General features: G+C 38.5%; 2 protein-coding genes across 4 annotated transcripts in view; both read right to left on the bottom strand.

Annotated features, from left to right (window-relative positions):
- Positions 1-14,158, bottom strand: part of aspn.S (asporin S homeolog) — a 17,325-nt gene extending 3,167 nt beyond the window's left edge. Inside the window, exons 1-5 of one of the 2 annotated variants that reach the window (XM_018259937.2) lie at positions 13,973-14,158; positions 5,146-5,439; positions 3,594-3,706; positions 3,225-3,438; positions 476-586 (exon numbers count right to left, since the gene is read on the bottom strand). In XM_018259937.2, coding sequence (XP_018115426.1) covers positions 476-586; positions 3,225-3,438; positions 3,594-3,706; positions 5,146-5,416 — 709 coding nt within the window. In that variant the 5' untranslated portion in view covers positions 5,417-5,439; positions 13,973-14,158. Of the gene's footprint in view, positions 1-475; positions 587-3,224; positions 3,439-3,593; positions 3,707-5,145; positions 5,440-6,477; positions 6,519-13,972 lie in introns of those variants that run through there. The other variant, XM_041561671.1, reaches the window with a different exon arrangement.
- A 21,549-nt stretch (positions 14,159-35,707) lies between these two features.
- ecm2.1.S (extracellular matrix protein 2, female organ and adipocyte specific, gene 1 S homeolog) lies at positions 35,708-67,502 on the bottom strand. 2 transcript variants are annotated; one of them, XM_018261284.2, is made up of 10 exons: positions 67,353-67,502; positions 53,831-54,190; positions 51,719-51,907; positions 50,354-50,968; positions 47,672-47,787; positions 42,277-42,412; positions 39,972-40,129; positions 38,975-39,114; positions 38,259-38,585; positions 35,708-36,334 (listed from the first exon to the last, which is right to left on the bottom strand). In XM_018261284.2, exons 2-10 carry the CDS (start codon positions 54,117-54,119, stop codon positions 36,166-36,168), a joined length of 2,139 nt encoding a protein of 712 aa, XP_018116773.1. In that variant the 5' UTR covers positions 54,120-54,190; positions 67,353-67,502; the 3' UTR covers positions 35,708-36,165. The 2 variants fall into 2 exon arrangements, with proteins under 2 accessions (XP_018116773.1, XP_041417604.1); XM_041561670.1 differs by lacking the exon at positions 67,353-67,502 and adding an exon at positions 60,403-60,488.
- Positions 67,503-72,089: the final 4,587 nt, after the last annotated feature.

Raw genomic sequence — 72,089 nt, 5'->3', positions numbered from 1 at the left:
GATTTTATTTTTTTGCCTTTACATGCCCTTTAAAGTGATGATATCTCCAGGTCTTCATAACAATACTTCATTCAAACCTTGGAGTATATCCCTTTCAGCAGGGCAGGCCTTACAAATTGGCACCCCCAAGGTTGTTGGCTGCAATTTAGCATATATAACCAAGCTTTATTTGGTACCCACAGAGGACACTATGATACAACCCAACATCACAGTTTCCATGAAAAAAACAGATGTGACAATGATATATTTATATAAATTCACATGATGGAACACAGCAAGGCATCTTAGCTACAAAATAAGTAAGGGCTGATGGGAACTGACATTGGCTGAGGCTCACTAACAGCTAGGAGATCCTCTAGTAGTCTTGCAGGCTAGTCCAATACCAATGTGAACAGTTATGTACCAGGTATATGGGCATATTCTTGTTCTGTAGAAGAATTTTGGTTTTTGAAAATGAGAATAAAATTTTACAGACCTTTAGGGATTGATGTTAATTTGGCCTCTGCAATCCTAATGTGGAACACAGTCAGTCCATCAAATGCTCCAGGTTCTATTCCTTTACTTTCAAGGGGATTTGCACTCATTTCTGCCAAAAGAATATCAATATATAGTTAAATATTTTAGACATATCGAGGCCAAGTGTTTTTTTCCAAATCTAGAGTGAAACTTTCTTTCTTGTAATTATTAGACTTATTATATAATGTGCTTGTAGTTGGAAAAAATGGTCAACATGTGAAAATAAGAGACATTGTCCCCCCCCCCCTTCAAGGGAATTTCAGTATTTCACTCTGCTTCAACTGACCCATACTTTGTCCTACTTTTAAAATCTACTTTGATGAAAATAGCACTAAAATGAGCTCTTTTGAAATCCCTATATCTGTTGTTCATCAATATTTTAATAATTAATATTGTGGTCTATGTTGTTGAAATGACATTGAAATTATTGGATTTCCATGACATTTTACTATCTGTCATTTATGTTTTGTTTTCAGTAATTATTTAAGTAATGCCTTTATTGGTACATTATATGGCAAACAGCCTGGTCTGCGACGTTTCAGGCCTTCAGGCCTTTTATCTAGAGCTTGATAAAAGGCCTGAAGGCCTCAAACGTCGCAGACCAGGCTGTTTGCCATATAATGTACCAATAAAGGCATTTAAATCTATTGGTGCTGTACAAAAACTTCTTTTTTGGATCAATGGTGGAGGATGGACCACTGATGGTACGTGCACCTTATATTGCTTTCATATTAAGGAATCCAGCTGACTCAAGCAAACAAGTATTATTTAAGTAATTACTTCCCTGCAGTTTAACCAGAAATTGTTTGAATCCATTAGTCAACAAGGTGGTATGTGCCATCAGATTAATAGAGAAATATGTGTCACCAGATTAATAGAGAAATATGTGTCACCAGATTAATAGAGAAATATGTGCCACCAGATTAATAGAGAAATATGTGTCACCATATTAATAGTGAAATATGTGTCACCAGATTAATAGTGAAATATGTGTCATCAAAGGTAATAGTGAAATTTTTTCTCTGTTCACAAAAAAAGAAAGTAAAGTAAAAGGGTTGTCTACCCAAAATAAAAATATCATATACAGCAACATCCTAATACTAGGGATGCACCGCATCTACTATTTTGAAATTCTGCCGAACCCCTGAATCCTTTGTGAAAGATTCGGCCGAATACCGAACCGAATCCGAACACTAATTTGCATATGCAAATTAGGGGTGGGTAGGGGAAAAAATTGTTACTTCCTTGTTTTGTGACAAAACGTAACGTGATTTCCCTCTCCACCTGTAATTTGCATATGCAAATTAGGATTCGGTTTGGTTCGAATTCTTAAAGGGTATGATAAAAGAGTATGATAAATCTCAAAAATGTAATTCGATTTTTTTTAAAAACTTGAATCAAGTTTGGATAACTCCCTAGTCGAATTTGACAGTTTTGACCATAAAAAAAATTTGAAAATTCGAATTCAATTTTTGGATCCAACCCATGATAAGTCTGCCCCTTATTGTAAAACAAATTCATTCTATAGACTTACATTTATAAATATATGTTAAAATGGTAAAATCCATTTTCATATTAGATTAATTTGTACTGTGTCTTAAGTTTAGTGGCATCTGACAGGCCCTTCATCAGGTTTTCTGGAAAAAATGGTAAACAAAGTACTTTTACACCAAACTGGCAGACGAACTAAACAAATATATTTGTTTTTCGGTTTAACATGGAAAATTAGCATACGCTGCATTCAGCAACTGTTATGGATTCATTAACGTTTACAATGCATTGTGAATATTGTTAATTGGAATAGGGTGGTGCGATAGCATTTTATAATTGGTTTTATTAAACCCACTTGCTAATCCTCAAAACTAAATTGGTGCACCAAAAAGCTGCTGTTTCTTTCTTCATCTTAAAGGAGAATTCAACCCTTAACTAAAAAAAACCCTACCCCCCTACCCTACGTAGATGTTATGTTTTGGTAGCCGAGGATGAGTAGAGTATAACAGTGCTTTATTAGCAGAGTCATGCAGTCATTACACAACAGTAAGCTTTCACTTTCAAGCTGTACAGAAAGTCCTGTGTATGCTCAGTACAAGTCCTGTGCACATAAACACCACAGTAGACCCCCCTACCTCCTCCCCCGCAGCCTAGCTGCTAACCCGGGGAAATGTCCCTAACTTTTTACTTACCCCTCGGTGCAGATTCAGGGATTGCAGTTCACGGCAGCCATCTTCCGGGTCTTCATGCCTTCTTCCGGCGCTTCGGGAATTTCCATCTATTTCGGCACATGCGTAGTTGTCGCAAACCAGGAAATTGTTCCAACTGCGCATGCGCCGCTTCGCCAGTCTTAGAATACCGAAGACCTGGAAGGTCGCTGATGTAAACTGCAATCCCTGAATCTGCACCGAGGGGTAAGTAAAAAGTTTGGGGCATTTCCCGGTTTAGCAGCTAGGCTGGGAGGGAGGAGGGAGGGGGGTCTAAGTAGAGAAGGGGGGTAGGATTTTTTTTAGTTAAGGGTTGAATTCTTCTTTAAAGGGATAACAGTGTGTTTATAATAACCAACAAGATAGCATTCCCAGGACTTTATTTTAAAACTCTGTCCAAAATCTCTTGCCCAACCCATTACTGTTTTGTTTAAAAAAAAAAACATTTTTTAAAATAAAATAACACCTTAAAAAAAGTTCATCCATACTATTTATTGGAGACATACCTACCTAAAACATGTAATGAATGAATGCCTTTAAATGCTTCCTTTTGTACTTTTTTAACTTTGTTGTCATGGATTCTGAGCTCTGCCAATGATTTTGGAAGGTTGGATGGTACTTCCGTAAGGTGATTATGTGATAAGTACAACCGTCGCAGTTTCTTGGTGGACTGGAATGCCTTTGGATGCACCTTGTAGAGTTTATTGTTGTTGAGAAACAAAGCCTAGACATTTATTTTTAAAAAAAAGCTTGTTATAAAAAATTTTTTTGATGAAATAACTGGTTATTTTACAACTAAAAATACAATTAACAAAATAATTCTGTTACATCAATGTCCCACTGCCCTTCTTTTGCCAAGCTATATAAGTAATGACTTACCGAAAGGGATGTGAGGCCTTGTAGATCTTTTTCTTTGATCGCCTTTATTTTGTTGTTTTGAAGGTCTAACAGTCGAGTGTCATATGGAATTTTATTTGGAATGGAGGTCAATCCTGTTGAATGCATGCAGTAGTTTAATTACCTAAGTATACATTATTTTTAATTGGATAAGCTGTCTCCTTATCTTTAAATAATGCCAGTCTGCTTGTGTAGACAAAGCTCACAATATTTTGCAGCTTCAGAACTTTTATATGTAATGTAAATGCTTCCATTGCTCCATCAATTGTACTTGGTCAGTGCTTTCATGGCAGTATGTAATGGCCTGCCTGGAATTGAACCGGGGACCTATTGTTTCTGTGCTATCTGCATTACCGCTGCTCTATGTGAGGCCCTGGTTCACTCCTATGGCTATGCTTGTAATTGCAAGTAAGAGTGGCTTGTTTCACTTGTTGCCAATCTGGCCACAGGGGATCTGTGTAAGCCATTAGACTTGCTATGACACCCCCTACTTTGCTCTGACTCCTGGCAAGTATAGGTCTATGTTTAGTGATGGGCGAATTTATTTGGCAGGCGCGAATTCGCTGCGAATAAATTTGTGAAACGCCCGTGAAAATTCGCCAACGTGAAAAAAAAATGGATGTCGGCATCGAAAAAATGAGACACCGGCGCCGTTTCGTGAATTTTTCCCCGTGGTGAATTTCTTGGGAAATTCGTGAATTTTTTGGCGAAGCGAATGGTGCAAATTCACCATTACTATCTATGTTCTATACTTCCTGGGAGTGTTTATACCCTTGCTGTTCTGCTGCCTGTACCGACCTCTGTCTGTTCTTTGAATATTCTATTGGATCTTGTTAATGTACCGCAAATCTGTGTGGTTTGACCCTGGCCTGTGACCTCTGCTACGCTTCTGCTTCCTGATTTGGTACCATATTGTCTGGTATTGACCTGGCCTGTCCCTTGACCACGCTCTTTGTTCCCCATCCTTTCTGTTCATCCATCCTCGCCTGCCCAGAGCTTCCACCGTGGTCCTCTCACGTTAAGTCCTAGCTGCATCTGGGTAGCAGAGGGCTCCTTCCGAAGCCAAAGGTGGCTGCTATAGGCAGAAGTGTGAGCCAAGACTGGGACGTTGGGGTTTGCTCTGGGTGTTTTGGGATACCATACGTTACAAAGTATTTGTCTGTAATCATTGTTGTGCGGATACTTTCTGCTACTATACCCCAATCAACTTTTTGGGGAATCCCATCCTTCCTACTGGATGAACTTCAAGGTCTAGTTTCACTAGCATTCTAACATATTTACCTTTTTAAGTTATAAATAGAAAAATGATCATACCATCAAAATGAACTACCGGTATCAAAATTATTTTTAACGTATATCTCTTAAACAGTATGTTTTACAAAAGGGATTGACCCATTTCTACTGTTGGGCAATGTCATCTTCTCTAGCCTTGTTAAAGACTTAACAGCAAAGCGCTGTAAATATCATTGGTGAAATACCCCTTAAATGTATTTGTAATTACGTAGTTTATAAAGTGACATTTTAAAGCACTTACCAAGGTCAGAGCACTGAACAATTTTTAAGTAACACTGACATCCAAATGGACAAGTTGGAAAAAAATCAAATGGAGGTGGTGTTGGTCGAGCTGGTAGATTCTTTTTAAACGGAAACAATGAATTATCATCATCGTTGTCATCATCGTCATCGTCGTCATCATCTTCCATATCTTTTAACATGAGGTCAGTCATTGCCATGTATTTTGGAGGTAAAATAAATGGCTTGGCATGGCACAAAGCCAGGAAATAAAAAAGCACATATTCCTTCATGGTGCTGTTTCAGGGATATAATTCTGCGGATCATAGATAAATAAAACATTTGAGTGAATTGAATAGCAGTAACATCTTATCTTGGTGTAGAAAAATATACCACTTAATAAAATATTATAGATTATTTTTAGTAATATAATCACATTTTTCTCTAACGGCAGTATTCCTTTAAGACCTCATTAATGTAATATATGGATGATGTGTGGAAGTGACTAAGTTTAGGTTCGATATAATTAATATTTACAACTTTGTTAGGACAGGATTTCATGTCTTTGGACTTCTCTTTCTCCCTGACCTTTGGAACTGTTGGACTAGGAAAATATTGTTATTTCAGTATGAGGAAGCTTATTTTCATTTTGCATTTTCACGATAGTTCCCCTTTAATAAAATTAGATTTTTCACATATAACACTAAGTGACTTTGATTATTTGTTAACCAGAGTTCTCTTCATTTTAATCTTTTAAAAGGCTACTTTGTTTCCTCGGGATTCCTCCTAGCATTGGGTTGAAGATAAAGACTCTATGCTATAAGGCAATAGGTTTGCTTGTGTTGTTAAATGACCTGTTGCATGTTTTCGATTTGTGTATATCACAGGTGCGCCAAATGCCTTGTCACATATCCTTTGTGTTTATCTTGAGCACCACATGCTTAAAGGAATTCGGTCATGGGAAAGCATGTTTTTTAAAAAACAACAAAAATCATCAGTTAATATCACCTCTCCAGCAGAATACTGCATTGAAATCCATTTTCCAAAAAAGCCAACATATTTTTTTATATTTTGTTTTGAAATCTGACAATGGGCTAGACATACTGGTTTCCCTGGTGCCCTCAGCCATGTGACTTGTGCTCTGATAAACTTCAGTCACTCTACTGCTGCACTGCAAGTTGGTTTTATCTCACTCCCCACCCTTTCCCAGTCCAGCAGCCTATGAACAGAACAATGGAAGGTAACCAGATAGCAGCTCCCTGACACCTGCATTGCTAAAAATGCTCCCATGCCACAGCTAGTGCTTTATATAAGAAGAACAGCACTCAGTAGTAAAAATCCAAGTCCAGCTCACCCAAATTGTGACTCCTTCAGTTACATTGAGTAGTGAGAAACAATAGCTTATTTCAAAGCAGTTCCATTGTGAAGTGCTGGCTCTTTCTGAAAGCACAGGATCAGAAACAATGACCTAAGATGGCTACCTGCACAGGAAAATGTATTGGTTCAAAAATAAACTTTTTAGTGGTGGAATGAATCAGTTGCAATGTACACATTGTAATTTAGTAATAAATAATACACCATAAAAATCATAATAAAATCCCTTTAACCCTCCCCCAAGCCAAGAAAGGTCTGAAACTCTAACATGACTTAACATTCTAGAGCATGGTGGGGCTGGTTCTTTCAGTCATGGTAAAACAGAGGTTGGTACCAGCTTTTTATAAAATGAACAACAAATGTAAGGATACTAATGTGGTCCTATCAATTACAGGAATGTGAGATTAGCACTTAAGTTTTCAAATATGTTGTAACTTTCCAGTAAGGTTTGTGTTATTGGAGATTGAGAGCTGCAGCCAAAGACCTCGATAACTACAACATATTTTTGCATTTTATGGTAGAATCCTGCAGCGGGTTGGGTACCCACAGAATGAGGGGAGGATTTTCAGGTGCAGGTATAGATGCAGGTCTGCAGGTCGCAGGTCGGGTTGCGGGTGTCATCTAAATTTCTTATCTTATGTAGTATTGTCTATATTTACTACTTTTAAAGTTTACAAAACATGTTTCTGTCCCCACCCTCTTTAGATGATGTCACTTCCGGTTTGCAGCAACATCACTTCCTGTTTGATGGTGGTCAGTGGGTTGCGGGTCGGTTTAAGGGGTTTGTGGGTCCGGGTTGGGTAGCGGTTCAAAGTGGGTAAATATGTGGGTTGCGGTTCTGATCACGGGCTGCGGGTTCAGGTTGGGTCCGGGTCTTAGAAATTGGTTCCGCGCAGGACTCTTTTTTATGGTGCTATTATTTTTAATGTAATCAAATAAATTTTTATCATTAACATCTTGCCTTTATTCTATTACATATGCTAGTGGTATTTCAAATACTGTAATGCGGTAACTACAGAAAGGCTTGAACAACTGAACCAAAATAACATTTTTAGACAGCAAAGTAAGTGTTAGAGGCGCCATGCATGCATTTTTAAAATCCACAAATTCTGTCGAGATGACTCATGTTAATCCAACACTGCCACTGCTGGTTTTAAACACAGACCACAAACAGACCACAGTGTTCTTTCTCAGATACTTTGCATATAGTTACAGCAATGAATGGTAGAGGAACATTCCACTTTACTGCAGAAAGGATGTTATTATCACATCAAATGCTATCCAAGTTAAATGTGTGATTCCATTAAATTTTGATCAATATTGGAAAATGTATAAAGCGAGGAACAAAGATGACAGCACACAGTTTAAACATTTACAGTCTTTTAGTCTATTTTTATAGTCTGGTTTTTAATACTCTAATACTCTATTACACTGTGTGCCTTGCAAATAATTAATTCAGCCATTTAAAATGTTATTCTCAAACCATTAAAATTTTTTTAGCTTTAATGATAGCATGTGGGCAGCCATTCATTATGCATGATCCTGTGCTTTTAGAAACAGCTAGCACAGCACAAGGAAAGCCCTTTCAGGCAGATGTTAGCTCACCTATTCTAAGGTCTCAGATTTTGCTTGATTCTAATGATTGGGCGTTTGAAGTGTCACTACCCTTTGCCTATTACCATATATAATGTATTTGAAAGGCTAAAGTTCCCATAGCCTTTTATAGTAACTCAGGCTAAAAAAAGACACATATCTAGAGTTCAACATTTTAAGTCTATATAAAACCTTCCTTACCGCTAATCGATCCAGGAGGAAGGAATAATCCCCATTGAAGCCTCTCCAAGTTGCCTCAAAGTTGGTTGGTGACTCCAATTGGACCATTCCCTGGATCAGCTTTGTACTAAAAGCTATTTTTATTAACCCTGTACTTTCTGAATTCTAATGGAAAAAGTTATCCAACCACTTCTTGATGCTATCTAATGTATCTGCTAGTACAACCACTACTTCACAGCTCTTATTGTAAAAATGCTTTTCAGAATATTAAGGCGTAACCTCCTGTCTTTTTATCTGAATGGATGCCTTCATGGCTGTTAGAAGGACCTAATGGTAAATAAAGGTTTAGACAGTTAAGTATGTGCTCCTCTTATCTTTTATACATAGTTATATCGCCCCTAGCACTCATAGGGGTATATTTATCAAAGAGTGAAGTTAGAGGTCGCCACAGTCCTCTAGAGTGAAATTCTGCCACTCTCCATTCATTTCCATGGGATTTTTAAAAAGAGTATTTATCAATGGATGAAAGTGAAGGTCCATCCTTTGATAAATATGCTTTTCAAAATCCCATCGAAATGAATGGAGAGTGGCGGAATTTCACTCTAAAATACTGTTGCGACCTCTAACTTCACTCTTTGATAAATATACCCAATAGCACCTCTTCTCCAGCGTAAACAACCTCAACTTTGCCAGTCATTCTTCATAATTGAGACTTTCCATACCCGTTACCAGTTATTTAAACATCTTTGGACTCTTTATAATTCAGTAATATCAAGACCAAAACCGCTTGGTGTATTCTAGATTGGGCCTTACCAGTGCTCATAAATTGGAAGAATGGCTCAGCAAATCTGTATCACTTTTATTACAGCTCAAAAACCTGGTTTACCTTTGCAGCTGCTGACTGGCATTGCTTGTTACAGATACTTTAGTTCTTCTACATCAGGGGTGTAATTACAGAGGAAGAAGACCCTGTGGCTGCAGGGGGGGTATAGGGGCCCCATGAGGCCCTAATTTGTTTACAATTTGAATAAATATTGGTAAAACAGTTCAACCTCTAGACATTTTGGGGGCTTGAAAAATTACTTGCTTCGGGGCCCTGTAATATCTAGTTATGCCACTGTTCTACATTATAGATTTTTCTAACATGGTCTCGTTAAAGAATAAGTAAACTGTTATTCTCTGCCCCTACAATTATTCAAAACAGCCCTCAGAACAGCAAACCATTCTCCATCCATTCAGTCTTATTTCTTTTCTCTATAACTCCCCTTTCTCTCTGACTACGAAGACCTCAAAGAGGTTCTTCTGTGCATGCCGGATTGATTTCCATTGGAGTATAGGCAGTGTGAGCATACCCAGTAGACATCTTTTGGACATCTTCAAAGTGTCCTTTTCTCTCTCAGGTCCAAATCTCCGAACCTCATAACAGAAGTGCCCAGAATTGTGCCTTACAGCAGTGGGTGAAAGTCAGGGGCGTAACTACAGAGGAAGCAGACCCTGCGGCTGCAGGGGGGCCCAGGAGGTACAGGGGGCCCCATGAGGCTCTCATTGATGAGCAATTTGAACATATATTGGTAAAACAGGACAAACACTGGATATGTTGGGGGCCCTAAAATTAATTTGCTGTGGGGCACAGCAACATCTAGTTACATCACTGGTGAAAGTTGCCTTGTGGGGAAAAACATTGAGCTTTGTGTCTGTATCTTGCACTTTACATCTTGCCCCCCTTTATGAATTAATTTCTATTTCCCCCTTCAGATATAATATCAAGTAATTGTCTTTCCCTTTGCATCTTATTTGGTGTCGCCTCTAAACATCACTTTAACTCTACAGGAGTACAGGAGTCCCCCAACTTTTTTTTACATGTTTGAATGTAAAAAAAATTGTAGAGCAATACAAGCATGCAAAATGTTCCTGGGTGACAAATACAGGCTGTGATTGGCTATTGGTAACCCTTTGTGGGCTGACAGCCAACAGGAAGCTTGGTTTGGCAGTACACATTTTTTTTAGCATTTAAAGCTTGTCTGCAATCCAGGAATTCAAAAATTAGCACCTGCTTTGTGGCCACTGGGAGCAGCATCCAAATGATTTGACAGCAACATGTTGCTCTTGAGCCACTTATTGGGTTTAATGCAGATGCAATCTTCAATCAGTTTTCTGAATTTGCTGTAAATTTACTTTCCTGGCCTCCACTATCCTTAAACTTGCTTCTGGTCATTCCCCTCCAGGCTTCCTTTTTACCCTGATTCATTTGTTGGCTTTCCCACATCAACACTTGATTGTTTTTCCTGTTTCTGTGCCCAAGCCCTTGCAGCTGCTTATTGCAGAATTAACAACCTGGTAAATAATATTCTTGCAAATGATACTGATAAGTCCCCTAAAAGAAACAATAGTGTATGGTACACGAAGGAATTCCAAATGTTTTTTTTGTGTTATTTAAATGTAATGTTCCTCCATCTTCAAAGATGTTCTTTACTTTCTTCTCCCAAAGAGATCTGGGTCTCAGGGTGGTCTGGACAGTGTTAACGGTTTTAGTAAATCCTTTATCGAGATTCAATGCAATGGGGTGTTGAAAGATAAGAGAGGGGTCAGTTGTGTATTGTTTGTTTTATGGATATTTTTGTAAAGTTGACATAGTTTTTCATGGTGCTGAAAATCTGCCATTGCATGAATAGCATTGTTTATCCAATGCCATTCAATAACTATGGATAACTTCAGATTATTCACATATGTGAATAAAGTAAGGGATGTATTGGGCATTTGAAAACGAACACAATCTCTTAAACCAATTAACATCAGCTCAAAATGGATGCTAAATAAGAACCTTGAAATGTTTGCTTGTTAAAGTCATGTAGTTAATATTTAAGTTTGAGATTCTGTTAAAGCATATATTGAAAATCCATAGCTCATATAAAACTGAGTTTTTTAAAGGAGAACTCAAAACACAAAAACATAACTTTAGCTTTTTGAAAAGTAAACATAATTTCAAGCAACTTTGCAATATACATCAATTAAAAAATATGCAGACTTTTCATGATTTTTAATGGTTTCTGACAGTTCCCTAAGCCTAGCCCCCTGCTCTTCTGCTGATCTGTCTGACTTTTTTGCTGAGCTGACTGACTACTGTTACTTTGTATCAACAGCCAGCTGTCCTCAGCCTGCATCCTCCAAACCCCACACTAGTTCCCTGCACACGTGATTTCAATAATGAAAGGAACATCATAGTGCAATGCATTGTGGGTTATGTAGTTCCTGCATGCTGTCTGTAAGCTGTGGAGAAGTTGTTACAATTTGTAACATCTCACATCTATTTGAAACATGATGCAGAAAAAGAACTCTTAAACAGCTGTATTTCAGCATAGAAAATGGCATTTATTCATACTTTTTGAAGAAACAGGTAACTGTGATGGGTATATTAGGGGTTTCTGTGTTATGTGGGCCTCTTTATCAAATTTTGGTTTGGAAGCCGAAGTTCCCCTTTAAATTTAGTTTAGTGTGTGTCGTTTTCCTGTACAAAATTGTAGCGTTAGCGTTTCCCTACCTACTCATGCCCAACCTTGATTCTTCTGTTCTGGATTATGAAGAATTATCCAGGTGCCTTTTACACATCCTATAACCTTCAGTGTTAAATTGGGGTATCCATTTAGGCTAACTGGGCAGTAATATGATGGTTCACGAGGAAATTTGGGGCAACTTTGGAGGGAAGGTGTTCAGGGAGATTGGCCACCAATCTCCCTGACAATCTCACCAGGCGATAAAATCTCCCCGAAACGCTCAGTGTGACCTTGCCCTAAATAGTGGATAACTGATAACACCATTATGTTCTACTGAGCTCATCTGCTGTGTAACCTGAGCCTTTTCTCCTTTGAATGGCTGCCCCCATTGCTACACAGCATCTTATTTTTAACAATAGTAGCAAGGCAAAGGATACAAGCTACACAGCAGTGTTAAAGGTGTTAAATATGGCACTTAATCAACTAAAACAAACACTATTTTTTAAAAAAAAACCTACACAGTTAGGGGCAGATTTGTCAAGTGAAAATTAAAAGTAATAAAAATTCGAATTTCAAGTGATTTTTTGTGTACTTCGACTAGGGAATAATCCAAATTCGATTCAGATTTGAAAAAAATTAAAAAATTCAAATATCAAAATTTATCATGTACTGTCTCTTTAAAAATTGACCATTCGCCATCTAAAATCTGCCAAATTGCTGTTTTAGCCTATGGGGTACCTCCTAGAACCCACTTGTAGTCAATTGGTGGACTTTGAAGTTTTTTTGATAAAGCTTTGAATCGAATTTGATCGAAGACGATTAATTCGAACGAAAACAGCCTATTCACCCGCAAAAGAAACTTAGATTTTTTGTGATATATTTCGGTTGGTCTTTTCTTTTTATTCGAATTTTGAAGTTATGGGAGTTCAAAAAAACTCCCATTACTTCCAAATTCGACCCTTGATAAATCTGCCTCTTAATTTAGGGATAATAACATCCATTTACAACTTGATATTAAAATACTGTATACAACTATTTAAAAATATATAGATCTCTTGTGACATTTAGGGGCAGATTTACTAAGGTTCGAGTGAATTTTCGAAGTACAAAAAGTTCGAATTTCAAAGTAATTTTTTTGGATACTTCGACCATTGAATAGAATACTACTACTTTGAATTTACTTTGACTTCGATTTGAAGTAAAAATTGTTTGAATCTTCGACCATTCGATAATCAAAGTACTGTCTCTTTAAAAAGGTTTGAGTGAATTTTCGAAGTACAAAAAGTTCGAATTTTAAAGTAATTTTTTGGATACTTCGACCATTGAATAGAATACTATGACTTCGAATTTACTTCGATTCGAAGTAAAAATCGTTTGAATATTCGACCATTCGATAATCGAAGTACTGTCTCTTTCAAAAAACTTTGACTTCAATACTTCACCAAATTAAACCTGCCGAATTGCTATGTTAGCCTATGGGGACCTTCTACAAACTTTTTCTAAGTCTTTACACATCGAATAAAAATCCCTCAATCGTACGCTAAAATCGTTCGAATTGTTCGAACGATTTTTATTCGATCGTAGGATTGACAAATTCGGTGAAAAAACTTCGAATTCGAAATTCGAATTCAAAGTTTTTCAATTCGATGGTCGAATTTCGAAGTTTTTTGTACTTCGAAATTCGACCCTTGATAAATCTGCCCCTTAAAGTGCAATTTTCTTTAACTTGTTACAGTTATGTTCAATAAGGGTTAAAACTTTTTTTTAATTATTTTCCTGCCAAAAAAGTGACATTGCCATTGGATTTCCTGAATATAATTATGCTCTAAAGTCCAAGTTTACATGAAGCTAATAGATATAAGAGCTGGAACTGTCATTTTTCTTTAAAACTAGAAACATGTTGAGCTTCCTCTCATATCAACATGTGTTAAAGTCGGTAACAAAAGCTTGAAGTGATTTGGTTCAGCACTGGGGACAGAGAAGGAAATCATTTCTGTAACAAAAGTCTCTGATAGTCAATCAACCTTCTGTGCTAATTTTCTTTTTTTGTGAAATAGTCTTACTTTGTTAGGCACATTTTTTCAGATGTCCATTTGAATAATCTGGGTATTAAGTGACAAACAGATAAATAATATATAAGACTTTGGGGTTTTTTTTATATTGTCATTTAACATTCACAATGTGGAAAGAAGATAAAAATGCAACACTTACCTTAAAAATGTAGAAACTCTTCCTAACTGTAATCCACCTGAGAAGACTGTATGTAGCAGCTTATTTTGTACAGGGAATATGTCAGTACAGTAATCATGAGCACAATGTGAAACACACGCTCTTGGCACTGCTTATGATACTTGAGTGCACTGCTTCTTCGGATTATCCCGTTTTAGTACTGGAGACAGATATTAAGACTTGTTACCACTCACATGTTTTCCATCACTACCTGTACTGGTGCCAAATGCTGAATTTAACTCTAAACATTTACAGGAAGAGTTTGTTAATCATGGACCTAAAACGGTGAGTGGCGTGTTGCCACAAAGTATACAGGGAGCACTTACATCTGCTGTCCACAAAATATCCATATACGTTTGCATTTAACTAAAGCTTCACCACTTTTGATTCTACCTTAATTTCAGCCTTTGAGCAGTCACCTAACAAGATGTTTTCTATTTAATGTATTCATCATCTTGTAAAGAGAGAGGTGAATGTACCCAATTCCCTGCTGCTTATTATTGTTGTGCACCCTTATACAATGTGCAATGTACAATACAGCTGTAATTCTATTGTACCGTTCTCACTGTCAGTGAACTCTGGGCTCCCTATTCTCAACACACATAGCTGAAATGCTGTATAATAAACCACAAGGTAAAGAAAGGGTAAATGTTTCAACCTCTTTGCATCAGAATCTCCCTCGTTTCAGTCTTATTAGCCTTAGAAATGTAAATAGTCAGCATAACGCATGACAAGCCTACAGAACTTTTCTAGGATGTACATTAAGCGGCAGCTTTATCAAGGGTCGAACTGAAAATTAGATTTTTTTAATTTTGAGTTTACTTTAGTGTAATTCGACTAGGGAATAGTCCAAATTCGAATTTTGAAATTTATCATGCACTGTCCCTTTAAGAATTCGAATTCGACTATTCACCATCTAAAACCTGCCGAATTGGTGTTTTAGCCTATGGGGGACCTCCTAAAATCAATTTGGAGTCATTTGGTGGACTTTTTTTTGGGTGAAAAAAACCCATTTTTATATAAAACTTGATTTTTTTTTTTAATAAATTTCGATTGGTTGGGTTTTTTTTAAATTTTGAGTTTATGGGAGTTTTTAGAAACTCCCATAAACTCGACATTCGACCCTTGATATATCTGCCCGTCTAAGTGAAAATTCTAATTTTTGAATTCAGATTTTGAGTTCGAATTTTCAAATTTTTTTTGTGGAATTTGACTAGGGTATAGTTAAAATTCGATTCGATTTATTAAAAAAAATTTAATTAGATTTTTCAAAATGTATCATGTACTGGCCCTTTAAGAATTTCACTATTCGCCAACTTAAACCTGCCAAATTGCTGTTATAGTCTATGGGGGATGTCCTGGGATCAATTTGGAGTTGTTTGCAGCCTTGCTGAAAAACTAGTTTTTTTTAAAGAAAAAACTCGAATCAAATTCAATTTGAATTCAATTTAAGTTTGCGAGTTGCACCCATTCACCCGAATTTGAAAAAAAAATTTTTTTTTTAAAAAAAAATAAAAATTTCCATTGCTCGTTTTTTGTCTAATTTCGAGTTCATGGGAGTTTATGGAAGTTTTTACGCAAGAGACTTTTTAGGATGCTTGTCCAAAATTGGAATTTTCGCTGGAGTTTCACGAATTTATTCGCTTGCTGCGAAGCTTGGAAATTGACTGCAGATTCGTGCCAGACGAATTTATTCGCCCATCACTAGTGGTATGTCAACTAGTTGTCCAACTGCATAGAAAAAGACGGACGGACAGTGCTGATTTACATTACTGGGGCAATTAGGGTAGCACACATAGGTTGACCAGCACTTTCTATTTAGGATTTAGCTTCCTCCAAATCTGAGCTATGTATTTCCCAAGCAACAAGAGTAATACTTGGGCAGTGCTCCCTCTGCTGATACTCACACAATAGAAGAACATTGCAGGGCACTTCTAGAGACTCACAAAGCTAAATTCTATTCTCTCCTGGCTTTTGAGGAGGATAATTTAGCATAATGATAAAGATCAGGTGGCTCAACAAGGTCAAGGAAAAAGCTCTACAGTAGTTTTGAAATATGTATTTTATTGAAAACTGGAAATAATGAGTAAAGAGAACCACCCCTCACTAAACAAATACACAAAGTTTAATCGGAAATATTTAAACATGGGAAACGTACTTAGGAATCATCATCATCATCATTTATTTATATAGCGCTGTCAAGATACGCAGTGCTTGGAATGACTTCAGCATGCAATAGCTAATTAACGAATGTAAATATGTTTTTTATTACACAAGATAACTTTGTATTGCTCAATTAGCAAGTGTCCCTAAGCTTAAAGGGGACCCGTCACCTAAATAAATTATTCAAAATTCTATTTTATCACATTAGTCAAGCAAAATGAACTTTAATTACACTATATTATTTGTTTGAATTTTGTTTCCTTCAGTCTGGGAATTCATAATTATAGCAAGCAGGCAGGAGATATTTTGTGGACACTGTTATTAAGGCAAACCTTGTGTCATCTCAGAATCTTGTTTGTGCACCAGAATGGGGGACTTGATGTCCATCCCCATGTCCTGGTTACACAATTAAATGGTGACGAGAACAAGGGGAATATGGGGAGAGCAGTGACATGTAGGAAGTGCTGAATGGAAAGTGAAAGTGATTTCCTGTCCCGCCTCTATGCCTAAGACATAGAGGAGGAGCAGACAATATTTGATTGACAGATGAGATTTTTAAATGAGCTTACAACAGCTATGAATGCTTTAATAAAAATAGAAATTGGATTTCATGTTTAATTTGAAAAGGACTTTTATTATACAGACCTGGGTGACAGGTCCACTTTAAAGGTTAAGGGGGGGAATGCAATATTAGTCGCTAACAGAAAAACTATTCGCAATGCGAAAAGTTATGCCTTTGCGCGAACAAATTTTGCTTTACAAACTTTGTTTGCGCGAATTTAATATATCGCAATGCAATAACAGTTTAAGGAACAATATTTCATTGCGAGTTGTGGCTTTTTAGTCTTATCGACGCAATTTGTTTTGCACTTTGCGACTTTAATTACATTCCCCGTATAAGTGCAAACAAATGGCCCACAGCCCGATTTTCTGACTGATACAGCCCTAGTTTGCAGGACATTTAGAACATGCAAGCTAGGGGCCAGTGGACAGGGAGTGTGTTAGATGACTTTTAACACGCTATAGGATTTGCATTTACTGTTTTCAGTGAAACATTTTTACCATGTAATTTTTTCATTATTTTCTACATTTCCTTTTTTGCCTTATGTTTCCTATAATGTTTAGTCCCATTAACATATAAACCCAAATAATATGTAAATAAAATAAAAAAACACTTTCATTTTTATGGCCATATCCCTTTTTCTATGGACCATTTATCCTCATGTTTCATCATACAGTGTAATAAGAAAAGGCACACTGGCACACAAGCTGTGAATGCAGGTAAATACCTTGCAAAGTTTTATTACCGGAAGTGCAACGTTTCGGGGCAAGCCCCTTTGTCAAGCTTGACAAAGGGGCTTGCCCCGAAACGTTGCACTTCCGGTAATAAAACTTTGCAAGGTATTTACCTGCATTCACAGCTTGTGTGCCAGTGTGCCTTTTCTTAGTATCAGATTTGAGGTTGCCGGTTACCTCTATCACTGTGCACCAAGGAAATTGGAATTATCTACACGGACAGGTGTGCGTGAGCAACTACTACTTTGTATTCATTATACAGTGTGACAGAACACAAAAAGCGAGTTTGGCTGAGGCATTAAATGAATAGTAACACAAAAAAAAATTAAACACTTTTTTAAGTAATTAAAATACAATGTACTGTTACCCTGCAATGGTACAACTGATCTGTTAGCTTTGTTATTATTGTGTATATCAACACACTGTTGCAATCGAAAAAGGACTAAACGGCACAGGTTAAATAGTCTACTATGCAACCTGAACCTTTTCTCTTTTGAATTGCTGCCCCCATAGCTACAGAGCAGCTTATTTATATAAACTATAGTAGTGTTTCTGCAGCAAACACACCAATGTAGGGGGACAGTACATACATTTTTTATTAATTTAAAACATTTTTTGGGGTTACTGTTTTTTTAACAATCTAGTGCCATTTTTCCCTTTTTAACTGGTTGATCTAACAGCACCCAGAGGACATTTGGGCATGTTCATTTCCTGTTATTTAGAATTATTTAGCACCAGGTTTCTTTCAATATTTTCCTAGTTGACATATTTTGACCTTTGCGTCAATGTAAATGTATTTGTCATGCACAGCTTGATATGTTCTCCAGTTCTGTTTGAATCACTTGAACTACAGTAAATGGACGTAGCTCTGTTAGGATAATTGGTTTATTTATTACTAATTTAAGGACAAATGAGTTGATGATGATCTGCCAAATTAATTCCTTTTGGACGGAAATTTCTACTTACTGAACCTATCGCAGTTTTCTACTCAACACAGTACTATCCAGAATTAAACAAACTTAACTCATGTTTCTGCTGTTTTGTGCAAAGAAAACAATAAGCAAATTCCAAAATGGAAGTTACTCAAACCCCTATGTTAGACTTTTAGCCTATTTCAGAAAATGTATTCCAATATGTATACCGATGTAAACCTGTTCTCTATTTAATACTTGTTCGATGTGTATTGGATTTAAAGAAACACTTAAAAAACATTTCATGTGCATTTCAAACCAGAATCAATGGGCTGTTGAGTAGGTTAATCATGGCTACTGAGCTGCCCTGAGAATTGAACGTAAGGATTTTTATTGGCACAAATGCATGTATATAATTCAAAACCCATTCTTTAGTGTCAGAACACTATAAGTAATTAAGTGTAAACCCCTGAGATATATATTTTTTTTATTGTCAATGAGATGTGTGTATATACCGTACATTATATGTTTACTAAGCTTTATAGAAATAATGAAGAGGAGCCCTATCCCAAGTTAAAGGGTTTCTGTTGCGATTTTTATGGTGTAGTTTTTATTTCTAAATTACACTGTTTACATTAGAAATCATTTACTCTACCAAATAAAATGTCATTCCTGAACCAACAAATGTATTTTTTTTAGCTGTAATATTAGTCTACAGGCAGCCATCTTTGGTCATTGTGCCTGTGCTTTCAGAAAGAGCCAGTACTTCAAAGAACTGATTCAGATATGCTATTGTTTCTCAACTGTTGTTTAGCCCTGCCCAGTGTAACTGGAGGAGTCGTGGTGAGACCCGGATTTTTAATATTGAGTGCTTGTAACGTACTCGTCAATCAGGAACCTTGAAGGCTGCTGATACACTCAGAAGCACAGGGGAAACCCTGCGGATTCCGGTGTTCACCGACGCCCTGTTGGGGCCCTGGGCTTTCTGTTGCGGAACCAAAAAGGAATTGGTGTGTATGGTAGTAATAAGTCCGTAAAGAGGTACCGTCAAGGATTAGGCAAGGCATAGTCACAAAACAGGGAAATGGTTTGAGGCAGGTGGCAAGAATCAAAGTCAAAACAGGCAGAAGTCAAAAACCAGGAAATTCCAACAGAAAATACGCTTCAGCAGGGTCTGCAAATAGAAGCCAGCTTGGGCACTGTTAAAATGGAGGAAGGCCTTTTTAAAGGAGAATTGGTGCCAAAAATTTGTATCTCGCAACGAAAAATGATGTAATCGCGACAAAGCGACGCCAGTGTCACTTGCGCCCGAGAAGCCAGGGAGAGATGTGCCGGGAGCTAGGAGAATGGAGAAATCTCCCGGCGGGTTTTACAGTGCTATTGTCATAGCTACACGTGTCAGGGAGTCGTTATACTGTTACCTTCCCATTGTTCTGTTGTTAGGCTGCTAGGGGGACCAAAAGAACAATGGGAAGGTAATGGGGATGGCTGATATCACTCCACCTTGAAGAGCAGGAAGAGTGACTGAAGTTTATCAGAGCACAAGTCACATGACTGAGAGCACCTGGAAAACTAACAACATGTCAAACCCTATGTTAGATTTCAAAAATGTATAAATCAATGTGTTTGCGCTAAGTGCAGTGCAGAATTCAACACTAATAACTGGTGCATTCTGAAAAAAAATATTTTCCCATTATAGAATCCTTTTAAGCTTGGATGAGATATTGCATCCCGTCATGAAACAGATGAGCTCTAGCTTGGGTGTGGATTAAACATTGACTTAACCAAAACATATATTACGCACAGATGTCATGGAAACCAAGGTGACAATTCCGTCACTCAGTAAAGAGATCAGTGTCAGGAGACGCAGCTAGCCCTGTTCTTTCCGTGGCACCTCCTGCCACTCAGTGCCTTGTGTCTCTGAATGACATGCAATGTTCAGGGCAGTAGGGGAGACACCTATGCAGTCAATACCGAATTAGGGAAGGGAGCTATAGATCTCTGCACTCCAAAAGAGAGCACAGAGTTCTGCGGCTATTTGCACAGTGCCCCACATGCAGTAGTTGGCATAGTGCAAACAAATAGCCAATTGCAGCCTACATTTGCCTATAAGGGAATGCTATGCTAAAACTGAGAGTCACAACAGAAAAACTGGAGAAACTGGACTGAAGAAAGCATTTACACATCCACTCACTATTTATGTTAGACAAGTACAGGACCAAATCTGATGTCATGGGATTGAAGGTGACTTGACATTTTGCAGGAATGTCTTGTTTCATTCCTTCACATTTGCCACCATGCACATTTACATCTCTCTAATACTTTCCCTAATGTCTCTTTGTAAAAATTGTTTTTATAAGAACATTGTCATGAGCTATACCCAGTCTCTTGAATGAATGGAAAAAAAAAACAGTTTTTGTTTTCATTAATCAAAATACAACCTCTCTTGCACACCCATAAAATATGTTCAAAACGATGTATTTTACAGCATCAAAAAGTTGGCAGAGAAAAACACTGAGTCAGACTTGTGTGATTTGCCAGTACCCAGCTGTTATGAATATGTAATGTATCACCATTGAGAAGGCATGACATAATAACTCTTCAATTAATTGAAACTTTAAAGTGGAAGTTTTGGATTTTATAACAGATATTTGCTACAGTATGTTTGGGGTAGAATAAAGACCTTAAAAGGGTACAGGTATGGGATCCGTTATCTTGAAACCCGCTATCCAGAAAAACGCCCAGAAAGGCTGTCTCCTATAGACTCCATTATAATCAAATAATCCAGATTTTTAAAAATGATTTCCTTTTTCTCATTAATAATAAAACAGTACCCTGTACTTAAAGGGCATGTAAAGTCTAAAATAGAATCAGGCTAGAAATGCTGTATTTTGTATACTAAATATAAAGATGAACTTACTGCACCACAAGCCTAATCAAACAAAAGTTGGCTACATGGGGTCACCATCTTGTAACTTTGTTAAACATCTTTGCAAGACTAAGACTGTGCACATGCTCAGTGTGGTCTGGGCTGTTTAGGGATCGTCATAAACAAAGCTGCTTGAGTTCTGCATGGCTGGGAAGTAAGGCGGGGGCTCCCCCTGCTGTTCATAAGTATGATTGTTTCCCTGCTCAGCAGTTAGGGACCATCTGACAATTCCTATCCACAGCAGTAAATCAAGGGTGAATTTCACTGCATATAGTCAGGTTTCTTATAAGAACGGAACACATTTTTTTATTAAAGTATATTGAAGATAGGTTTTTTTCATTAAAGAAAGTAAAAATAGGATTTTATTTTTTTGCCTTTACATGCCCTTTAATCCCAACTAAGATATAATTTATCCTAATTCGAGCAAAACCAGCCTATTGGGTTTAATGTTTACATGATTTTCTAGTAGACTTAAAGTAGGAAGATCCAAATTACAGAAAGATCCTTTATCCCGAAAACCCCAGGTCCTGAGTATTCTGGATAACAGGTCCCATATTTGTATTTCATTTTAAAAGGATTTTTTACATATTCTGTAGACTATGACTATTCGTTTTAGTCTTCATCTTTTGGTTTTAAAATAGTTCCATTTAGTTCTGTGGCTCTGGGTTTTGAAATTTTCAACTGCAATGTGGTTGCTAGGAATTAATTACCTTGGCAATGGAGCAGCAGTTTGAAGGGAAGAAAGGCTGCCCGAAAAGGAAAATAATCAATGAAAGGGGGTAAACTAAGAAAAACAATAACACGTAATCTTCACAGTTGAAATGTGTTTTGTTGCCAGGGTCAACAAGCAGACAGCATTTTCCGTAGCACTGGAAAACAAACAAATATTCAAATGATCAATTGAAAAGTTTTTAAGCTGTGAAGTAAAGCACTTGTTCCTTCATTCCTGTAAATGGCACTGTTGGAATTCAGCCTTTGGTTGTGTTGACAGCTGCTTTGTTTCTGTTCTGTCGGTGTCTCCTCTTTCTTACCACGAGTGTCAATAAGCTGCAGAATGTACTTGCAGTAACTGAGACATCTTAGTCAAGGGCCAGATGTTATGGTTTCTCTGCAGGCAGAATATCTGCTGTCTGGCCTGGCTTCTCCCTTTCTCTTTTGCAGTCAGGAAGGCGCGAAAGGCAAAATGTTGTGTTTCAGCACTAATATCCACCGCATCTACCTTCACCCAAGCCACAGTGACTTCTAGCTATTCTGGGCTAGTTTGGTAATGGCTTGGTTAAGCTGTCTTATTCTATTCTTGACCATTTCCTTTGCTGACCTGTATCCGGCATTAATCCTATATTTATTTTTTTATTGTTTCTTCTCTTGGTCATTATCTGTCTGTATAACTTCTTCTCATGATGTCTCTTCAGTTTTTTTGTATAGCCCCATGTTACATAGTTAGTTACATAGTTAAATTGGGTTGAAAAAAGACAAAGTCCATCAAGTCCAACCCCTCCAAATGAAAACCCAGCATCCATACACACACCCCTCCATACTTTCATATAAATTCTATATACCAATATCTATACTAACTATAGAGCTTAGTATCACACTGAAAACACAAGATCCCAAGCATTCCAGATAACAAATAATAGAAGTATAAAATGAGGTATGTCTGTCATTGTAGCTGGTGCTGCAGCGCTAGTTAATCAAATCTAAAGCAGATGCATTGGGTTTCTGAGCTGGCATGTCATGTAAATCAAATTATTAAGCCTTGTATTATGACTTTTAAATTATAGACTGTTTATACATAATTTGAGCTCAGGTAATTTACATTGGTCCAGATCGTATTCTGTGAATTAGTACAAAAGAACACGTGGGTAGTGATGGGCGAATTTGCCCTGTTTGCCTAAAACTTTGTGAATTTCCAGCAAAATGCGAATTTTGGAACCCACGTCAATTTTGATGCTGGCGTCAATTTTGACACCAGTGTTAAATTCAATGGGCGTCCGAATAATGTTGACATGTGGCTGTTTTGAAGCGAGTGACTTTTCCAACGCCTGTCCAAAATTTTTTGATGCCGGCAAATTTTCACTGCAGTTTCACTAATTTATTTGCAGGCGGCAAAACGCTGGAAATTCTCTGCGAATTCGCGCCTGGCGAATTTATTCGCCCATCACTACATGTCGGTCTATCGGGGACACCTTCAGAGGCACACTACTAAAGAAGGCTTAAATCAGTGTCGGACTGGGACTCCAGGGGCCCTCCCAAAAACCATAGACCAGGGGCCCACTCTCAATACTGTTATTTTTCCTCTCCTCACTATTCTCCTAGTTTCTTTTCTTTACATACTATAAAGTATTATTCCATCTATTTAGCCTCCCACCGGGAGTTTTCCTGGTATCCTGGTGGGCCAGTCCGACACTGGCTGAAGTTACTTTGGTCTAGCTTTTCATCCACACTTTTTTGTTAAGAAATTACAGACCTAAAAGCTGCTGAACAATCAAATGTAAATATACAAAAGGTGCAGAATGTCTTAGAATTCTGCTGTCCGTTTTATAATCAAACTTCAAACGACTGTACCTATCTCTTTAACACACAAGGCTTTGTGCTGGTCACAGTATGTCAGTGTGATTGATGTCTGATTAAATGGTTGGCATAAGGTTCTTGTAGTGATATTCTATGCTTGGATTTGCCTGTGCATCAATAATAAACTCAACATTGGTAGATACAGATCTTATGGTTTGTTCAGCTTTATTTTTATTTATTTATTTTTTTTAAAAAAGGAGCATTCTTCACAGTAACACTTCCATGAGAGCCGTTCTTGTTTAGTCTTTTATTTGTTGTTTCTTGTGCACCTTGTGATTTGGTAATTTGCCTAATTCTCTGGAATATCCATTCATTAGAAGGCATTTGCAAATGGATCTGTCTCCCAGTTGAATCATACTGTATGTAAATGTGTTTTTTTAATCTCTCCGAGAGTGATGACCGCAACAGATGCTTATCTGTGATGTATTTTTCTCTAAGCATGGATTTAACGCTATGAATGCTCCAGACTTAGCTCCCAAAGGTTCTGCTTTTATGCAGCGGTGTTAGAGTTCATTGATGTCAAAGAAACCAGTTGCATTTAAAGGTGTCCCCACCCAAGAAGCATGTACTGTACATGGATTTCTCAAGTTGGCTTATTTTTAGTTGAACGAATAAAGGCATAAATCAGGAGCATGGACACTGAAAGGCAGGATCAGGTCGACAATCAACTTCAGTGACCACTGCTCTAACAAGATATAATACAAACATAGCAGCCAACAACCCTGTTGCACAACAACTGCATTTTGGGCAAAGGTATTGAAGTGTAAGCGCATTTTGGGGGTCTGATTAAGCAGTTGGTGAGATACCATTAAGGAAATATATTTCATTTGAGAGAGATTTATTTTAGCTCTGTCGGAATGCATATATTTTTCTGCAACTGGAAATCCGATATGAAAACAGAAGCCGCTGACATAGACTACCAGAGGGGGTTCTCATTTTACTTGTTCATTTAGGTGTTTTTTCCATCTTCTCTCTGAAATTTTATGCCAGTGGAAACAAAATAAAGCAAAGAAGTATTTGGCTAAGTCTTAGTAGTCACTGTCTGTTCTCTTCTGTTTTACATACGTTTGTCCATGTAAAGCAAACCTGTTAACCCCCGTCATGCTGTGACTATGATTTTATCTTTAGTATAACTGTGTTCCTTAAAGGAGAAGGAAAGCCTTTGTGCACTTGGGGATGCCAAATGTTAGGCACCTCCAAGTGAATGTATTTACTTACCTGAAACCCCAGGCTGGTGCTTGTATCAGCAGAAAACTGCACCTGTTATACCAGTGAGCATCACGGATCAATTCTCTTCCGGCTTCTTCTTTCTTCAAATTTCCCAGCACAAACGCATGTGCAGCCACGTGAAGGAAAGAGCAAGACGGAAGAGGATCGATCCATGGTGCTCACTGGTATAACCCCGGGCCGGTGTAGCTTTCTGGCCTGGGGTTTCAGGTAAGTCAATACAATCACTTGGGGGTGCCTAACATTTGGAGCCCCAAGTGAACAAAGCCTTTCCTTCGCTTTTAAATGAACTAGCTGTTCTAATTATGCATTTGTAATCACTGGTATTTTGGAGAACCTGGCCATTTATTTGTGGGACATATTAAATGTTATGGGTATTTGTCTCTACTTTACCCAGCAGTCATTAGCGAGCCACTAAAACGTTTATTTCTGCTGATTATGCCTATGATTGAGATGATTGTTGTCTTTACTACCGACTATAGCCAAGTACAGTACATACCAGTATACTGTCCCATAAATAATTTAAACAGAGGTTTCAAAGTAAACAGCGTGGCAGCTTCCACAAACACAGATTCAGGACTAATGCTATATAGTTGGTATGCGTGTGTTGTTGCGTTGTGCTCCACTTGCTGCTAGTACAGGTTATGTGATAGTACAGGGCAATGCAATGGAAACACACAGCCTGCAGAGGGTAGCACAGACAGATGGACAAGCATTATACGCAAAACATGCTGCACCTCTTTATTGTCATGCAGTTTAGAATGCAGACTACAGTATATGACTGTTTAAGGAATCTATTAGTTCTTGCTCTCTCATTTATACTGTGCTAATTCTTCCTGAGACACTAACCCCGCCATCCCTGTATTATTAACAAATTCCTTGGATTCTCCTGCTTATCTGGGGCAATACATTTTGGCCTCTTTCTCCTGGCAGAAATAAATCAAATGGAAAAGTCAATTAAAACTTAAAATCTGTGCTCTAGAAAGTACTAAGTTCACTTGTATGGGCTTCCTCCAGTCAAAGGGATCCTGTCATCGGAAAACATGTTTTTTTCAAGACGCATCAGTTAATATTCAATTTTGAAATCGGACATATTGTCAATTTCCCAGCTGCCCCAGTCATGTGACTTGTGCCTGCACTTTAGGAGAGAAATGCTTTCTGGCAGGCTGCTGTTTTTCCTTCTCAATGTAACTGAATGTGTCTCAGTGAGACATGGGTTTTTACTATTGAGTGTTGTTCTTAGATCTACCAGACAGTTGTTATCTTGTGTTAGGGAGCTGTTATCTGGTTACCTTCCCATTGTTCTTTTGTTTGGCTGCTGGGGGAAAAAAGGGAGGGGGATGATATCACTCCAACTTGCAGTACAGCAGTAAAGAGTGATTGAAGTTTATCAGAGCCCACTGGGCCCACCATTCTTACCATCAATCAATATCTTTGTATCTTTTGTTTTGTGGTATATAGAGACTGCTTCTCTAACAATCTTTTCAATAGTGCAATACAATTTTACTGTCTTGAATCTCTGAAGACACTCAAATCTTTAGCCCCCAGCCCACAGCTTTATTTAAAAAAAGCACAAACAGACACAGAGTGTGGGCCCACTAGGACTGGGGCCCACCGGGTTTTTCCCCAGTATCGCGGTGGGCCAGTCCGACCCTGGCCCATGTCTTTTCTGTTCTTTGTTGGGATATTTGCAATTGGAAATCAGTCACATGCACACTACAGGCCAATCCCTTGTCCTGCGCAAGTGCACATGTGCTTGGTTGCCTGGTCATGGTATCATTCTCTGTTACTTATGTTTCACTGGATAAAAACCTGGGATACAGTTTTTACTGTGATGTTACATAAGGTGCTGTAAGCAATGCTATGTCCTGCTTTTAGCATCATAATATCAGACGGGCTATGCACTATATACATAGGTATACTTCTTGTTTTGGTTTTTATTCTGTCTGAAATATGTTAATTTGAGTCAAATTAAGTGTACATGGCAAAAAAATCAAAGAAAAATCAGCAGAATCTCTCAACCGGGGCCATATGTAGGACACCCACTCTCTGGAGCTGGAATTGGATGGAAGTGCAGACTTACATCATCTGGAACAAATCTCAAGTGAAAAACCACACCTTCTGAAACAGTAATCCTTAAAACATAGCTTTTATTTAAACAAATAAAAACATTTTAAGAGACATATGGCATCCAGACAAAGGGGTCAGGGTCAGTGGTAAATATAAAAAAGCAAATTGAGCAGGCAACCCTGACTGCCTCTCTCTGACTCCTACCAATACTCTGGTGCTACGTAAACCATTGATCAGGGTTCTCCCTCCAGGTACAAAGTCTGCAGGCAGTTTAAAAATTAACCCATTTAGCAAACACATAATTCTGGTTCTGCCTGGTTTTCTACCATTGGAGGAAAACAATTCAAGTAACCTGAAGTAGATAGGGCTGGTAAAGATCTTGAGATATTAGGAGAGGGAATAAAGCTGGCCATAGACGTAGAGATTGGCTCGTTTGGAGATGTCGACAAATGAGCAGATCTCTCCCCAATATGCCCACACTGAAGTGGGCGATAGGCTGATCCGATAGTGGGCCCTAGGGCCTAACAATCAGATCAGAACGGAGGCCAAACGGGCGGTCAGATCGCGGGAATGCTTCAATGAAAACATGCGAGCGTGATCCGACGGGATTTTCTAAACTGGCTGACTTTCAGCCAGATATCGATCGGGAAAGCCCGTTGGGGGGCTCTACACACGGGCCAATAAGCTGTTGACTTGGTCTGTTGGCAGCTTTTATAAGCCAGTGAATGGGGCCTTAAGACTCTGATTGAAATCCATCAGCAATAATAGTGAGCACAATATCAGATATATCAATTCAGATGGGTTTAAAGGAACCAAAATGTAAATAAAGATGTAGAAATGTTGTACATTATGTTTTCAGTTTCTGTACCAGCCCAAGGCAACCACAGCCCTTTAGCAGTAAAGATCTGTGCCTCCAAAGATGCCCCAGTAGCTCCCCATCTTCTTTTCTGTGGATTCACTGCACATGCTCTGTGCTGCTGTTACTTACTGAGCTTAGGGACCCACTCACAATATACAGTACACATAGAATAGAACTGTCACAATATAAGGATGATTAGTAATTAATACAAATAATTACTACATGACTACTAGTGCAATTAGCATCAGAATTAAATAATCAGCCCTGTAGCATCAGCTTATATTACAGGCCAAGGTAATTTTCTGCTTGATAATTTGCAACAACTCCTAAGCTTAGCTTCTCAACTGAGTTATTGTTCAGCCTCATACTAGTATTTGCCAGGACAAAATCTAACAAGACACACTGTTTTACTGAGATTTCAAAAGAATTTGTGCACATTGGGCTACATGGAGACCTTAATGAGGTTGCCAACCTGTGCCACAGGACATCCCTTTTATATCAAAAGGTGGTCCAGTCTCCAGTACCTTCATGTTTTAGCAATCTGAAGTTAGAGAGTGAGCCTAGGCTTTTTCCCAAATATAATGTCTGTATCCACCACTGCAATTGTAATCATATGCTAAGTACTTGGCTTTATCAGATTTTATATTGCACACATATAATTATAACACTTTATAATGTTTGCTGGCCATAGTATATTTTGTAATTAATGGTCAAACTTTTTCTTGGAACTTGTAGAGGGGCTCAGCTGCATTTTTGCTGATGCTCGCTTGGATTAGGTATGAATTAAATGTCGCAAACCTTACGTTTCTAGATGTCTTTTTACCCTTCATTGGGCGCATCCCTCAGCTTTGGCCCAGTGGTAAGAGATTAACTAAATGTAATAGATTTGAAGTATCACTAAGTAGCAAGTCCTCACTTGAGTCCTGTGGGTTTTTCCGTGAGATCTAAAATATCTTGATAAGCCTTAATTGAGAAGTGCTAAGATTGGCACAGAGGTATGGGAGGAGAAGGTGAGGTAAAGAAAGTAGACTGGGCCTCCATAGTAGTTAATAAAGAAGAAGCAAACTGAGCTCTGACTTAGTTCTGAGTGGTAGGATCTTGCACTCACCATGGGATTGGGGACTTTGAGACTTAACTGTGAGGGGATGATGCTTTTGGAGCAGTACCAACAGGATGGGTACTGACAGAAGCAGAGGCATCAGATATGGTTCAAATAGCCAACCTAATTGAAGTAGCATACAGTGTTACTAGTTAAACTCCTGCAGCATGGGCTGGGGCACTATGAGGCTTGGGTGTGCCGTTATTGTTTGTATGCAGGACAGTCTCTGTTTCAGTTAAATCATTTGCAGCATTGTGCCATGGAATAACTGCCTTCCAACATACATTACAATCATGGCAGCCATCAGGGGGGGACAGGGGGGAGAGTTGTAGGGGGCCCGATTGTAAGGGGGGCCCGGCCACGCCACACTTACTTGATTAGCCGGGCCCCCTATCTTTCTTAAAGCTGCTGACTTCGGGAAGGCATGGACGTTTAAGGGACCCTGGCCACTAATTTTCTTATAATGTGGGGGGGGGGGGCCTGGCCACCAATTTTGGCCACCAATTTTTTGTCTCATGTGGGGTCCTAGCCACCAATATTTTTTAATGGGGGGGGGCCCTGGCCACAAATGATTTTTTATGGGGGGCCCTGACCACCAATATCTTTTTATTTTGTATTAACATGTTGGAACCCTAGCCACCAATATTTTTTTTGTTTTTTTACTGTGTGGTGGGGAGGGCGGACCTGTAGGTGGGGCTTGCAGTGGGCGTAGCCCAGGGGGCCCAGGTAATTTTGTCGTATGGGGCCCTGCGATTTCTGATGGCAGTCCTGATTACAATACACTATGACACATAGTTTTGCTTCATAGCCTAACTCTTGACATTTAGAACAGTGTTTTCACTGAACATCACACCAGAAGCACCTTCTCCACTGCCTTAGATATAAAATGGCACCTAAATCAAATACGATTATCTTCCACCAGTAAACCCCCGATTCTCTAAAGAATCGTTAATGAAAGAATGGTAACAACAGTGAGGCAGCAAAATGCGATGGGTGCTGATTCACTCGGCATCCCCAGGCAGCAACTGGCGACGCTAATTTGTGGGGATGTAGAGTGAATCTGTGCCTATTGCTTGTTATTACCTATCTGCTATTAGAATTCTTAAATTTTGAGTTTATTGGTAGTAAAGTGTTACTGAAAAATTTCTTTATAAACAACATTTTTTGTGAAAATGTTCTCCTGTCCTTGAATGAGTTCTCCCTGGTGAGCTGTACTTAAAATCTTGACTTTAACATCAGATGAACGCTGCACTCTTGAAAATGCAACATAAAGTTGACCATGACCAAACACAGGCTCAGATAGGTAAATGCCGACTTTATCCAATGTTTGTCCTTGTGATTTGTTGATTGTCATGGCAAATGCAGCCTTAATGGGGAATTGTCGTCGTTTAAGTTTAAAAGGTAATTCCTGGTCAGAACTGGTAAGGTCAATTCTGGGAATCAAAACAGTATCACCGCTATGGGATCCTGTAAGCACTTCTGCCTTGATAACATTTTGTCTCATGCTCTTCACAACCAACCGTGTACCGTTACATAAACCTTGCTTAGTGTTAGGGTAGGGGCACACGGCGCGATTTCGCCGCGATTCTGCGCTGGGCGAGTTGTCGCTGCGTTTTTTAAGCCGAAATAGCTTTGCTAACTTTGGCGCTGGCGTCAATGCAAATCGCGGCGAAATCGCTGGGCTAATTCACACGCGGCGATTCTTTTTCTACTGTCGCCCGGAAACGCTCAGCGAGGCAACTTCGGACGACAATAGAAAACGAATCGCCGCGTGTGAATTAGCGCAGCGATTTCGCCGCGATTTGCATTGACGCCAGCGCCAAAGTTAGCAAAGCTATTTCGGCTTAAAAAACGCAGCGACAACTCGCTTAGCGCAGAATCGCGGCGAAATCGCGCCGTGTGCCCCTACCCTTAAGGTTTCTTAACAGCATGACTATTGTTCCTACTTTGAGTATAAGATTGTGTTGTGGTAATCCAGCATTGTTGATAGTGTTTAAATATTCTAATGGGAAGTTAAGTTTCTCACTTTCGTCTTCAGAATCAATACAGTCAGTACTCAGAAAGACACAGCTTTGTCCAGGAAGTAATGCAATCACTTGGTTGTTTATCATGTCAACATCAATATTTTTTGGAGATAATATAGCCCGTTTTGCTAAAAATGGCCACCCACGCAGGTACGCAACCGGTTCCCCTCCTAGAGTGACGCTAGCGCCGCCATTAGACAAACTTGCAAAGGAGTAGCAAGATGGCCGACGCTTATACAGACTTTAGTGGGCGGATGACAAACTCGCAGAGGAGTAGCAAGATGGCCGACGCTTATACAGACTTTAGTGGGCGGATTTGGCAGTGGGCGGATGACAAAGTCGCAGAGGAGTAGCAAGATGGCCGACGCTTATACAGACTTTCGTGCAGGTACGCAACCGGTTCCCCTCCTAGAGTGACGCTAGCGCCGCCATTAGACAAACTTGCAAAGGAGTAGCAAGATGGCCGATGCTTATACAGACTTTAGTGGGCGGATGACAAACTCGCAGAGGAGTAGCAAGATGGCCGACGCTTATACAGACTTTAGTGGGCGGATTTGGCAGTGGGCGGATGACAAAGTCGCAGAGGAGTAGCAAGATGGCCGACGCTTATACAGACTTTCGTGCAGGTACGCAACCGGTTCCCCTAGTGTGACGGTGAGCGCATCTGCCTCCCTAGATCCTAACCTTCCAGCGGTCGCCGCCTGAGTGAGCAGGAAAGAAGAGGCGGCGGGAGGCAGAAGGAGACGGTGAGCGCATCTGCCTCCCTAGATCCTAACCTTCCAGCGCATCTGCCTCCCCGATCCTAACCTGTTCTGATCCTAACCTTCCAGCACATCTGCTAATCGAAGGCCGCATCTATGTCTTTCGGCTGAAGTTGCGCGCGCATCTCATAGATCCTAACCGAAGTTGCGTGCGCATCTGCCTCCCCTCCACTCGGGACATAGATAGGCCTTCGGTTAGTATATAGGATCAGTGTTTTCCTGCTTTAACATGATTGTGGTATATTTTAGATCTTGTTAGAAAAGGGGAACTATTCTAAACTAAAGATCACTGTTTGTTTTTTACATTATACATGAAAAATATATCCAGGTACTCAGGAAGTTTAAAGCTCACATCAAATTTTAACTTAACAAAAAAATCTGTTCATAAACTTTAAATTGCATGGATCTTTTGATCAGCATTACAATTATATAGTCCGGCTAGTCCTCTCTAGAGATGTCGCGAACTGTTCGCCGGCGAACTTGTTCGCGCGAACATCGGGTGTTCGCGCTCGCCGGAAGTTCGCGAACGTCGCGCGACGTTCGCCATTTTGGGTTCGCCATTGTTGGCGCTTTTTTTTGCCCTCTCACCCCAGACCAGCAGGTACATGGCAGCCAATCAGGAAGCTCTCCCCTGGACCACTCCCCTTCCCTATAAAAACCGAAGCCCTGCAGCGTTTTTTCACTCTGCCTGTGTGTGCTGAAGAGATAGTGTAGGGAGAGAGCTGCTGCCTGTTAGTGATTTCAGGGACAGTTGAAAGTTTGCTGGCTAGTAATCGTTTTGATACTGCTCTGTTATTGGAGGGACAGAAGTCTGCAGGGGTTTGAGGGACATTTTAGCTTAGGTAGCTTTGCTGGCTAGTAATCTACCTTCTACTGCAGTGCTCTGTATGTAGCTGCAGTGGGCAGCTGTCCTGCTTCTGATCTCATCTGCTGACTGCTGCAATAACAGTAGTCCTTGTAAGGACTGCTTTTATTTATTTTTTTGTTGTTTTACTACTACTACTACTACTACTATAAGAGCCCAGTGCTATTAGTCTAGCAGCGTTGGGGAGTGGGACTGGTGTGCTAATCTGCTGCTCCTAGTAGTTCAGCAGCACCAACTTTAATTTTTTTTTTTTAATATTCATTTTTTTTTTATTTTACTTTTTTTTATTTTACTACCGCTGTAGTAGTGTATAAGTTGACCTTTTAGGCATTATTTGCCCTGTAAGCATTATTTGCACACTGTTTTCTTCAACCCGCCATCTAGCTGTGTGACCTTGTTCACATTCTGTCTAAATATCCATAATATTACCGTCTCCAGAAAAAACACCGGAGTGACTTTTTTCAAGCAGCCATAATATATTTTACGTAATCCGTATCCACCGCTGTAGTAGTGTATACGTTGACCTTGTAGGCATTATTTGCACAGTGTTTTCTTCAACCCGCCATCTAGCTGTGTGACCTTGTTCACATTCTGTCTAAATATCCATAATATTACCGTCTCCAGAAAAAACACCGGAGTGACTTTTTTCAAGCAGCCATAATATATTTTACGTAATCCGTATCCACCGCTGTAGTAGTGTATACGTTGACCTTGTAGGCATTGTTTGCCCAGTTTTTTTGGCCGCAGCCACTGAAGCACAGAGGCCAGAAAAAATATGCCATATAAATGCTAAAAATAGTCATTTTTTGCCATACGTTGACTCAACGTATATGGCAAAAAATGACTATTTTCAGCATTTATATGGCATATTTTTTCTGGCAACTGTGCTTCAGTGGCTGCAACCAAAAAAACTGGGCAAACAATGTCTACAAGGTCAACGTATGGCGAAAAATGACTATTTTCAGCATTTATATGGCATATTTTTTCTGGCAACTGTGCTTCAGTGGCTGCAACCAAAAAAACTGGGCAAACAATGTCTACAAGGTCAACGTATGGCGAAAAATGACTATTTTCAGCATTTATATGGCATATTTTTTCTGGCAACTGTGCTTCAGTGGCTGCGTCCAAAAAAACTGGGCAAACAATGCCTACAAGGTCAACGTATGGCAGTTGTTTAAAGAGAACAGTAGATTACTAGCCAGCAAAGCTACCTAAGCTAAAATGTCCCTCAAATCCCTGCAGACTTCTGTCCCTCCAATACAGAGCATTATCAAGCAGATTACTAGCCAGCAAACTTACTATCATCTGTCCCTGAAATCACTAACAGCTCTCCCCCTACACTATCTCTTCCAAGCACACACAGGCAGATTTTTCAGATACATTTTTGCCCTTGATCCCCCTCTGGCATGCCACTGTCCAGGTCGTTGCACCCTTTAAACAACTTTAAAATCATTTTTCTGGCCAGAAATTTTTTTTTTAGATGTTAAAGTTCGCCTTCCCATTGAAGTCTATGGGGTTCGCGAACCGTTCGCGAACCGCTCGCGTTTTTGCGCAAGTTCGCGAATATGTTCGCGAACTTTTTTTCCGACGTTCGCTACATCCCTACTCTCTATATGGCCAACTCATTTTAGCCGCACAACGCCTCCTGGTAGTAGTAGTAGTATAAGTAGAATACTAGAAATTAAATTATGTCTAAAGTAGATATTATAAGTAGAATACTAGATATTAATTATGTCTAAACTGATTTTTCATCTAAGCATTTATGCTGGTGGAAGGGCAGGTAAATGCAGAGTCCTTTACACTTACATATCCCTGAACAGATACAGACTGGGTCCTAGCTTCAGAAAGAAAAAAAGGCACTTATATTTGGTTATATTCTTGGCCTGGCAAAAATCTGGAGATTTTGATTAACCTTCCATACATATACAGCTACAAGATATGTCTATACAACTTCAATTCAACATTGGAGGCCTAATTCCCATTGTCCTCCCCAGGGTCATGCCACCTTAACACACAATTGTAGCAAGTGTTGGGTCTGGAGAACATCCAATAATATCTATCCAGGAGAACTTTACAGAGACAACAATTTTATGGTTAGTTAGTTACCACTTTTTAAGTGCATACTAGTGAAGACACAAATTTGCACCAAATTTCCATGTTTCGCCACAAGCAAATTAATTCGCAAAACTGTGGCGACAATTCACCGGCAAAAAAATCCACCTCGTCAAAATTGGTGCTTGCATAAAAATTATTGCACGTCAACATTATTTGGACACCCATTGACTTTAATGTATTTGGACCAAATAGTCGTGCGTATAAAAATTGACGCGCATCAAAATTATTTTGATGCCCATTGACTTCAATGCGTTTTGCGAATTATGTGCCATTTACTATGTACTAGTGATGGACGAATCTGTGCAGTTTCGCTTTGCCAAAAAATTTGAGAATTTACTGCGAAATTAGCAACTTTTTCGGCAAAGAGAAAGTGCACAGATTCGCCCATTTCCTGTGCCACTTCATGAGCCTCTGTCTGATAATATGTTCGACTGCTGAGTAAAGTACCAATACTTAAAAATAGTATTATTCATTGATAATCTTATATTTTGCGTAAAATAGAGAACATTTTCAATTTACTATTCACTGAGATGCTGAAATATACTGCATATCACATAGGTAAATCCTTATCCAAATTATACCATAATGCAGGGGCTCCAAAAGGTATATCAGGATCTACCAGTAAACCTTTAGTTGGTGATCAGTAGATCTTAAGACACTGTCAACAAACAGCTTGTCCAAATTACCCTTCTGTTTATTCTTTTCATTGAAATACAGGCAGTCCCCAGGTTACGTAGGAGATAGGGTCTGTAGGTTTGTTCGTAAGTTGAATTTGTATGTAAGCTGAAACATATACATTTACCTATTAAATGCAACTTAGACAGATGTCTGTCTTAACATAGTATTTATTTTTAAGTAGTAGTAGCCCCACATTAGTAAAGTATGCACACTCCTGCCATAATGGAATGCTGGAAGATTTGCAGAAAAGAAGCTTTTTAGAAAAGAAAAATATTTTGTCCATGACCTGACATTCTATACTGTCAAAACGACCTTGTGTGTAAAAATGTATATGAATGCTAATAAAGTCTTCCATTTCATTTTGCAGCACTGTTTAGAACTGTCTCCTTTGTCCTTTGAAACTCTGTTTCTTGCCTGTTTCATCAGCGCTAGCAATTCAAAAACAATCCAGTGACAACGAGACAGGTCAGTGCAAGTAGCACACAATCCTGTAGCACCAACAAAATAATCATATATTATTGATTTATTATGATGACTTTATTACATACTCCATAACCCTTATTAACATGTACAAAAACCATAATTAGTATAAATCCAATTCAATATTTTACTTGACTTTCTGGGGTTTAAGGATGACACTGGAGTACGATCGAAGGCAGAAGAATGCATATGGGGAAATTTCCCTTGTATTGATGAAGTTGTTTTCAAGATGAAGCTCCTCTAAGCTGGAGTCACCTTCTTCTTCAGCACTACAGATACAGTATGGAGACACGGATCTGTAACGAGACAACAGTTTTCACACAACAGTTGTAACCCAAGAGGTAAAAATATAGTAGATAGTTTTAATATGAGGACTATTCTAATTTGCCAAGCGTTCTATAATCCATCTGTATGGTAAAAGGATATGTTTACTTTTAACTGAAAACAATGTTAAATAGCTGTGACAAGTCGGGGCACATTTACTTAGCTCAAGTGAAGGATTAGAATAAAAAATACTTTGAATTTCAAAGTATTTTTTTGGCTACTTCGACCATCGAATTGGCTATTTCGTCCTTCGACTACGACTTCGAAACGAAAGATTCAAACTAAAAATCGTTCGACCATTCGACCATTCGATAGTCGAAGTACGACTCTTTAAAAAAAAAAACTTCGACCCCCTACTTCGCCACCTAAAACCTACCGAGCATCAATGTTAGCCTATGGGGAAGGTCGAATCGAACGATTTTTCCTTCGATCGTACGAACGAAGGAAATGAGGTAAATCCTTCGACTTCGATGTCGAAGGATTTTACCAATAGTAAATGTGCCCCGTAGTGTAGTAAAAGTTAAACAAAGGTTTTACTTTACTGCTTTACAACTTGACCTGATTTGGTGGCACACAGGGTGGATTTCAGGCATTTTGCCTACCTAAAAAGGTAATTTCCAGAATACAGTGGGTAAACCACTGGAAATGTACTCTTAAGGGCGAATGTAATTAAAAAATCAGAAGCGATGTTTGAAATGGTGTTTTTGTGAATGTTTAGCCTTGCTCGCAATGTAAAATCATTCGCTGGTGAATATTACAACACTAAGCAAAGGTAAGCATTAATACCTGCTCTGGAGTTAAATATTTTGTCACAAAATACACTTTACGATTGCAAAATTTCATTACGTTCATTGTGAATGTTCGCAAAAGCCATTTGGTGGCAAACTTTTAGAGGAGATCTGTAATCATCAAAGAGAACACAAACATGGTTGCTAACATTCGCAATGGTCTTTGCGCTAGCGAAACATATTACATTTCCCCAATAATGTTTTTATATATATATAATGGCAAAAGATTTTCTATTCGATCACACATCACATGCACCACTACACATGTGATTTATTTAATAACTTGCCCATGCGGTCTTTCCTATGTTGGTAAGACTGATCTTACATTACGCCTTAGGATGGATGCCCACCGTTCGGCCATAAGTACAGCATTTAGGGACAACTTCACTTCGAAGCCCGTTGCAAAACATTTCCTGGAGAAAGGTCATCACCTTCCAACGTTTAAATATATTGGCATAGACCATATTCCTCCACTTAGGAGAGGGGGTGATAGGTCTAAAATGCTCCTTCAGAGGGAATGTTTTTGGATTAAGAAACTTAACACATTGGCACCCCACGGTCTCAATGAGCAGTTTTCCTTGTCGTGCTTTTTGGAACAGAGATAAAAGTTTAATTAAATGTGCCATACCTGTTTCAGTATATTGCTAAGTGCCGAGGTTGTTACATAATGTTTTGAATTGTTACAGTGTATCCTAGATCATAACCATGTATCTGATTCAGGAAATATGTTTGAGAGTTGTCACATTTAAAGGATTATTGATACTGTGACAACTGGTCGGTTCTATGTGTAAGTGAGTTTTTCATTGACCTCATTTCCTGTTCAGGCTCATAGAAGAGTATAAAGATTTTGTTTTAATCACATGTTGTATCTTGATAACGGTCCAAGACCAGGACCGAAACGTCAATGCATGTATTATGCTCTTTTTTAAAATTTAAATAAATAAATTAAATTTTTTAAAATTCCAGTGTGCGCTGCTAACTATCCATGGACTGTTATATATATATATATATATATATATATATAAATAGTAAATGCAAAAATGATATGCAAAAATGGAACACTGTTATCTTATTTAACTATGTAAGAGTGATGGTTATTTAATGTTACCTGATTTTGTTGTTGTTAAGTCTTAGAATATGAAGGTCTGTCATGTGTTCTATTCCAGTTGGCACATCCCGTAACTCGTTGTGATCAAGAAATATCTCTCTTAATGAGTGGTATGCCCCATGGAAGGAAACAGCATCAATTCCATCGTTGTCTAATTTGTTGAAGGAAAGGTAGAGATATTCCAGTCCTGGATTAAGGTGTGCAAAAACATAACCTGGAATCCTTTCTATCTGGTTGCCTACTAACACTAGATGCATTAAAGACTTTGGTAAATATGATGGGACTTGGTATAATTTGTTGTAGGAAAGATCTATTGATTCCAGGTTCCTTTAAAAAGAACAGATTGAGAAATTATTATAATACATCGAGGCGCAAATACTTTTTTTTACCTGTGTCCTACCCAGAATAAGTCTAGTTATATAGAAATGTGACCATATTCCCATTCTTTAATCACATTCATTGAGAGCAAAAGGTTTGTGGTGTTTTGCTCCTATTTTTGCAATTTGCCCACATATTTGTAAATAAGTGCTTATATGTTCATGCCTTTAAATTACTTACTTGGAATTGTGTTACAAAGCCTTTCTCTATGTGGAACAGTAATTCCGTTGTTTATGATTATCATGTATTCTGATAATATTTTACTAATAATTCAATGTTAACAATTCCTCAGATCTATACCCACTACTGACTGTGTGTGCCATTGCTTTACTACTTACCTATGAAAGATCCAGGTCAGTGGGTCTATTCTGCTTTCTTCAAGCTTGTTGTGCCTTAATACAACTGTATTGAGATTTTTTGTATGATTGAATGAGGTCTCCACAATCTCTTCAATTTCATTGCTCTCTAAGTAGAGTTCCTGCAAGGCATTATGTAAACCTAACAGCATGAACTAAGATATTATGCCTAAAATGTTTAAATTCTTAAACATAAATTAACAGCCAGGATACCACATGTGTTATGAGTTAGCAATTTAACATTTTTATTTATGTGTGGTTTATTTTATATCTATAGATAGATAGATAGATAGATAGATAGATAGATAGATAGATAGATAGATAGATAGATAGATGGAGATAGAAGATAGATAGATAGATAGAGAGAGAGAGAGAGAGAGAGAGAGAGACAGAGAGAGAGAGAGAGAGAGAGAGATAGATGATAGATAGATAGATAGATAGATAGATAGATGGAGATAGAAGATAGATAGATAGATAGAGAGAGAGAGAGAGAGAGAGAGAGAGAGAGAGAGAGAGAGAGAGAGAGAGAGAGAGAGAGAGATAGATGATAGATAGATAGATAGATAGATAGATAGATAATTGAAAGATAGATAGATAGATTATTGATAAGATAGATAGATAGATTATACAGTATACAGTGTTGGACTGGCCCACCAGGATACCAGGAAAACTCCCGGTGGGCACAGGTACCCAGGTAGGATCTCATGCTTCTAAACATTTGGCATATTTCATGGCCATTCCCTATTTCTATGAGAAAAAAGGGGCTAAATAGATGGAACAATAGATTATAGTATGTAAAGAAAAGAGAATAGGAGAATAAAGGTTGAGTGTGTAGAAGATAAACAATACTGAGAGTGGGCCCTTGGTCTAAGGTTTTTTGGTGGGCCCCTAGTGTCCCAGTCCGACACTGGATAGATAGATTATGATAGATAGATAGATAGATAGATAGATAGATAGATAGATAGATAGAATAATTTACCTCAATGGACACTGGAAGTCCTTGTGGTATTGTCCGGAATTTATTCCTTCCTAGGCGCAAATAAGCCAAATGTTTCATTGGTTTGAATACTAAGGGACTGACATTGCCTTCACTAAGCTGGTTTCCTTCCATTTCCAATGTTACCAGGTTTGTTAGGTCTAAGAATAAGAACATTCCTTAATTTCTTTTGTCAATAAACAATATCATAAAAGATTTGGCTTAGAAAATGGAAACTTTGTGACATACAGGCATTTTTAAGAGTTTACAGTCTAGCACATCATCTACAGTAAATAGTGGCTGGAGAGCCATAATTAAATATAGCCATGCATATGGATTTGTGGTAAAAAAAAAACATTTGATTGCTAGTTAACGGGCCGCCTAGTGAAAAAAAAATAAGGAAAATTATCCAGATCCAGCACAACTCACATTGACTTCTATAGGACCTCAGCAACTGGTGAATTTTTGTATTGCGTTTTTTGTGGTTCTTCACTTAGGGGCAGATTTATTAAAAGATCTGAATAGTTGAACGTAAAAATTCACTGAACTTTGTGCTAAAAAATGTGATTACCATGAAACCCTCTAAAAATGCAAGTTTTTTTGGACAATTCCTAGCTGAAAAAATTCTTAAAAACTTTTAAAAGTCAGAATTAATTTAAAACGGTGTAATAAGATCAGCAGAGTTTCCGCCGACTTCTATAGCACCTCAACAGCTTTTACTTGGTGAAGATTTGCATTAGAGGTTTTTGTGGTTTTTTTTAACACTTAAAAAATCTAAAATCTTAGAACTTTTTAGAAATATAGGAAAACCAGATGCTACTGGCAGATTTTTCTCCAAGCTGAATGTGTAAAATACTTGCGTAATATGTAGTGCTCTATCACAGATTGTATTGGCTGGATGTTCTTTGTGTCGTTCTTCTCTGTGTCTCTGGCTTGACAAAGTTGAATGAACCTAATTTGTACTTAGTATGAGGCTAACAAAAAAAGGACATATTTTATTAAGTCATCCTTGGTGTTTAGTATTCAGAACAGGTGTGCCAAAAATGCCCACGAGCCACATATATATAATGCAATTACACACAGTTTTTAGAATTTCCCTTCATCATAATGATACAGTAAACCGTGCTTATATGAAGTGCATTATTTTGTCATTTAGATTAGAGGATCCCAGATTCAAACAGCCAGGCTATTTGTCATGTCTATTGAATGTTTATGTAAATGGTATTATATCTGCCATTAATGACAAATACATCTAAAAACACTTATGCACAGTTCTGATGTGTGTTATCAGTTGTACACCGGCTGCTCCAAAATTGTGAACAATGCTCACAATCATTTCTGGTCCTCATGCATAGTACAGTAGACCTGTTATCCAGAATGCTCCAGACCTGGGTTATTCTGGAAAATGGATTTTTCCATAATTTGGATCTTCATACCTTAAAGGAGACCCGTCATGCAAAAAAATTATTCCAAATCCTATTTTATCATGTTAGTCAAGCAAAATGAACTTTAATTACACTGTATAAATTATTTGAATTTTGTTTACTTTAGTCTGGGAATTCATAATTATAACAAGCAGGCAGGAGCCATTTTGTGGACACTGTTATTAAGACAAGTCTTGTATCATCTCAGAATCTTGTTTGTGCACCAGAATGGGGGACCTGATGTCCATCCCCATGCACTGGCTACACAATGAAATGGAGAAGAGAACGGGGGAATGTATGAAGAGCAGTGACATCTAGGAAGTGCTGAATGGAAAGTGAAAGTAATTGTCTGCCCCGCCTCTATGCCCAAGGCATTGAGGAGGGGCAGGCAATATTTTATTGACAGCTGAGATTTTTAAATGCATGAATGCTTTAATAAAATAATTTGGATTTCATGTTTTATTATACAGATTTTTATGTCTGGGTGACAGGTCCACTTTAAGTCTAAAAAATCATGTAAACATTAAATTAACCCAATGTTTTTGCTTCCAATAAGGATTAATTATATCTTAGTTTGGATCAAGTAAAAAGTACTGTTTTATTATTACAGAGAAAAAGGACATTTTTATAAATCTGGACAATTTGGATAAAATGGAGTCTATGGGAGACAGCCTTTCCATAATTCGGAGATTTCTGGATAACGGTTTTCCTGGATAACGGATCCTATACCTGTACAGTAAGTTGGAGCTACTTCATTTTTAAATGTTTTTTCTTTAGACTATGCATATATAATTGGAGTCATTTTAGAAATGAATGATATAAGTTGAAGGATGTACTTTTTTTTTTTTAGAAGTTTCAAGTAAAAATACTCATGTATGTTGTACCTTCCATACTGTGTTTTTTCAGGCCTTCGAGTTTATTGTCATTCAGTTTTAACTCCTCCAAACTAGATGGTAATTCCGTTGGCATATGGACCAGTAGGTTTCCATCCAAGTACAGACGTTTTAGATTTTTCAGTGACTAAAGAAAAGAAAGCAGAGAACAGGCTAAACATTTGCGTTTCTCATGCTTAAAAATAATATTACATGTACAGCGGTGCTTGAAATTTTGTGAACCCTTTAAAATTCTCAAATTTTTCATATGAATGTGACCTAAAACAGCATCTGCTTTTCAAACAAGTCCTTAAAGTAGATGAAGAAACCCTAGTTAAAGAAATGCAACACAGATTATTCGATTTGGTCATGTATTTATTGGGAAAAAAAGGTAAAATATTTCTACAAATGGCAAAAGTAAGTTAATCAGTATTCAATTATATTATTTTGCGTGACCCTCTTGTGCAGAAATGACTACAACTAAACGTTTGCAGTAACTGTTGATCAGTCCTGCACATCGACTCAATTTTAGTCCATTACTCCATACAGGACAACTTCCACTCTTCAGGCCCGGATTTGTGGAGAAGCCACCAAGGCCCGGGCCTAGGGTGGCAGGATTTTAGGGGGGGGGGCATGCTGCTCAACCACACCCAGATTCCTTCAGAAACACTGGGGATGCGCAGAGATACTATAGTTTTTTTTTTATTATTTCCCTATTGCTCCGGTCCCTATGATGAAAAATGAGCGAATAAAAAGGAGGGGGCGGGGGCGATGAACGACAGCGGGCCTAGGGGTGCCCGCTATGTAAATCCGGCCCTGCCGCTCTTGGATGTTGGTGGGTTTCCTCACATTAACCGCTCACTTTCGGTCTTTCCACAACATTTCAAGATGGATTAAGGTCAGGACTTTGACATGGCCATTCCAGAACATTCATCTTATTCTTCTTTAACCATTGTTTGGTAGAACGACTACCCTAGGTAGTCCCCCCTCCCTGCTTCCCCACTGCATAGCTAGTTACCCCTGAAATTGCCCCTATGAACTCGCTCATGGATCGGTGTCGAGTAAGCAGAGCGGAGCTCATGGGAGCCACCTTCTGGATCTCAGGTCTTCTTCTGTAAGTGAACGCCATATTGGTGCATGTGCAGTTGGAGCAGAAGTTTGTAGCAACTGTGCACATGCCAAAAGTGCCAGAAATTGGCAATGGAAAGGAAGAGGACCTGAAGAAGACTGGAGACCCGGAAGATGGCGCCCATGAGCTCTGCTGTGCTTACTCTGCAACGATACTTGAGCAAACTCTAAGGGGCAATTTCAGAGGTAACTAACTATGTGGGGGGGGGGGAAGCAGGGAGGGGGGGGACTAACCAAGGTAGTAGGTAGGGGATTTTCTTATTCGCGGGGGTTATTTCTCATTTAAAGCAAGGTGATCCAAATCACAGAAAGATCCCTTATATATTAAACCCCAGGCTCAAAGCATTCTGTATAATATATCCCATACTTTTACTTAATAAGAAGTATGTACTGACACTAAAAAACTACTTTTTAAAATATGAATGTACATTAAAAGTTACCTCCTCTTCTAAAGCACACAAGTTCGATGCTTTGGAACCCTGGATCTACTATTAGCAAGCCTCAACAGGTACAACAGACTTGCATCCTGTGAATCATGCGCAACATCAAGGACAGCCATTGGTGGAAATGACACAGCCGCAAACTTTGGCATCCATTTCTTTAAAATGTGCACCATTGCTTTTTTTCGGATGAAATAATAGCAAATTTCTTCCTCGTAAGATTTACATTACTGCCCTTTCATTATGAACTATGTCAGAAAAATATTCATATAACTTGAAACCTACACGCTTCTTATATATGTTTTCAAAATCTATTTGAAATGTTTTATGCAGAGATATTTTGGAAATACCACTGTCCTGCTATTTCTTCTGGCTGCCTGTTTATCCCTAGTCTTGCCCACTGCACACTGAAATAATGTGGGAAACACTTAGGGGCAGATTTATCAAGGGTCAAATTACAAAAAAATTCAAAATTCGACCATCGAATTTAAAAACTTCGAATTCAAATATGGAATTCAAAGCTTTTCACCGAATTTGGCAATCCTACGATCGAATAAAAATCGTGCGATCGAATGATTCGAACGATTTTAGCGTACGATCAAACGATTTTTATTCGATGTGTAAAGACTTAGGGGCCGATTCACAAAGGGTCGAATATCGAGGGTTAATTAACCCTCGATATTCGACTGGGAATTAAAATCCTTCGACTTCGAATATCAAAGTCTAAGGATTTTAGCGCAAATAGTGCGATCGAACAATCGAAGGATTATTGCTTCGATCGAACAATAAAATCCTTCGAATCGAACGATTTGAAGGATTTTAATCCAACGATTGAAGGAATAGCCCATTTGATGGTCGAAGTAGCCCAAAAAACACTTCGAAATTCGAAGTTTTTTTACTTCGAATCCTTCACTCGAAGTTAGTGAATCGGCCCCTTAGAAAAAGTTTGTAGAAGGTCCCCATAGACTAACATAGCAATTTGGCAGGTACAATTTGGCGAAGTATTGAAGTCGAAGTTTTTTTAAAAAGACAGTACTTCGATTATTGAATGGTCAAATATTCGAACGATTTTTACTTCGAATCGAAGTCGAAGTAAATTTGAAGTCGTTGTATCCTATTCGATAGTATCCAAAAAATTACTTCGAAATTCAAACTTTTTGTACTTCAAAAATTCACTCGAACCTTAGTAAATCTGCCCTTTAAATCGGTATGTAAACTCAAAAATAAAATTTGCTTAATGAACAAAAAACTTTATTGTAAACAATTTGCCAATATACGTACGTTTCACATTTTCAGTGGTTTTTAAAGTTATTCGTAAATGTAACTGCAATGGAAAGCAGAATCTCTCTTTCCCTTTCTGTTTGCTGCACTGATAATTCTGATTGGCAGGTTGCTTAACCAATCCTTTTGTCAGCCCCTTTCAAACCAGGGAGAATTGTGTAATTCTGTATCTGTAACCCCCTGGGCAATATAAAATATTAGGTATGCTAATAGAGCAAATCACAACGTTGTTAAAGAAGAGTGAGGTAAAGTGGAAGATTTTACAATGCCAGATGAAAACTGGAATGTGTCTGTTGCTAATCAAGCAGTAGGTGTATTCTTGATTCCTGCTTCAGGCATTTTTTCAACCACTGTTATGGGAGTAATACTATTTTTAATGCTCACAGATGTTCAGGAGAGTTGGATGTAAATGAATAAAAAAAACACTGAATTCATGTCACTAATTATTGTTGATCAAAGTCTATACATATAATTTGGAAAATAGAAAAAATATTCTATGTTGGGATTTCTCTACTTCTGTTTAGTGGCGAAACCTGGTGAAAAATGTCATTCACCACTACCTACCTCTTATTATGACTCTTTTGTGAAGATTTGTTTGGACTGCCTTGTGAGTGTATTGTCTAGTGTTGTGGTTGTCAGATGTTTTCATTTGAAGTCCCCCTTGATTGTCCAAACTTTGGTCAAGGACCCCCTTAGCTCATAAAAAAGTTAGAGATATAGGTAAATATCAGTGTATTGCTCACTCAGCCATAGTTTCATAATATAAAACTAGGATAGCATATATGTTTTCAGCCCAAATATCCCATTAGCTGACCTTCAAAATGAGCCTTTGGGCATTTCTAGGAGAGGTAATAGCTATTCTCCTATTCAGACTGAGCCCCCCTACCATTTCTCAAGCCCCACAAGGTGCCCAGTTTTTAGCACTATATGTGAAGTCAAATAGATGATTCCTCCTGAAAGAACTAATATTAGGTTAGGTTTATGTGCCTCCTTGCTCTGGCAACCCTTTTCAATTCACAAATAAATGGAGGGCACATATTTGGGTGGTATGTATTGTCACAATACAAGCACAATTACCAAAACAAGAGGTAAAGATGGACCTATTATTAAAACAACTAAAAAAATTGAGGCTTAAAATCTTTAGTAGAGCTGTATGCAAGCTTTAGGACTCAACTGTACATTAAATATACATATTATACTGTATACAAACACTGACTCATGCAGGAGGTAAATAGGGCTCTGCATATTATTTAATCCATTATATAAGATTGACATTTTGGTTTATTAGCAGGCAGCCTCACCTCTGTAGTTAGCACATGCGCATAAGATTCTTTGGGGTATATTTATATATAATACACAAAAGCCATGAATATCCTGTAAATTATATCCTTATAAACGGTGAGTTCTGATGTCATCAGTTATAAACGGTGAGTTCTGATGTAATTTCTGTCACATGACTCACTAAAACTTGTGTATTATAATAAATAAAGTACCCCCAGTTGCAAAATATGAGGATATTAGAAGTTACCTTGGAGTTCCATGACCTTTATAAAAACACTCGGCCTTCGGCCTCGTGTTTTTATATGGTCATGAAACTCCTCGGTAACTTATAATATCCTTATATTTTACAAAAGGGGGTACTTTATTCACTATATATGTTAGGGTATATTTCCCCACTCTCCATTCATTTCTATGGGATTTTTAAAAGAGTATTTATCAATGGGTGAAAGTGAAAGTTCACCATTTGATAAATACGCCTTTCAAAATCCCATAGAAATTAATGAAGAGTGGTGGAATTTCACTCTAGAGGACTGTGGTGATCTCTAACCCTTGCACAGAAGAATACTGCGCTCTGTTCCTCACCCTGGTTCTGGCACAAGGAGCAGAGGGTCTCCCAAACTACTGAGCCTGAATAACGCAAGTTAGGGGACGGGTAGGGGGGCCACCCAATGCCTGCCCTTCACCAATACAGTTCTGATTAACACTGTATCCCGAAACAGAGCTCAGAGACTTATGGCAATTTGCAGGCAGCAGAACCAAATTTTTAGTGGAAAAAAAACTCAAATTTTTCGAGATTTATTATTCCCCGAGGATGTAAAAAGTCTGAATCTGAAAATACTCCATCTTCAACCTGTCGAGGTCCTGTAGAAGTCAATGGCAGAGGTCCTATTTGTAGTTTGAAGATTTTATGGACTGCGCTGGGTTTTGTATGATAATTCGAACATTTCAGAATTTCACAAAAAATTCAGAATTTTCAGACGTCACATCCAAAAAATTCAGATTTTTCTTGCAACAATCTGAAAAAGATGCGGTTTTCGTGCGACAATCTGAAACGGTTGTGGTTTTTCCCGATCCGATTTTTTCGTGTTTTTTTAATAATAAATAAGGGTAATTCTTGGATTCTAGTTTGGTCTGACTTTTTTTTTTTTATTTAAAACATGAGGCAATTTCGGATTTTGATAAATAAACCCCTTAGTGTTTTCTAATTAATAACATTCAATAGAAAGTGGAAATACTCTACAATAATTAAAATTTGCCTCAATGGTTCCAAAGCTCACCTTAAATGATTGTGAGTCTATTTCATTTGATGTAAGACTGTTCCTGCTAAGGTCAATCCGTTCCAGGTTTGGCATGCCATTGAATGTTTCTTTTAGAATTGAAGTAATAGCATTACCTGTAATTTAAAAAGAACTGATTAATAATAAAAACTATTTGTGCTGCTAGTACAAATGATAGACTGATGAGATTATTGGATCTGTGTGTGCACATTAGCAATTGTACTACATGCAGTCATGGCCTATTGATGGAAGCAGAGACAGTTAGTGGGGAGGTGCATCACTGGTGCAGAGAGCTACGTTCTGCTTTTTCTCTAGAAGAGCTGAAAGTTTGATATAAAAATTGTAATTTCAGTTTTGCATAAACACAATGATCACATGTCAAGACATGGATTATTGGAATCATTGAGATATTTACAATCATCAGAAACCAAAACTTTTTTTCACCAACGTCCACTTTGCACCTAGCGCAACACTTCGCCAGGCGAAAATTCACTCAGACTACGGTAATTCACTAAAATGCAGAGTTTCGTTGTGTGCCCCAAACGCTGTCGACTTTTCTCTAGCGTTACTTCGGCAATACGAGCATTTGATTGTGAAGATGCGCTAGCGTTCATTTCTGCCTAGCAAAAACTTCGCTAGGGATTTTGCGCTCAGGTCAATTTGCATAGGGCGGGAAATTTAAAGTTGTATGGACGTCATTATGTTTCATGTTGGTGCATATACTTACAAATTACACTTTTTGAAACACAAGTCCAGGAAACCTTAATAAAGACAATAGAGTTGTTATAATGCCCTACGCATGAGCCCACTGTAAAGTTAATGTTCCATATATTGGAAAATGTATGGAGAAAACCGGTTACCAAAAAAAATATTTTTGAAGGACTTTTGCAGCCTATCACTCTAAAATAAGGAAAAGACACCAGCGTTTTTTGAACTTTGATGCATTTTCCACTCACAGAATATCAATATGATGTAAATAACAGAGGATTGAGGAAGGCCTATGTACTACATTGCACTTCGCTTGGTCTGAGGTGGCGAAGGCAAGTCTGGCGAAAGAGGTAACGTTCAGTAAAATCCGCATTTTAGTGAATTTGTGGAATAATGTCCATTAGCCAGAGCAAATTGCCGACTGGCCATAGAGTGTCAATGAGTTCCAGCGCTTTTTTCATTCGCTAATGAATTATTGCCTGCGCCCACTATTAAATTGGCAATGTCCCTGCAGCCTGTAACGCTAGAGAATTGATGCTAGCGATAACCACTTCACCCTTTAGTAAATCTGCCCCTATGCATCATTTTTTTATTTAATTCCATACTTATATATATAATTCCATGTTTATGTGTATATAATACACAAAAGCCATGAATATCCTGTAGATGATATCCTTATAAACGGTGAGTTCTGATGTCATCAGTTATAAACGGTGAGTTCTGATGTCATTTCTGTCACATGACTCACTGAAATTTGTGTATTATAATAAATAAAGTACCCCCAGTTGCAAAATATGAGGATATTAGAAGTTACCTCTGAGTTCCATGACCTTTATAAAAACACTCGGCCTTCGGCCTCGTGTTTTTATATGGTCATGAAACTCCTCGGTAACTTATAATATCCTTATATTTTACAAGAGGGGGTACTTTATTCACTATATATAGATTGTAAAAAAAAAACAAAAAAAACGTATGGCAGGATAAGTTAAAGGCATTCATGTTCACCTTCCAAATACTTTCCAGTTCAGTTGTTTTCAGATTGTTCACCTTAAACAAAGACTTTTTACAATTGCTTTCCATCTTTTATTGTTTACTGTTTTCCCAAAATGTAAATATAAAGTTTAATGTTCCCATGTGCAGGGAATTGTGGGGTTTGGAGGATGCAGGCTGAGGACAGATGGCTGTTGATACAAAGTAACAGTAGTCAGCCAGCTCAGCAAAGTAGTCAGACAGATCAGCAGGAGAGCAGGGGCTAGGCTTAGGTAACTGTCAGAAACCATTAAAAATCATGAGAAGTCTGCATATTTTTAATTGATGTATTGCAAAGTTGCTTGAAATTATGCTTACTTTTGAAAAAGCGTAAGTTATGTTTTTGAGGAATTCACCTTTAATGAAACTCAGGGATTCTGCTCAGCAGACTGTATTGATTTAAACAGTTAAAGAGTCGGCGACCCCCCTCCCAGAGCTGCATTAGAAGGTGAAAATTTTACACTTCAATAGTGATAAGCGCAATTTTTCTCCAAGTTTTGCATTGAAAACAAGGCCCATAGACTAATGGGTGAAAAAGTTGTTGCACAATTTGTCGCGTGTAAAAAATGTTGTCATCCATAGACATCAATGCATTTCAGTGAATTTTCCGCAAAATGGGTCGGATTCGCCCATCGCTACACTTTAATATTAGAAAAATGGTCACAAGTAAGATGCTGTGAATTCGAAACTTTAAGACAATTTTTACAAAATTTTTTGAGGGTTTATCTGATGTTCTTTTGTTTAGGAAAGACATGATAAAAGTTATGAGGTTTTTTAATGTTTTTCCTAACCAGAAGAACATCAGATCTGCCCTCTTTATTTCTCCTGACAACATCATCAACTACTTCATGGTGTTTAGAATAGCACTCTCATCAATTTTACATTTCATTTCACATTTACATTTTTACTTATTTTAAGGATTACCGTATCCTTTAAACTGCTCACCTGTAAGTTCGATGCTCTTCACATCAGGATCAGATATAGCTGGTACATGTTTTAGTTTAGCATTGGAACAGCCAACTGTAGTTTCTGAGATAAAACAACCTGGAGGCAATGGAGGATGATGTATCACAGCAGGCCTGCGAGAACCTGGAACTCTTGGTGAGATTCTGAAAACATCTCCTCTTAAAATGTATTCCTCTTCTTCATCATCTTCATCATCTTCCCTGTACTGCTCTTGTTCTTCTCTCTCTCTCTGTTTTTGCAGCTCCTCTTCTCTCATCTTCTCTTCATTTCTTTTCTTTTCCTCTTCACGATTTCTCTTTTCTTCTTTATATCTAGCTTCCTCCTGTTCGTATGCTTTTCTATTTTCTTCAAATTCTCTCTCTCTGACTTTCTGTTTTTTGTCCTCCTTTTTCTTTTTGCGCTTCAGTTTTTTTGCTTCTAACTTTTCTCTACCTCCCTCAGTTTTAAGAAACTCATCCATTTCTTGTTGTGTCTTTGGGGCCTTCAAAATTACCAGATCATTGAGGTTGTTTGGCTCTGGAGAATCCCCAGAAAATTCAGCTACATTTTCCAGTAAAATTCTATTAGGCTGTTGAATAGGTTGGTGATGATTAACTAAAGTTGATGAAAAAATAGAATAATAGAGTAATTAATTCAAGAACATAGGTGCAATTATTGTTTACCCTCAATATATTTTTGTGAGCAAAACTAATTAAATAGAAAAAATTGTACGAAAGTTTACTAATTATATTTATAGTAAATTGCAAATAAAACAATGACTTCCCCATTCTTCTAGACTGGGAAGGTGGTTTGCTTGGACCTACACTGCCGTATTCTGCTAATGCAGGTCCTGTCTAACCCTACTGTTACAGTTACACCTATCCATAGCAACATTCCATGGAGTATTCAGCCTGAAAATATAGAAAATGGAAGTTTGACACTTGCGAATCTCGTCATTTGTTACAGGTCTTAGCCACCTCCCTCCTTTCTTCTCTACAGTGACCAAAATGATGTTTCATTTGTAAGTTCACTGTGAAGTTGGAGAAAAAAGATGGTGAGGCCTCTAACCTCAAGTTTGTTTTATCATAGTTTGTCATGATATTCGTTCAGTTATCTTTTCCCCAGTGTATTGTACGGAGCTATGAAAAAATGTAATTCTTTATACACATAAATAAACTAATTCATAGTCCCAGCTATGAATCAGATTCCTTCCTCTATTCCTTAATGTTCATTGGTTGTGGTCTGGAATATAGATTCTGGCAGGTAAAGCGTTTGATAATAATTGTAAATTAAAAGATACATTATTTCCTATTAAAATTCGGTTTAGGGCAATCTGCTCTTGAACGAAGAAAACTTCTTACATACCGGTGTTACTACAGGCTGGGCAGCATTCTCCCCAGTGAGTCTCAGTAATAGGACATGTCAGAAGTGGGCAGATGGTTTCATCACAAATCTCGTTTCCATTTGAACACATGCACGTAATGCAAGGATTAGGGGACCACACTGCGTTGTCAAACATTACCAACCCATTTACTGTGCAATGGCCTTTTTTTACTGAAACAAAAGGAACATAAAATAAATAGCAATGTATTCTTATATTTTTATAACAAATGACAAAGAAGAGTCTGTAACCAAACCATCAGGTCCAGTAAAAAGATCACTGTGTAATTTAAGTCCAGGAATCGCCCTTAATTGCATTTCCATTTCTCATTGGTGTTCATAGTAGCTTTCAGCAGTCTGGCAGTTCTAAACAAATTCAGTTTGCTTTATATTTGTGGTTGTTCTTAATCATGTATGGTTATTTCTTCAAAAGATGATAGATTTCTAGAAATATTTTAGTACTTAGCACCAAAACAAACAAACATAAATGACACCACCACCACCGCATCTGTTTGTGTTGCTATGCTGTAGCAGTACAGTTTTGTCTCCAAAGCACAGACAAGACAAGCTGAACCCTTTATTTTATCTCCATATGTCCCGTCATTGTGTTCTTTTATCTTCTCAGAACTCCAATATATTCTTTGGTTGGGTTATGTGCCATTAGTTCTTATGGCAGAATTCTCCCTACATGCATTTTGTGCTACATCTTGATTTAAGCAAATCAAATACTGGATTAGGTAGAAACTTGCAAGGCAGTTTTCGACTGCAAACCTTCTTTATTTCGTTTGTTTTGTGACACAAGCATGTTTTGAGGGCTTTTAAAGGGGAACTTTCACAAAAATGAAAATGTAATATAAGTTATGTTTATTTTTATTCTGTCTTCATGCAGCAGTTGGGTGGCAGAGATGCATTGACTGTTAGATCCAATATATCTTATAGGGGCTCCTTTTGCCTCGAAGATATATTAAAGCTCACTCTATTAAAATCACCACTAGACATCATGTCTCTCTACATGCAGAATTTGTGCAAAATGCAGTTATTTTGTTAGATTTTGTTTGTACTGGAATCAGTTATTTGAGTGAGCTCTAATACATCTGCTAGGAAAGGGAGCCCCCCCCCCTATATTGTATCTAACTGTCATTGAATATCTGACACCCAACTCCTGCATGAAGACAGAATGAAGAGAAACAGATGGTGAGAGAGGAATAGTGAAGATAAACTTGATTATATCAGAAACGATGCCGAATATTTAATTGATTGTATTTAGGATGTTTCTTATTTCAGTGTGATGACGCTTATATTAAATATTCATTTTCGCGATAGTTCTCCTTTATGTATAATTGAAAAAGAGAAAACTTATTGATTTCCACTACTCATAAATGTGATTTGTATCACCAGCACTCCCTAGGTGCTGGATAATATACTTTATTCTCATTAGTTATGTGAACAAATGCGGTATTTAACTCGATTTACATAATCAAATTTCTCACTTAAACAAAGGTTGTCCTTTCTAGAACATTTATCATGAACTGTTCTGACCTCTGTCTTTTTTGTGGGCTGCTGGGTAATGAATTTAATTATATGCTGTGCTGCTTAATTTAGCAGGCTTTACAGCTTGAAATATGTCACATTTTCTCCAGAATCAATGTTACCATTGTTACTCTACAGTCACAAAGAGAGTTCAGTGCTTGCTTCATCTCCCCAACCTCTAATCACAAAATACCATAACTATTATTTCCCAGCCACAATTGTTGATTCAAATCTGTATTTTGTTGGAACTTTGACTTTGAGTACTTTTGTGGACATCTGAATTAGAGTTCAATTATAGGGTAAAGAAAAAGACTATGTTTCTGAAACTGCACAGTGAGTGAAGACAGAACTTTATAGGAGATCAGTATGAGTGCAAGTCAATTATATTCCAAGATAAGAATCCCTTTAAAAGTGAAGAACTGAGCTTTCAAAGTTGTCATCTGAAGCTTTCTATTCTTATGCAAAGGCCCATTTTTTACAAAGAGTTGGCCACTACCTTTGCAGTGCAATCAGTGATTTCATCTTGATTTTATATCAAAAACACTAGATCTCATCTTTAACTATTACCTGGCAATATGTTGTAATTTGGAGCTTGCTCATTCACACCTAAAATAGTTTGTAAAACATGCACTATGGCATCATCTGCATTGAAGACAGGCATGTGCAATTCTGGAATAGGCGTGGTTGAGGGCTTAGTCATCTGTTGTATTGCCATGGAACTTTTTGATAAAACTCTTCTGCGTCTGTTCTTTATCTTCCTCTTCTTGGATTTAGAAGTAGAGAAATGTTCATCTTGAGCGCAAGTGGTCCACTCGGTAATTAACAGTAGGAGAAAGATTAGAAATACAGTTCTCATATTGATACTGAAATTGAAATATCAAGCCAGCCAAAAGATATTGCACATCAAGTATGAATGTTTTCTGGTTCCTAGAAGAAAAAAAAATGCATTCTGAAGGAAGAATCATATATATTTCGCCAGAAATTAATATAACAATTACTGCATTAGTTTTCTTTCATGGCCTGATGTATGATTTTAATTGGATAAGAAAATGACCCCAGAACACAATCATATCAGTAAGCAGAATATAATACCTAGGTGTAGATCGGTACTGTAGACAATTTGGTTCCCCTTGAAAAGGACCTTGAATCACTCCTTACTTTCTTGACACATTCAGGACCAGAAAATATGCATAAAGTGACAAAGAAATGTGTCAGATGGGACTTTTTGGCCCTGTGCAAAATCACCTCCTAGGAAATAATAATGTGAAATTGTCCTCTTTTGCATTTCCATCATCAAAACAGACAAAACCTCCCTGTGTTCCAGTAATTTCAAAAATATTCACATTCAAAGGAGAAGGAAAGGCTTCGAGCACTTGGGGGTGCCAAATGTTAGGTAGAAACCCTATCCACCAAAGAGCCATGGCACGCTCAATTAGCAGATTTTATAAGTAACGGTTTTGTCAGGATTCGATTCCAGGATCTCTGGTGGGCCCTAGTAGGCCCAATCCGACATATATTCATATAATGATGGGAGAGAGGTTGTGAGTGAGAAGTTCAAGTGACTTGGTATTAAGACCATTGACCAATTCTCAAATTTTACTAAATATCACATCCTACACTGAAATATTGTTGCCTGTGATACGTTTATTTCCATGAACTAAAGCTTAAAACTAGTATTTTACTAGGACATTGCTTTAAATGACAAAAAAATAAATGTATATATATATATATACTCTGCAACGGACTATATCTGGCTGCTAAAAGCAACAACGGAGTGGCTCATGTCATTCCTGAAAAGGTGACTCAAATACTCATGCAGAATTATATTTTATTTATTTTCTTCTTAAATTTGTTTGTAATATAAAACAATGTCCTATTAAAATCCAAAGCTGACCAACTATGTCGAAGTGTATAATGAAGCAATTGAATTCTTAATGAATCACATGAAAGTAAGTGTAGGAATGGCCAGACCTGGGATGACTTTGAATAAATTGCAATACATGGACAAACAATCTCTGTTTATATATATTGCAATATTTTCAAGGGGAAGGCATTTGTTGGTAGCTTAAGGCACAAAATGTCTTAATGTCCTTATATTAGTACAGATATGGAATCCGTTATACAGAAACTAGTTATCCAGACAGCTCTGAATTACGGCAAGAGCATCTCCCATAAAGTCCATAATAATCAAATCATCCTGATTTTTAAAAATGATTTCCTTTGTCTCAGTAATAATAAAACAGTAGCTTGTACTTGATCCCAGTTAAGATACAATTAATCCTTATTGGAGGCCAAACAATCCTATTGGGTTTAATTAATATTAAAATATTTTTTAAGGTATGGATATCAAAATTATGGAAAACCCCAAGTCCTGAGCATTCTGGATAACAGGTCCCATACCTGTAATAGGTTGAGTGCAGAGGACCTCTTGTATTTGTCTGTATTATACCAACTCTTTTTCATCTGTACCACCAACATGATGCATCGGCAGATTAAAAAAGGCCCAATTGCAAGATCGTCTTTTGAAATCCACTCCCCTGTATAGTTTCAATTGGCCAAGCTGCCCCGCTAAAGCGTTAGCACCATTATTCACAATGTTCATACTAGTACAGATAAAACATTTAAATGTATTTAGCTGATGGCATCGTTTTGTTGTAACCAATAGAAAATCAGATAGAAGTGGTCAGCGGGTAGAGATTAATGCAGTGTCAGCTATTGAGGTCAGTTTAGACTGGACAGTATACTGGAAAGATAATTGAATGTGGTATATAAAATCTGGTAAAGCAGATTGTATTATCATCATTATAACACAGGCGTCTTTGCTTTTCCCTAGAAAAATGTCACAAATCATCCACCTGACAGATGGCAAAGGGCGTTTCTCCATCAGCAGATTTCAGCTACAGGTCAACCTAGAAATAAACCTGAACCACTGATATAATTAATACATTGTATTGTTTTTTAATAGTAAAGGAATGTCAACCAAAAAAAAATTGCCTAAAATAATAAAAACATAATTCTAAGCAACTTTGCAATATACATTCATCATATATTCTCTATGGTTGTTAAGTTATTTGTATAAGTATTGCTATTGAAGGCAGTGTCTGTCCCTTTCTATTCTGTGCCCGATGGATCAGATACAATGTAAGACAAGCTGACAACTAACAGACCCGTCTTTGCTGGAAAAACTAAGATTTTTGCAACATTGTTTAAAAAAGTAAAGCAAATGTTGCTTTCAATGGCAACTGTTTGGACAAATTACAGTTTTTTTTTTTTTAAATTTGTTTTTATTAACTTTTTTCAAAAAGACATACAAAGTACAGAAGAAAAGAGAGTCTTACAATTGTCTACCAAAGGTTACATAGTAGGTACTACAAAACAATATACATGCATTAGCTTCAAGAGGAGCAATATCACCATGCCTAAGTCAATGCTTGAAATGAGTGAGTAGCAGTGTCAGGCAACTCAAGCCAAGGGCCCCATATCTTTAGGAATTTTTCCGGGCACCCTCTAGCCAAATACACTGCCTTCTGCAGGGGGAGAATTTCGTTTATCAGTCGTTTCCATCGACTTAAAGAGGGAGGGGAAGTATCCTTCCAAGTCAACAAGATGGCTTTCTTAGCATAATAAAGTAATTGCAAATAAAACAATCTCTGGCACTGGGGGAAAGTAAGTGGTTCAGTGTGACCCATTAGGCATAGCTCCGGGGAGCGAATATTCGGTAAGTCAAAACTAGACTGAATAAAATCTAGTACTCTCCCCCAGTAACCTTGAATCCTAGGGCATTCCCAAAACACATGGAAGAGAGTACCAACCTCTACCCCACATTTGTAGCAGGTGTCTGGCGTTCCCGGGTAGATCTTGGCAAGCCGTTGGGGAGTAAGATACACCCTGTTGAAAAATTTTAACTGTATCAGTCTATCCCTATTAGACATGAAAAGTTCTGGAATCTGCTCTATGACACCCGTCCAGGCCTCCTCATCCAGACCTGGGATATCCACTTCCCATTTTAGGCGTAAACGGTCTATATGTGAGCCCAAGGATTTCTGTAAAATAGCATAAAACCAAGATATGGCTTTTTGCAGCCCTGGCTGCCTGAGGTATCGTTCCAACGAGCATTGGTTTAAGTTTAAAGGACGAACCCGAAACTGGGCCTGGAAGGCATGACTCAATTGCAGATAGCGAAATATCATATTAGTAGGGAGCTGGTGCTCTGTTCTCAAGGTCTGGAAGGGTTTAAGCTGCCCTCTCTCTACAATTTGGGTCAAGTATTTGATTCCCAGAGACGCCCAAAGCCCAGAATCGGGAAGCCCCCTAAAGTGCTGGAGGTTGGGATTTTCCCATAAGGGGGTGCCAGGTGACCAGGTGTCTTGGTGGGGGTACATGTGCTTAATATATAGATTAAAAATTTTCATCACTGGGGTCATAGATGAAGTCTGAGGAAAAACAGAGTTCCCTCCTCTGTACAAATGATTTGCCAGAGCCTCAAGTGAGGTGGCACATGCCGCTTCCGCCAAAAGGGCATGATTATTCAAATCAAACGTCAGCCACCAGTGGGCATAAACCAGTTGTGAGGCGTGGTAATAGAGTAAAAAATTTGGCAACGCCAGGCCTCCCCCTGATACAGGGGCCTGGAGGGTTGTCAAACTGATGCGGGGGGCTCGATTCTCCCAGAGAAAGGAGCTGGTGATTTTGTCCAGTTGTTTAAACCAGCTTTGGGGTATATATGCTGGGGCATTATGAAGCTTATACAAGAATTTAGGCAGGAATACCATCTTAACAAGGTTCGCCCTTCCCACTAGGGAAAGCGGAAGGTTGGCCCAGGTGGTGGTTTTCCTGCGGTACTCTTGTAAGACAGGGTCTAAGTTGTTAGATATGTATTCTTTGGGGTCTCTATGAATAATCACACCTAGGTACTTAAAGGAGCAAGTCCATTGCAGTGGGGAAGGAGTTCGAGCCAGGGGAGGTATCTGATCTATTGGAAATATTGTAGATTTCTCCCAATTTACCCTAAGCCCAGAGTGAACACCGAACTGGTCAACCACTTGCAGGAGCCTAGTTAGCGAGGCCCCCGGATCTGCCAGGTATACCAGCATATCATCGGCATACAAGGACACCTTCTCCTCCAGCTGACCTAATCTAAGACCCACTATGCCCGGATCTCTGCGAATCCGAATGGCCAGTGGTTCTATCGCTAACGCGAACAAAAGGGGGGAAAGAGGGCAGCCCTGTCTTGTGCCTCGATGAAGCTCAAACGGGTCCGAGAGGTAGTTGTTGACTTTTACCTGCCCTGTCGGGGATTTATACAGAGCTTTTATCCACATGACAAATCTGTCACCCAGACCAAAGCGGGCCAGGACCTCCCACAGATAAGGCCACTGGACAGTATCAAAGGCCTTGGCCGTGTCTAATGAGACCACAACCCTCTCGCCCCCATTGTCATGGTTGGCTTGAATATTTGTATACAGACGCCTAATATTGATATCTGTCGCTCTACCTGGCATGAAGCCCGTCTGATCCGGGCAAATCAGATGTTCTATTACCCCTTTAAGCCTGGTAGCCAGGACCTTGGCAAATATCTTAATGTCTGCGTTCAGCAACGAAATGGGACGATATGAGTCACACAAGTGGCTGGGTCTGCCCTGTTTTAAGATCACAGTTATTGTTGCTAGAGAACAGGAGAGCGGGATACTGCCAGACTCAGCACAATCATTAAAAAGTGAGGCCAGGATAGGGGCCAACAGAGTAGCATTCGCCTTGTACCACTCTATTGGAATTCCGTCCGGGCCGGGGGCTTTATTATTAGGGAAATTAGTTATTGCGTCTTTAATCTCGTCGGCCGAAATAGGGGAAACTAAGGAATCCATTTGCGCACCAGTTAGTTTTGGGGAAGGGTGTCAGTTCCAAAAATTCTTCCAAAGTGGCCCTGTCATAGCAACCTGATTGATATAAATCTCTATAAAAAATCCCAAAGGCATTCGCTATTGCTTTAGCGTCTAAGAGCTCCTCCCCGGAGGGTGCAATCAATCTAGGTATGACTGTCAGCTGCATGGGGTCCTTCGCTAATAGCGCCAGCAATTTACCGCTCTTATCCCCTCTATCATACCAGGCAGCCCGCCTATTCACTTCAAACTGGGAGTATTTCTCGGTAAGCAAAAGGTCTATAGATCTTTGCGCTGCTGCTAAGGCTTGTCTGTGTGAGGGGCTATCACCCAGCGTCAAGTTGTACTCGGCTTCCGACAGGTCCGTCTTGGCCCTCTCTATGTCCCCTTCTATTCTAGTACGCTCCCCCTTAATGAGTGAAATATAAGCACCCCTAGTCCATGCTTTACATGAGTCCCAAACTGTTTCTGCTGCCGCAGTACCAGCATTCAATTCCCAAAATTCTTTCAGCTGGGGCTGGAAACTCTCAAGTACACTAAGGTTGTGAACCCATTTTGGGGCCAAACGCCAAGGGGAAGTCTGCTCAGGGCCGGGGAGTTGGAGGGATAATTGTAGGGGTGCGTGATCAGAACACACCCGGGGTAGGAAATCTACAGTCATAATAAGGCGGAGTGCCTCTTGATTAACTAGGGCAAGGTCAATGCGGGATAATGCTGAGGTTGCAACAGTGAAGCAGGAGTACTGCTTAACGTTGGGGTGTTTGCACCTCCATGCATCAAGTAGTCCCGCACCTGCTATCCAGTTTGGAAAACTTGAGGAATCCTGGGCTAAAGGCCTGAGCCTGTCCATGGAAGAATCAGGGACTGCATTGAAATCCCCTAACCATACAGTCGGGAATTGCCCCAAATTAGCAACATGCATTAGTATCTCATCGAGAAGGAGTACAGTGAACGGGGGAGGGACATACACATTGATGATTATTAGGCATTGATTCAACAACAGGCACTTTAGGATTACATATCTACCTTTCGTGTCAGTTCGCAGGTCTTCTACCCCCAGACCTAGCCCCTTCCTAGTCAAATTACAGTTTTTAATAAATGTATATTTGGAAAGTTGCTGCGAATCATGTTTTCTTGTATTAGGTCATTTTTATTTTGGGGTTGACTTGCCTTTTTAAGCAAACAATGCAGTAGAATAACAAGCCAAAAAAAGTAGAGCGTGACATTAAGTAAAAGATTAAGAACTAAAAGCGTGTTTACCTGGAAATTAAACCTAGTTAGATTCTGCAATAGCCTTCCGTTGAAAAGCGAAAGGAAAAATGAATGTTATATATTTATATATTTATAACATTAAAAAGCACATAACTTTTTAAACACTGTTCTAACATGTTAGGAAAGGGAAAAAAAAGCAAAGGGATGTGGTTTTCTATCCCTGAGGGTTTACAGTTGCAAATTGGCCAAGATAAAGCAGCCAATAGAATTGTTAAGAAAGCTTATTCCATTGACTGTCAGAGGGGAAAAGCAGCACAATACTTTGGGTCCTTTGGCTGACAGGGCACAGCTGGGAAGGAGTCAGAATGATGTGCTTGTATCAGCAACAAAGGGACGGCTTCATTACTAGAGGCCTCTGCTTACATTTGTTGTTAATCCACTTCTACCTCAATATTCCGTTGCTTAACAGCTTCCAGGTGCTTTCATTCAGTTTCACATTTGAAGTGCAGTCAAAATTTATTTTTATGAGACAAAAACAAAAAGCACAAAAAACTGGAAGGTTTTACAGGAAATTGATTTAAGAGGGCTAAATATCTAGTTTTATTTGAACTGTGATGCTGATATGTATATTCCAGTGTGTGCTGGCTGATTGCATATTCATATATCTCTATAATACACAAAAGCCATGAATATCTTGTAAATTATATCCTTATAAACGGTGAGTTCTGATGTCATCAGTTATAAACGGTGAGTTCTGATGTCACCAGTTATAAACGGTGAGTTCTGATGTCATTTCTGTCAAATGACTCACTGAAACTTGTGTATTATAATAAATAAAGTAGCCCCAGTTGCAAAATATGAGGATATTAGAAGTTACCTCGGAGTTTCATGACCTGTATAAAAACACTCGGCCTTCGGCCTCGTGTTTTTATATGGTCATGGAACTCCTCGGTAACTTATAATATCCTTATAATTTACAAGAGGGGGTACTTTATTCACTATATATTGTACATAGTCAAAACATGTATGTACAGTCAAAGCCTGCAGGCCCGGATTTGTGGAAAGGCCATCAAGGCCCGGGCCTAGGGCAGCAGGTTTTTAGGGGGCGGAATGCTGCCTAACAACACCCACGTTGGTTCAGAAATACTAGGGAAGCGCAGGAGATAAAATACTTTTTAAATTTCCCATTGCTCTGGTCCCGGGAGTGACAAACGTCAGTGGGCCTAGCGGTGCCCAATATGTAAATCCGGCCCTGGGCATAGATTTATTATTAAAATGCTTGGGGTCTGGGGGGATTCCATATAAGATCCCCAACCAGTAGCTCGTGAGCAACATGTTGCTCTCCAACCCCTTGGATGTTGCTCTCAGTTGCCTCAAAGCAGGTGCTTATTTCTGAATTCTGGGCTTTCGGGCTTGGAATCAACTTTTAATTGCATAAAAACTAAGAATACTGCCAAATAGAGCCTCCTGTAGGCTGACAGTCCACATAGGGGACCAAATGGCCAATCACAGCCCTTATTTGGCACTGCAATGGACTTTTTCATGCCTGTGTTGCTCCCCAACTCCTTTTACATTTCAATATGGCTCATGGGTAAAAAAAGGTTGGGGACCCCTGGTCTAAGGGATCTTTCTGTAATTTGGATCATCCTACATTAAGGGGTTATTTACTAAAACTCGTTTTTTTTTCTCATATTTTACCAGAAACGAACTCCCATCCATGAATTTGGCTAATTTACTAAAATTTCTCATTGAAAAAATTGGATTGAAAAAGAATTTTATTTTTCGTTCAAGGTTCAATTCAAGGTTTAATTAGAATCATACAATTGTATCCATTTTTAAAACCTTGAATATATCTAGTTTTCGAGCAAAAAGCAGCATCAAACACCCCCGAAACGCCCAAAATGGATAATGAAATAATTTCAAATGGATAAATGGACAGCTGCCATTGTCTTTTACATGAACTTGACAGTATTTTTTGATTCAGACTTTTAGCAGCTTTGGGGCATAATTCATCTTGAAAAAAAAAAATTCTAAAAATTTTATTTTTTCATTAAAAAAACCTCGACTAGAACAAAAATCAAGTTTTAATAAAGAACCCTCTAAGTCTGCTGAAAAATAAGCTTTTAAATATGAAATAACCCAATAAGATTGTTTTGTCACCGACATTGATTCACACAGCTTAGTTACCATCAAGTACAAGCCACTGTGTTATTATTACAGAGAAAAGGAAATCATTTTTCAAAATTATAATTATTTGCTTAAAGTGGACTCTATGGAGAAGGCCTTCCTATAATTCAGAGTTTTTAGATAAGGCATCCCATAGCTTTATATGTATGCTGAAAAGTTATGGAGTTATGCGGCAATAACATTTTTATTTCTACCGATCAATTTTAAAGAACAAGGAGAACCTGATTCACTGGGGGTGCCAATATGTTAGACAACCCTCTCTGTTTAAGCCTGGAGGAAAAACATATAAATCTGATTCACTGTGGAAACCTTGCCATTAGTTATTTTGTACTTTCCTCTCTGCCTTGTACGTCTTTCAATTCCTGCAATGTCTATGTTCAGAGACCTGTGCTCCCTCATGAATACAGCGCCCTCTCTTTTTGCAGCAATGTATTCACATGGGATGGGCCGGAGGCCCAGAGTGTTTAAAGCCGTTGAGGATGATATTATTGATGAGGATCTTAAAAATTATTTGATTAAAGATGATCCACTCACCCCTGTGCTATACACTTTACCTAAGATAAATATCGATATAGAGAAGCCCCCAGGACGCCCTATAGTTGCGGGAACAGACTCGGTGCTGAGCCCACTGGATGTAGTGGAACAACCATTGGTACAGAACACTAAATCTTATGTAAAAAATACATGTCTCCTTAACATACTTAACAATATGACTCTCCTCAACCATGAAATACTTCTGGTGAGCTTTGATGTAGCCATCTTATTCACATCTATTTCGCACGAGGCTGGTCTTAATGCTATTCAATATCATTTGGACATCACAGAGTACACTATGTCACAAAAAGCCTTCTTGCTAGATTTATTGGAGATTGTACTCCATCAGAATTATTTCCTATTTGAGGATTCTTTTTATATACAGCAAAAGGGGACTGCCATGGGCAGTAATGTCGCTCCAACCTACGCCAATTTATTTATGGCTTATCTTGAGGAGACCATGATATATAAGCACCCATTGTACCACTATGCCGTACCAACGCTATCAACATCAGTTGTTGATCATTTGGGATGGTACATTTGAAAGCTTGGGTGAATTCCACAATTTTCTCAATAGCATTGAGACGACATTGAGTTTTACATGTGTATCCGATAGGGTGACTCTCAATTTTTTTGGATGGCCGAATTATTAGGAATGTCCTCAAATTAGACTCGAATTTGTTTAGGAAAGAAACAGGAATAATCTCCTACATTACAATAGCTTTTTTAAAGCGTCACAACCCCTGACACAATTTACAAGGCTAAAACGTATTGTAAGCGATGAGGTAGAATTCCAAGGGGGTGCATGTGTAATGACCGAAAGATTCAAACAAAGGGGTTATCAGACGAGGTATTCAGAAATAATCTGGAAAAAGTACAGAAAAAAAGTAGGAACGAACTACACACGCCTGCCAAAAGAGATGGCAAGAAGGGAGACAGGTTGTCTTTTGTGAGTAGTTATACTACAGCCAGCAGACGAGTAGGTAACATCATCCGCAGGCATTGGCATATTTTGCAGTCATGCCATCCAGACGTGGCAGCTTTCCAAGAAGTACCCTTATTATCATACAAACAAGGCAAAAGTCTGAAAGATCAGCTGGTAAAAACTGACATTGGAACTAAAAAAGGTCCTTAACAAAGATTCTTACAAAATCCCAAATTTGGAACTTTTTCTTGTTTACACTGTACACAATGCAATTGTGCCATAAAGGGTAACTGTTTTTTCCTACCCCATTCAGGCAGAAAATATATGATAAAAAAATTAGTACACATGTGAGTCAACATTTGTAGTGTACTTGCTCAAGTGCCCATGTGGCTTAAATTATGTGGGGGAGACTACTCAAAAGATCCGTGATCGTATTTCCAAACACAAATCAACGATCCGTAGGGGTATAACGGCATTACCCGTCCCTGCAAGAAGGGGCCAAGAAGGGTAGGAAACAGACTTGAGATGATGTGGATTCAAAGATTGGACACTATTTGGCCCATTTTGGCCAATTTTGGCCCATTTTGGCTCTATTTTACAGGGAGTATACACCTGCCATGTTCATTTTTGGGTAGGTTACCTGATCCTGTGTATATTGTGTTTTTGAGTATAAACTTGTGAATATGAACTTGTGATTGTATAACACTAAGGGGCCGATTCACTAGGTGTCGAATATCGAGGGTTAATTAACCCTCGATATTCGACTGGGAATTAAAATCCTTCGACTTCGAATATCGAAGTCGAAGGATTTAGCGCAGATAGTACGATCGAAGGATTATTCCTACAATCGAACGATTAAATCCTTCGAATCGAACGATTCGAATTATTTTAATCCAACGATCGAAGGAATATCCTTCGATCAAAAAAACTTAGGAAAGCCTATGGGGACCTTCCCCATAGGCTAACATTGAGTTCAGTAGGTTTTATGTGGCGAACTAGGGGGTCGAAGTTTTTTTTAAAGAGACAGTACTTCAACTATCGAATGGTCGAATAGTCGAACGATTTTTACTTCAAATCCTTCGATTCGAAGTCGTAGTCGAAGGTCGAACTAGCCCATTCGATGGTCGAAGTAGCCCAAAAAACACTTCGAATCCTTCACTCGAAGTTAGTGAATCAGCCCCTAAATATTTTTCCATTTTTCTTTTTTTCCATTTAAAGGTTATCAGTATCAAACACCCTAAGTGCCGGCATCAATTCCAGCATGACAATATGTGTCACAGGAATGTGCTGAGTGCTGTATGCGGAATGAGTCGTGTGAGAGTCTCCAGTAAAAACACTTTTTCAAAAAAAAAAAATGTCAAAACTTTTTTCAAGAGAATTTCAAGATGCGCATGTAGATTTTCAGAGAATATTATCACGTACATTTAACCATGTGACCTCTTGCTTAAAGCAAAAAAATGTTCAATCCATTTTTTTTGTAGTAAAAGTTTTGTCCTAAATTCCCTCAAAATCTTCAAAAAAATTTTTTGAATATTCTTGCAATTGGTCCTTTTTTTACTTTTATTTTTACTTTTTTTAATTTTTATTCTTCACATTTTTGACCACTGATAATTCAACATGAGATAGGTGATAAGATGTATGGTGCGCACTTCTAAGGGCTAGTCCACACAAGGAGATTCGGGGAGATTTTGTCACTGAGGCAACTTTGAAAACGCATCGCCGCGTGTGCATTAGCGCAGGCGACTTTTCATTCTAGCCTATGGGGAAAAACTTTGAGGCAGTTCGGGGAGATAGTCGCTCAACAGACGAGGCGATTAGTCGCCAGGCGACAAAATCTCCCCGAATCTCCTCGTGTGGCCTTACCATAAATGAATTTTACATAACTGACTTTTTATGAGCTATCTTCACCTTCATGGGTTAATGAATAACACAACACTACGATTGTAGTGGGACTCTTTATATAACATCTTCTCATTATTTTTAATACACAATTGTGCAGTTTAAATTGAATTATAATCCAGGGCCTTTCTTCTCCACCATGCAGCAGAGAAGATTTTAAATATTCACACCTGGGTATCATCTGATTTTGGCCATGCAAGCCATTTTGGGATTGTAACACTAGGCTTGATAAAGGGCCCGGGTGGCCCGAAACGTTGCTCTATTTTTGGATGTTTTTTTCAATAAACCTCACACTTATTCAAATTTCCAGTGTGCTGCTGACCTTTTCTTCAATGAGATGGGCCAGAGGCACGTAGGCATCTCCCTTAGCTATTCCCTAATATTCTCATCATTCAGACGCACAACTAGGGTTGCCACCTTTACTGGAAAAAAATACCGGCCTTCCTATATATTTATCTTTTTTCCCTATTAATAACATTGGAATCAACCATCATTTTTACCGGCCAGGCAGGTAAAATACCGGCCACATGGCAACCCTACGCACAACTTAAAGGAAAACTATACCCCCAAAATGAACACTTAAGCAACAGATAGTTTATATCATATTAAGTGGCATATTAAAGAATCTTACCAAACTGAAATATATATTTAAGTAAATCTTGCCCTTTTACATCTCTTGCCTTGAGCCACCATTTCGTGATGGTCTGTGTGCTGCCTCAGAGATCACCTGACCAGAAATACTACAACTCTAACTGTAACAGGAAGAAGTGTGGAAGAAAAAGACAGAACTCTGTCTGTTAATTGGCACATGTGACCTAACATACAGTACAGTGAATCCTACGATCCCAGGCGGCCCTTATTTTTTAAAATGGCAATTTTCTATTTATGATTACCCAATGGCACATACTACTAGAAAAGTATATTATTATGAAAATGGTTTATTTACATGAAGCAGGATTTTACATATGAGCTGTTTTATGCAATATCTTTTTATAGAGACCTACATTGTTTGGGGGTATAGTTTTCCTTTAAGTAGGCAGGGGTTACACTCTGCAGTTAGTGCTGGATATCAGGACACAAGTGCTTTTAGTATGAAAATTAAGGGGCACACCTTTGTTTCCTTCAGTGCTTTAACACTTGTGTTAAACAACCTAGTAAATGGCATGGTTACTCTTTTTGTATCTGTGCTGGAGGGCTTCTTTCTTTGACTTTCCACTTTCCTGCACCACTGCCAAACTGTCAATTTTACAATTATTTTTAAATGGTAAAACGGTGTTGCCACCTGGTCCAAAGATTAGTTAATATAGAAATCCTGAAACTGCTTTCTTACTCTCTGAAATATGCGCAGCAGTAAAGCTCGCTGTATCTGTTTTCCCTACAAACACAGACTTTTCTGGCTAAGAGTTAACAGGTTTCAGTGGGAATTAGAGGGACAATGGACTTTGTACTTTACCATTAGTCGCAATCTGCACTCAGGCAAACTCCTCTGCGAAGCTTCTGCTGACTTGCTTGGGATTTAGTAGCTCTGGTTCTTTATCAACTTCACATGTCTCAGCGTCTGGAAGCAGAAACAGTTTCACTACATATTTTTCCAGGCAGCAGTTCTGGAGTTTCAGATAGAGAGGGAACCCAAAACATAGCCGTCAGCATGACAACAAAGCTTTCCCTAATTAATAGCCTGTGGGACCAGTAGTGAGAATGAATCAACAGGCCCAAGTTCTACACAAGCACTTTAGGGAAAAAAAGATTTTGTGAAATGAACATAAAACAGTCTATGCTACTAGCCACTATTTTGGCAATCAGGGAAAAGAATGGTAACTGACACCTATCTGAGCTAAGTTTTTTTGTTTGTTTTTTTTGTTGTTAGGCAGATTTTGTAAAACTCTCTTTGAAGTCTTTACTTTGTTTGTCTCATAAGCAATGGAAAGGAACATTAGCATATATAATTTTCAGTTATCAAACCTTAAATAGCCAGGATTTCTATATGTTGGCTGATATGTTATTTGTTGTCTTTTAGAAGTACCTACTGTATTTGGAAATATAGAATTTAATTATAGTTACAGTGTTCTCTAGCAAGTAAAAGCGTTGATACAACACCTCTCCAGTCAATTTACAAGGGAAGAAGTCATTGCAAGACTACTATCAAGAAAAAATATGAAAACTCCTAGGCTACTATTTAAAGACTATCATAATTGTTATAGAAGTGACAATACAATGAACCAGTAGTTCCGGCCCGGACCCCAAATAATTGTGCCAAAATGGCACCAAGCCAAGGCAGTTCAAGTAGAACTGCTGCTGTACACAAAGTGGAAACACAGAAAAACAGGTCACCATTTAATGCTACCAAATCACTCCACACCAGTCAGTATATTATTAAGTTGACTTGACCTCTAAGAAATATTTCTGATGGTGGAATCTCCTTTCCTCCAGGCTCAGTGGATATATATCTTATATGCCTTTGTGATTGCCTGGATACCATATTTTTGTTTTGCTAGATGAGTAATTTTATAGGTCTGGGCAAGCCACAGTTTTAACTGAATCACTGACAAGTCTCAGACAAAGAACTCACAAATTAGACAGCTTATTGAAGAAAGAGAGTTGTCAGACATTTAATTACATTTGAAGAGACATGCGGAGCTGGCAAATTATGTGTGGCATAAAACACCCTGATGGACAGGACCATTATAAAAGATAATAATAGATAATAGAATGACAACACAGTCACTGGACATGATGGCTTTGGGAAACTGAAGTAATTGCATGTCGGTTGTCAAATAATTATAATAATAAAAAAAAAAAAAAGATTTTGGTTCTCCAGGTACAATAATTCTCTTGAGCAAATATTCAAAACATGGATCTATAAATGAATACAGCAGTACTTTATATTACAGGTATAGGATCCATTATCTAGAATGCAGTTATCCAGAAAGCTCTGAATTACGGGAAGGCCATCTCCATTAAAATGATTTCCTTTTTCTCTGTAATAAAAATAAAACAGTACCTATTACTTGATCCTAGTACTTGATCGCCTGGCGTTAGAGAACGAATCACAACTAGCGTCTATCTCCTTCGCTAGCAAAGTGACGTCTTTGCTTGTTAGTAAACCGGCAAAGTCCCTGAAAGCAGTAACAATGGCGAATCGTCACCAGTGTTCGTCACTTCACCCTTTAGTAAATCTGCCCCATAAATAGCACACAAGTCTGTATTCTGTGTTTCAGCTTTTAGACATGTATAAACATGGGGAAAGTAAGTGGAGAATAAAAGGCAATAAAGATACTTATGGCTTTTCTTTTTCTGCTTTGACTGCGTCTCTTATGGTACCACAAGCTGTTTAACAGATACAATTGTTTTCCTTTAGCAGAGGGCCAGGCCAGGCCGGTCAGTGCCCTAGGGGTGGGCGATGGAGGGGAGGGGTGAGAGAAAGAGGGGTGAGAGACAGAGGGAAGGAAGGGGAGTAAGACTGAGGGGTGCGAACACAGACTAGGGGTATGAATAATAATAATAATAATATGCCCCCTATCATTGCACCCTAGTCAGCTGCCTCTTCTGCCTACCCCTAGTTCCAGCCCTGCTTCAGCCTTATTAAATGCTTAACCTTTGCTTTTTAAATATTGTATTTTAAAAAGTGTTTTCTGTTCCTCAAATGCATATTTGAAACCCTTTTCAGAATTAGACCCTGTGATATCTGTAGGAAGTCTATTCCATGTATTTAATTAGGCTTTCTGAGCATGAAAACCTCCTGAACTCCATTCATTTTCTTCTGGTTTTTCTATCACCGCTTTTATCCATTTGTTTCATCTTGTACATATTAAGGTCTTGATATCTTCCTGCTATACATTTTTATTTAAACCATAAACAACCCTGTTTGCCCTTCTCTGGACAATTACTATTTTATATTTCTCTGTATTGAGGGTTTCCAAAAAGTTACTTGCACTAACAGTTACGGCTTCAATGAAAAATACAGAGGGAGATTGATATATAGTGAATAAAGTACCCCCTTTTGTAAAATATAAGGATATTATAAGTTACCAAGGAGTTTCATGACCATACAAAAACACGAGGCCGAAGGGCGAGTGTTTTTATACAGGACAGGAAACTCCGAGGTAAATTCGGTTCGGTATTCAGCCGAATTTTTCGGGGGTTCGGCTGAATCCAAAATAGTGGATTCAGTGCATCCCTATATTTTATATACTGAACTTATTGCACCAGACCTAAAGTTTCAGCTTGTCAATAGCAGCAATGATCCAGGACTTCAAACTTGTCACAGGGGGTCACCATCTTGGAAAGTGTCTGTGACTCTCACATGCTCAGTGGGCTCTGAGCAGCTGTTGAGAAGCTAAGCTTAGGGGTCGTCACTAATTATCAAGCAGAAAATGAGGTTGGCCTGTAATATAAGCTGATGCAACAGGGCTGATTATTAAATTCTGATGCTAATTGCACTGGTTTCTGTGCTTCCATGTAGTAATTATCTGTATTAATTACTAATCAGCCTTATATTGTGACGTTTATATTCTATGTATACTGTATATTGTGAGTGGGTCCCTAAGCTCAGTAAGTGACAGCAGCACAGAGCATGTGCAGTGAATCAGCAGAAAAGAAGATGGGGAGCTACTGGGGCATCTTTGGAGACACAGATCTTTACTTATAACGGAATGTGGTTGCCTTGGGCTGGTACAAAAGCAGAACACCTAATGTACAACATTTCTACCTACTTCTTTAGTTAGGCTTTAGTTCTCCTTAAAGACACTGCTGTATTTTAAGCTTTGCTCTTTGAACACTGCCTTCTGGGCACAGGTTATAATGTGCATGCAAAACATCATAGGATTTCCCAATATAAGAGGGGGTGGAAAAAAATCTTCTTGGCCTTTGCTTGTGTAGTGTAATGTATTGGCTGCAAAATATACGTCCATTGAACTTTAACTTCCCGCCGTGTGCAAATTAGCCAACACTAGTATAACTTTGCTTTGCTTGCCACAGTAACGCTACCGCAACTTCGCAAGCACTCGGCGCCCTGGACGCAACTTCGGATTTTTCGTAAATTAGCGTTATCCTGCAGAATTTACGCCTGGCAAAGTGTTGCGATGTCAGTGAAGCCGTCGCTGGCGCCATTTCGGAGGTAAGTAAATTTGACCCAATGACTGTCCACCATTCCAATCACATGATCAAGGCAGCAGCGACATTTCTGTGGAATCAATATTTCTGTTCTGTGCAGCAGAAAAATTCCATTATTCAACATATTTTAGTGACCACATTTTAAATAAAAAACAGTCTTTTACATTTACATCATGAGTTCCTATGGCAAGAACTGTAAAAATAAAACTGACTGCCCACCATCACTCACGCTTTCTGTAATCTTAACAACATATGTGTTACCATACACATATTCATTTTCACTATTTAAACACATTTCATAACATAAGGGCTGTTACTGAAAACCTGGATGATATAACCATGTATAAGAAATAAGACACTGCTTTCTCCAGAATAATAATCATAGCTTTAACAGTTTATGGTTTGGAAAGGTTTGTAAAATATTGAGTTAATCACAGAGTGGCCAATGAAAAATTCTCTGTGTCTAAATTTCTTTATAACAACTGTATTTGCTGAATTCTTACTTAACCTCAAATGTAATATTTTTGGAACTGTCAAGAAGCACACATACACCATCATTAATTAGGTACAGGGACATTTGCTTGCTAATTGGAATCCCATTTAGGGGAACTACTCTTAAAGGAGAACTAAAGCCTAAAAAAGAATATTGCTAAAAATGCCATATTTTATATACTGAACTGCACCAGCCTAAAGTTTCAGCTTGTCAATAGCAGCAATGATCCAGGACTTCAAACTTGTCACAGGGGGTCACCATCTTGGAAAGTGTCTGTGACACTCACATGCTCAGTGGGCTCTGAGCAGCTGTTGTGAAGCTAAACTTAGGGGTCGTTGCAAATTATCAAGCAGAAAATGATAATTGCGCTCTCTGCACTAGAAGAGCCGAATTTCCGAGTTTAAAACCGGAAATTCGCCTCTTAGTTACCAGGAGCGGCATTTTTGAGTGGCAACCAGGGGGGCGCTGCCGCCTGAGGCAAGTGCCTCAACTCGCCTCATTGGCAGAGCGCCCCTGTATGTGTTTTTAATATATGTGGTTTTATGGACATGGTCCAGCACTACCTATGAGTTATGTTTGTAATGA

Source organism: Xenopus laevis, chromosome 4S (genome assembly GCF_017654675.1).
Source record: "Xenopus laevis strain J_2021 chromosome 4S, Xenopus_laevis_v10.1, whole genome shotgun sequence".
Taxonomy (NCBI): Eukaryota; Metazoa; Chordata; class Amphibia; order Anura; family Pipidae; genus Xenopus; species Xenopus laevis.
The sequence above is the reverse complement of the archived record's forward strand: the minus strand, read 5'-3'. Positions and strand labels throughout refer to the sequence as shown.

Bases quoted from the DNA above. Each gene is read 5' to 3' on its own strand.
- ecm2.1.S (XM_018261284.2), bottom strand. From the start codon at position 54,119: ATGAGAACTGTATTTCTAATCTTTCTCCTACTGTTAATTACCGAGTGG. The intron at 50,969-51,718 runs GTATGTAAGAAG...CATCAACTTTAG, and splicing joins CCCAGCCTGTAGTAACACCG to TTAATCATCACCAACCTATT. The intron at 36,335-38,258 runs GTAACATTAAAT...GTCTCGTTACAG, and splicing joins CTTAACAACAACAAAATCAG to ATCCGTGTCTCCATACTGTA.